The sequence below is a fragment of the Haliotis cracherodii genome, unplaced genomic scaffold (genome assembly GCF_022045235.1).
Source record: "Haliotis cracherodii isolate W230 unplaced genomic scaffold, xgHalCrac1.p SCAF_10, whole genome shotgun sequence".
Classification (NCBI taxonomy): domain Eukaryota; kingdom Metazoa; phylum Mollusca; class Gastropoda; order Lepetellida; family Haliotidae; genus Haliotis; species Haliotis cracherodii.
In genome coordinates this window covers 50,937,876-51,009,964 of record NW_027266265.1, presented here as the reverse complement: position 1 = coordinate 51,009,964, position 72,089 = coordinate 50,937,876, and the positions used below count along the sequence as shown (strand labels likewise).

The 72,089-nt window shown below is 43.4% G+C and overlaps 1 protein-coding gene across 2 annotated transcripts; it reads right to left on the bottom strand.

Annotated features, from left to right (window-relative positions):
- Positions 1–34,757: 34,757 nt before the first annotated feature.
- LOC139454503 (uncharacterized) lies at positions 34,758–59,602 on the bottom strand. Of its 2 annotated transcripts, none has more exons than XM_071236250.1 (3): positions 55,732–59,602; positions 39,068–39,138; positions 34,758–37,227 (listed from the first exon to the last, which is right to left on the bottom strand). In XM_071236250.1, exon 1 carries the CDS (start codon positions 59,273–59,275, stop codon positions 57,404–57,406), a length of 1,872 nt encoding a protein of 623 aa, XP_071092351.1. In that variant the 5' UTR covers positions 59,276–59,602; the 3' UTR covers positions 34,758–37,227; positions 39,068–39,138; positions 55,732–57,403. The 2 variants fall into 2 exon arrangements, with proteins under 2 accessions (XP_071092351.1, XP_071092350.1); XM_071236249.1 differs by having other exon boundaries at positions 39,072–39,138.
- Between the last annotated feature and the right edge of the window lie 12,487 nt (positions 59,603–72,089).

Sequence of the window (72,089 nt, the reverse complement as noted above, 5' to 3'; positions counted from 1 at the left end):
TCATACCACACTGGCTTAGTGTGACATCGTATCACACTGGCGTAGAGTCTCATCATACCACACTGGCTTAGTGTGACATCGTACCACACTGGCGTAGAGTCTCATCATACCACACTGGCTTAGTGTGACATCGTACCACACTGGCGTAGAGTGACACCATACCACACTGACGTAGAGTGACATCATACCACACTGGCGTAGAGTGAGTGACATCATACCACACTGGCGTAGAGTCTCATCATACCACACTGGCGTAGAGTGACATCAAACCCTACTGGCGTAGAGTGACATCATACCACACTGGCGTAGAGTCTCATCATACCACACTGGCGTAGAGTGAGTGACATCATACCACACTGGCGTAGAGTGACATCATACCACACTGGCGTAGAGTGACATCATACCCCACTAGCTTAGTGTGACATCATACTACACTGACGTAGAGTGACATCATACCCCACTGGCGTAGAGTGACATTATACCACACTGACGTAGAGTGACATCATACCACACTGGCGTAGAGTGACATCATACCACACTGGCGTAGAGTGACATCATACCACACTGGCGTAGAGTGACATCATACCACACTGGCGTAGAGTGACATCATACCACACTGGCGTAGAGTGACATCATACCACACTGACGTAGAGTGACATCATACCCCACTGGCGTAGAGTGACATCATACCACACTGGCGTAGAGTGAGTGACATCATACCACACTGGCGTAGAGTCTCATCATACCACACTGGCGTAGAGTGACATCATACCCCACTGGCTTATTGTGACATCATACCACACTGGCGTAGAGTGACATCATACCCCACTGGCGTAGAGTGACATTATACCACACTGGCGTAGAGTGACATCATACCCCACTGGCGTAGAGTGACATTATACCACACTGACGTAGAGTGACATCATACCACACTGGCGTAGAGTGACATCATACCACACTGGCGTAGAGTGACATCATACCACACTGGCGTAGAGTGACATCATACCACACTGGCGTAGAGTGACATCATACCACACTGGCGTAGAGTGACATCATACCACACTGACGTAGAGTGACATCATACCCCACTGGCGTAGAGTGACATCATACCACACTGGCGTAGAGTGAGTGACATCATACCACACTGGCGTAGAGTCTCATCATACCACACTGGCGTAGAGTGACATCATACCCCACTGACGTAGAGTGACATTATACCACACTGGCGTAGAGTGACATCATACCCCACTGGCGTAGAGTGACATCATACCACACTGGCGTAGAGTGACATCATACCCCACTGGCTTATTGTGACATCATACCACACTGGCGTAGAGTGACATCATACCCCACTGGCGTAGAGTGACATTATACCACACTGGCGTAGAGTGACATCATACCCCACTGACGTAGAGTGACATTATACCACACTGACGTAGAGTGACATCATACCACACTGGCGTAGAGTGACATCATACCCCACTGGCGTAGAGTGACTTCATACCACACTGGCGTAGAGTGACATCAAACCCCACTGGCGTAGAGTGACATCATACCACACTGGCGTAGAGTGACATCATACCCCACTGGCGTAGAGTGACATCATACCCCACTGGCGTAGAGTGACATCATACCACACTGGCGTAGAGTGTGACATCATACCACACTGGCGTAGAGTGACATCATACCACACTGGCGTAGAGTGACATCATACCCCACTGGCGTAGAGTCTCATCATACCACACTGGCTTAGTGTGACATCATACCCCACTAGCTTAGTGTGACATCATACTACACTGGCGTAAAGTGACATCATACCACACTGGCGTAGAGTGACATTATACCACACTGGCGTAGAGTGACATCATACCACACTGACGTAGAGTGACATCATACCACACTGGCGTAGAGTGTGAGTACACACCGTTCCCTCGACCTTGAAACAGATATATCCAATACAGCCCATGCAAGTCTATAATAGTGTGCAAGTCTAGATTACTGCAGTTTCACGAAGGGCTCCTTTTTAATTATATTTCATTTAGATAATGCAACAACTGTTTTTTTCTGTAAAATAAGTCCATGTACGAGACTGGGTGTTAGTCTAAATCCATCTACTGCCGTACTGGCTCAAGCACCACATCTATCACTGGAGCTGTGTTATAGCACAACTGATAGCTATCATAACACAACAAACCTTTATATCAACAGCAAATGGTGTAGATGCGACTGATTGGGGTAATTTACTCTGTCTAATGGCTGCTTTTTCTTGTACTGGGAAGTGGGAAATCACATTTATTTTTTTAACCTCATATGTGAGATAACATTTATTTTTTACTCCCTGATGGAAGCACACAAAGATCTGGAAATGTGCTTTTGTAGACGGCTGAGTGTATAAACAGACGTGCGTTAACAAAATACGTTAATTAGTTTGATACTGGCTACTCCTCTAACTATAAGTTGCAAATATTGTTTTAAGAGCGCATTTATGAGGACAATTACTTCACATGTTGTCTGCCTTTTTTACTCAGTTAAAGTGTTGGTGATGGGATAAAAATATACATATTTTTTAGATGGTCACCGAGACATATAATATACATATGTGTTTCGGATCATTCCATAATTTTAATTACCTTCGTTACTTAGCAAAAAAAATAAAATAGGATCCTTGCAAAAACGAACCACACACCTGTTCCACAGCGACTCAATTATATGTTCTTGAAGATTGAAATAACTTATCTACAGACAATCTAGAGAAGCAAAGTTGATATACTTTTGAGTAGCACTCTTAAAGTTGAGGGGATTCTCCATCAATCCGTGTGTTTGATCGTCCAAGAAAGCGAGGCCTGGAAGCCTCGTTTAGACAACATTACTCTCCTTTAATGGGCACTTCTGTAAATGAATGTTGTTCGCATCGTAATTTTAAACTCATTCACTGAACTGATCAAATAACACACTAAAACATACGCGGTGTCCCATTTCGAGCGCCATCAGCTCCGTTAACTTTTCGGTCCCGCTAGGTTCTGGGCACACAAAAAACAACCCAACCCCATTCCCCTAAGGTATGCATTCCAATTAAAATCGGTATATATTGTGATATTTTGAAAGAGAAAGTGATATGGTTTTAGATGGAATTTAAACAACTCCATGTATGTCTAGAGTGTTTGAACGCTTTCATCCCTATTGAAATTCCGAGGCTGGATATAGGTCACCAGTAACCCGTGTTTGTTGTAAACGTCCAGTAATGTTTGTTTGTTTGTTGTTTCACGCCGTATTCAAGCTATATGACGGCGGTCTGTAAATAATCGAGTCAGTCATCATGAGCATCGATCCATGCAATTGGGATACCATGACATGCATCAACCAAGTCAGCGAGCCTAACCACCAGATCCCGTCAGTTGATTCTTACGTCAAGCATTGAAGTTGTGAGGATCGGATGGTTTCAGCGCGACACCAGGGCCCACTTGCTCAAAGCGATCTTAGCGCTAAGATGATCTTAACTCCCATACTTTAACATAGGCTTACGCTAGGCTTAGCGTAAAAATCTCGTTGTGCAAGTGGGCCCTGGGTGATTGTGTGTCATCATACCGAGACGGCGTGGATCGTTACTCTGCTATCAATCACTGGATTGCCTGGCCACGACTCCGTGGTTTACAGACCGCTGTGAAGCTTGAATACTTCTGATTGCGGGTGGCACAGTCGTCTAAGGCGCCGCGATTCGCTGTGCAGAGTCGCGTCGCTTGGGCACGACAGAAACCTATGATTGTGGGTTCGAATCCCTGTTCGCCCCGATTATGTTTCTAGGTTTGTCAGCACCATACCCGTGCTCGTGGGTTTCACCGAAATGGTTAACGTCTGAGACCTGCATCACTTCGGGATTTCCTCCCACATTAAGCTGACAGGCCGCGATATAACTGGAATACTGTTAAAAGCGGCGTAAATAAATGAGGAAGGATCATGATTGTAGACGCTCATCTCATGAACTGGAACTTTTCCAGAAGAGCCAATGTAGATCTCTAATACCACAATCATCTTTGTCTTTTCGTCGACGAGATGGAAACACAGGATCTCGTAATTGGTCAGTAAATATAACAAAGATATGCCCTATATATTAGTTCTCTACTTATATATATGGTACATGTTATTATTTACTGACCAATAACGAGTTCCTGTGGATGGGAGGTGTGACGTGGCTTATTGTGTTTCATCATAATATTATCAAACACTAGTTTGTCTGCATCGGACTTATTACAGGGCGGGGGCGGTCGGGAAGCCTGGTGGTTAAAGCGTTCGCTCGTCACGACGAAGACCCGGGTTCGATTTCCGACATGGGTACAATGTGTGAAGCCCATTTCTGGCGTCCCCCGCCGTGATATTGCTGGAATATTGCTAAAAGCGGCGTAAAACCATACTCACTCACTATTACAGGGCACAATGGGTCACATCTGAAAAAACCCCGCGTAAATCTCAATTTCTAATTTATGTCAATGTAGTAAAGATAGTTTCAAGATGTTCGCTTGACTTTGGATACATTAATTGTGCCCGGTTTTACAGTTTTACATTAAAGTGCTGCCAAGCAAAGTTACGAAGTAATTTATTCAAATCTACTCGATGTCACAAGCTGCCACTCAGTGAACCGAGCGCTAAAAAGTATCCGTATCACGTTTCTTGGTTACAGTGTCACAATATATGGAGAAAAACATAATTATGAAATTGAAAACGTCACTTGGGAGGGCATCTCAGTTATATGACGGCGTGTCAGTTTCCTGTAGTTGAGAGGGGCGGTCGGGTAGCCTTGTGGTTAAAGCGTTCGCTCGTCACGCCGAAGAGCCGGGTCGATTACCCACATGGGCACAATGTGTGAAGCCCATTTCTGGTATCCCCCGCCGTGATATTCCTGGAATATTGCTAAAAGCGGCGTAAGGCCATACTCACTCACTCACTCCTGTAGTTGAGAGGAGCGGTGGGGTAGCCAAGTTGTAAAAGCGTTTGCTCGTCACGCCGAAGTGCCGGGTTCGATTAACCACATCGGTTCAATGTGTGAAGCCCATTTCTGGTGTCCACTGCCTTGATACTGCTGGAATATTGCTAAAGGCGGCGTAAAACCACACTCACTCACTCACTCACTCACTCCTGTAGTTGAGAGGGGCGGTAGGGTACGTAGCCTTGTGTTTTAAGCGTTCGCTCGTCACGCCGAAGACCCGGGTTCGATTTCCCACATCGGTACAATGTGTGAAGCCCATTTCTGGTGTCCAACGCCACGATATTGCTGGAATATTGCTAAAAGCGGTCTAAGGCCATACTCACTCACTCACTCACTCACTCACTCCTGTAGTAGAGTGAGTGAGTGAGTAAGGGTGGGTTTAACAGCGCTTTGAACAATATCTCGATTATTCGACGACGGAATATGCTCGTAGCCAGTCAGGCGTTCGCTCAACTCGCCGCCGACCCTTCAGGCGATCCAAGGCTCCTGGGGACCAATCGCCATAGGGTATAGAAGAATAATGAATGAAACACTATGAAGCTGAATTTCTCAAAGAAATAGTTTTGACTCTTTCAACTGTATCGAGAATTCAAGCACTTCAGTTTCTCCTTGTTGGATTTTGTAAACCGGCTTGTAAAGACAAGGGCATTTGTACCTTCAATGCTGCATTCAATTTGGAAAATTCCTCCAAAATGACAACATTCTCGGCTTGTTTTAGCAGCGAATACCCAAAGGGCTACTCTAGAAATCCTCCATTTGAATGAAGCGAGTTCCTGCCTCAATGTCAACTTCAACGTGCGTGAAAATCACATGGCACTCGGAGTTCAAACAAATCCTCTATGCCGTGAACATGGAGCCACACGTGGCGCTGATCAAGGCTTCGACCTTCAAAACTTTCTGTAATATCTATCACGTGTCTTGATGGTCGCCTCCAGCGCTCCGTGCGCGGGCCGAAATGTGGTCTAAGCACAGGGAAACGTTGCTCGCACATGTGATTTCTACGAGAGTAGGATTGTGATTTGATAACCATTAGCTATTATGGAGGAAAATATTCGTGTATAACAAAAAGCCCACACTTACTGGTGACATTTATACAGGGGAATATTAGCCAGACCGCATTAATGAAGGAGTCGAGAGGAGACGCTGTGACCTTAGGAAAAAATAACCACCGACATTGCTTGGTCCCTTTTCCAGCAGCAGCCTTAGCTCTACGACTCTATTTGTGTATGGGGAAGTGAGGTGAAATGGGGCTTAACGTCGCGTCCAAGATTATTGCACTGATGTATATAAAGTGTGTGTGTGTGTTTGTGTGTGTGTGTGTGTGTGTGTGTGTGTGTGTGTGTGTGTTTGTGTGTGTGTGTGTGTGTGTGTGTGTGTGTGTGTGTGTGTGGCTGCTTGTACTAGTCCTGACTGATGCCGATTTATAGTGCTAGCTCACTGAGATACCATGCCGCAGTTTAACATGAATACCCCACTCAGACACAGTATACTGACTCCGTGCCGACCAGTCCTTGTTTTAGCCCCTTAATGCCGAGCGCCAGGCAGGGTAACAACAAGTACCATCTTTTAACGTCTTTTGGTAAGACGCGGCCGGGGATCGAACCCCGGACCTTCGGCTCTCCGGACGCTCTAACACTAGGCGTCACGACACATGTTTTGTAGTTTGTCGAGCGGGTCCAGCAGTGTGTCACTTAGGGCAATCCTCGCTCCAAACAAACTCACGTAAAATAGTGTTTGTGTGGTTTGTCGTCTAATTCTCGACGCTGTGCAGAATTGCCACCCTTAGCATCCTACGATCCTTTGGGTTTGAATCTTGAATGGTTTGTCAGCACCAAAGTGCTGCACGACTGAGACCCGTTTAGTTTCGGTACACATGCATAACATGACTGGATGTAGTCAGTTAGTTTGTTTGTTGTTTAACGCCACACTCAGCAGTATGCTAGCTATATCACGGTAGTCTGTAAACTATCGAGTCTGGACCAGACAATCCAGTGATTGATGTCATGAACATCGATCTACTCAATTGGCATGCATTAACAAAGTCAGCGAGCCTGACAACCTGATCCTATTAGTCGCCTCTTACGACAAGCATAGTCGTCTGTTACGGCAAGCATAGTCGCCTGTTACAGAAAGCATGTGTTGCTGAAGACCTATTCTTCCCTGGATTTCCAGGGTCCGAAGCGGCGTAAATACACCCAATCACTCACTAATGCGCCAATATTTGAGTTCATGTTCAACAGGGAATATGAGTGTATATGAAGTCTGTTGATGAGTGAGTGAGTATGGTTTTACGACGCTTTTAGCAATATTCCAGCAATATCACGACGGGAGACACCAGAAATGGGAGTCACGCATGGTACCCATGTTGGGAATCGAACCCGGGTCTTCGGCGTAACGAGCGAACGCTTCAACCACTAGGCTACCCGACCGCCCCTCTGTTGATGAAGTTCTCCAAGGTGCTTCCTTACTTGGCAGTTTCTCCAGTACTATGAAAGAATCAGTTCACAATGCATTCCGAGTGGTCGTGGTGGGATTGGGTAATTGTGGTAGTAGATGATGTTGCTGTTGCTGTTACTGTTGGAAGCAATTATGATGATGATGATGATGATGATGATGATGATGATGATGAACATGATTATGATGACCGGGGTAATATTGTAGCGTTTTTAGCATGATTTAGGGTGTAGATTTGAGGCATTATAAATATAAATATACATATTGAACATTATTATGATTATTGACAATAGTATTATTAGTGGTGGAAGTACTAGTAATAGTGGTAGTATTAGTGGTAGTAGTAGTGGTTGTGGTAGTAGAAGTAGGAGGAGTAGTAGTGGTAGTAGTAGTAGTGGTGGTGGTGGTTATGGTAGTAGTAGTGGCAGTAGTAGTGTAGAAGTAGTGGTAGTAGTGGCAGTAGTAGTAGAAGTGGTGGTGGTTGTGGCAGTAGTAGTAGAAGTGGTGGTGGTTGTGGTTGTGGTAGTAGTAGTAGTTGTGGTGGTTGTGGTAGTAGTAGTGGCAGTAGTAGTAGTAGTAGTAGTAGTAGTAGTAGTAGTAGTAGTAGTAGTGGTGCTGGTTGTGGTAGTAGTAGTGGTAGTAGTAGTGGTGGTGGGTGTGGCAGTAGTAGTAGTAGTAGTGGTAGTAGTAGTACTAACAGGAGTAGTATTGCAGTGGTAGCTGTCATATCAGTAGAAGGGAGTGTTGTTGTAGTCGCCGCAGTGGTAGTAGTTACGTCGTAGCAGCAGGAGATGTAGTAACGGTAGTCGTGGTTGGAGTACTTCTATCAGTAGCTGTTTTATTACGGCTGTAATCACTGTGGCGAGGATTCTACTTTGGTTAATGAGGTCACCCGGTATCTTCGTGTAGAGGTGATCATAAACCTACAAAACACTGTACTCAATTACCTCGCCTGCAGTCAGGTAGCATATGTTAGGCTAGGTATTACTGATCCACTGACCTAGTTTACAGAAGATGCAGTTACAACAAACAAAATGCACCGGGTGGTCCATCAGTAATGAAGCAATCTCAGCCAGTGTTAAGATACCGATGACTTATCGAGGGCATTTTTAACTGCGATAGTTATTAACAATATTTAAATATGTAAAACTATTGCAATTGTATTGCGCCAGCTTGTTCAGTAGAGATTGTCACACCATTCCCTTTATCATCCCGAGGCAATGGCCGACGGATGTAGATTTTGTCAAGTCTCTAAGGCAATAATTATTAGTTTTAATCATAAATTCTAGATTATGTAAATGATAAGAACAAGTTGTCCCAAAAGAGACCGGAGTCCTCATATTTAGACTTGCCTAATAGGAGGATAGAATTATTACACATTCATGGACTTATTTTTCAGTACAGCCTTGGAGCAAGGCTACGACGCATGGTACGCGACATGGTATTGAAAACAGAGGGTCATAAATATTTTCATCACTTAATACTATCCGAATCGTCATAAAAATCGTTATACATCTCAATCAGTCTTCCTTTTAGTGTTCGCGTTTTTCATACTGTCCACTTATTTCAAGTCGTTGCGATTTTCTTCATTTTCTATTAAAGAGTCGAGTTCCGTTGTTATTGATGACAGGGAAGCAAGTGGGCGTTCACATGACAACGTAGATAAACGAGTCGCCGAATACAACATGACGTCATTGAATAAATGACGACATATTTTATTGTGACGTCATACACGTTCAATGACGTGTGTACAAAACTCCATGTACTGATACGGGTTATCAGACCTTGGCCCTGATGTGGGCAGTGTATAAATAGAGAATATCACCAGAGTGTCTTTTGATATCAAATATATCAACACGCGTTGATAAAAGTGGGAAAACTCCGAGGCTTGCCGAGGATTTTTTCCTGTTTTATCAACGCGTGTTGATATATTTGATACCAAAAGACACGAGAGTGAGATTTTTTTATCATCCAACATCGTTCTTCCAACTTTTTCAGTTTGTAGACAGTAATAAGCAGTGTCTTTAGTGTAAAAAGTACTGCTAACAGCTTCAGTCGCAGAGCCATTAGTGATGTCATTTGATTGTGACGTCATGGTAACCAATGACGTCACAATGGTCTGCAAAGCATTGTGATGAAATTTCATTGCAGCGATAACTACAGTGGAGATATTGCTTGATCTCACCCAAGCGATATCTCCTGTGGGAGCCAGTTTTGGATGATAACATCCGATACATAGTGTATTAGGCGACCCCGCTACCATGTAGATATCCTTGCAATACTCCACATGATGACAAAGCTCAAACGTCCTCCAGGTCCTGGATTCAGAAGATGTTTGGGGAAGTTGGCGGGTAGAGGGAGGTATCTCCGACTAGTGTCTGATGTAAAAGTATGAACTTTTTCTGACTGTATACTCACGTGTCTCTCTATGCAGTGTATTGTTTTTTGGACCAAAACGTAGATGATTAACGGTATTTTAGCATGTATTACTTGCATAGATACCATTGGTGTTGTAGCATATTGCATCGATGTTAACTAGTTGATATTTTAACTAGTCATCGATCTGTGGAATCGACAAAGGAATCAATCCTTATACTCCATAGAACTGAGTGAATGAGTTGGGTTTAACGCTGCTTTCAACAGTAATCTAGTTCAAGGACATCCTTGAAATTTTAAAATATACATAATAAACTCGTATGAAATATTTCTGCTACCAAATTATGTTTGTTTGTTGTTTGTTCGTTAATCATTTGACAAAATAATGAATGCCCCTTGCTTAATGATCACCGTTTCAGAGAGCAGCGGGGTATAGCCGCCCCTAGAGCTTAAAACGTCACGCCGGTTTGACGCAATAAAGCTGAAGGCGATGTAATACACATACCCTTACGAATAGCTTCAGTGTTGCTAACTCATGAGTAGATGCCCTTCATAGATTCGCCCACAGCCCAGATATAACCATGGCAATATTTATGTTCTTTGAACATCATAAGTAATCATAATACTTGATAAACCGATACCGTCTTCAGGTCAATGGTTGTGAAACCCCACACCTAGTCCTGCACCATGACTGTGGAATATATGTATTTTATGAAAAAATCTAGAAACGCATACATGTACAAAAGCAAGTCTAGCCAGCTCTAGCTAGCTCTATGAAATCAGCATAGGGAGATTGTTTTTTTTTCAAACAAGAAGGAGATTGTGTAATATAAGATTTCATAGACTAAATGTTAGTCTACCCAAGGACTTGTATAACCATAGGTCCGTGGTCTACCTCACACCCATCGCACCAGATCAAGGGCCCGAATCAACTGTACACACTGAGGGGGCAGTTCAAAAGTCTGATAGCGCATAAACATATTAATTGCTTAAGTTTTGAGACCCCGCCCCCCCCCCCCCCCCCCCCCCCCACACACACACACACACCCACCCAACACGTATGCACACTAAAACTCATAAAAACATACATTTTGATAAAAGAAATCACCATTTATCAAGAAGTCGGCATCCCCATGTCCTAAGAGTACTTCAACCTCAAGGAGGAGCGCGTCTTATTTTGACAGCCTGAAGTATTTCATAGACCTGCCCGTTCTTCAAAGACACACGCAGGGGGCACTTGTTCGTGTCTCGTGATCAGAGATCCCGACCCGAGGCTAGTCATTACAGATGCTTTGGACGACTGATGAAGGTATTTCAGTGCAATGTACAGAGATGTGTCTACCAAGGTGTTCTACTGGAATAGGTTCATCAGAGGCCACTGGCTTGACCCGTGTAGTTGTACAGTGACGTTAGTGTCACTGGTTACGTCAGTGTAGTTGTACATTGACGTTAGTGTCACTGGTCACTTCAGATTAGTTGTACATTGACGTCTGTATCACTGGTTACTTCAGTGTAGTTGTACATTGACGTCTGTATCACTGGTTACTTCAGTGTAGTTGTACATTGACGTCTGTATCACTGGTTACTCCAGTGTAGTTGTACAATGACGTCTGTATCACTGGTTACTTCAGTGTAGTTGTACAGTGACGTCTGTAACACTGGTTACTTCAGTGTAGTTGTACATTGACGTCAGTATCACTGATTACTTCAGTGTAGTTGTACATTGACGTCTGTATCACTGGTTACTTCAGTGTAGTTGTACAGTGACGTCAGTATCACTGATTACTTCAGTGTAGTTGTACAGTGACGTCTGTGTCACTGGTTACTTCAGTGTAGTTGTACAGTGACGTCAGTATCACTGGTTACTTCAGTGTAGTTGTACAGTGACGTCAGTACCACTGGTTACTTCAGTGTAGTTGTACATTGACGTCTGTATCACTGGTTACTTCAGTGTAGTTGTACAGTGACGTCAGTATCACTGGTTACTTCAGTGTAGTTGTAAAGTGACGTCAGTATCACTGGTTACTTCAGTGTAGTTGTACAGTGACGTCAGCATCACTGGTTACTTCAGTGTAGTTGTACATTGACGTCAGTATCACTGGTTACTTCAGTGTAGATGTACAGTGACGTCAGTGTCACTGGTTACTTCAGTGTAGTTTTACATTGACGTCTGTATCACTGGTTACTTCAGTGTAGTTGTACAGTGACATCAGTATCACTGGTTACTTCAGTGTAGTTGTACAGTGACGTCAGTGTCACTGGTTACTTCAGTGTACTTGTACAGTGTCGTCTACACCAGTGGCTACAGCAGCATGTAAAGTTATTCAGAATGGTTTGGTACTTGAACGAGATTATATCCCCTTGTTGTGTACATATACAGAGCAGACTTGATCGTTCTAGAAGTTTCTGGATGGCACAGTTTCAAAAAGGCCGACGGTACCTGTATGTTTATAAGAGCGACAAGCAATTTTCGAAATGAGTTGTTTCTGATTTACATATCAATATGCATTTGGAAATATAATTCTAGGGTCTATTACTTATGGCTGTGGCAACTGATTTTACCCATTGTATAACTTGTTCTTTGGAAATCATTGAATGACTGCAAGGTATTTTGAGTTGTATGATCCCCAGGGAGCTGAGAATGAAAAGCGAATGCAGACTTGAGTAAAGAAACTAGCGCAATATGACTACCTACATACATTATTAATATCATTACAATTTGGGGGTTAAAGGAAAGCCTGGCATCTATGGCCATGTATGTCAGCGCCTGCAAACCATAGCGGCATTAAGATGCAATGGAGATCTGAAACTCGTGTTTATGTTTCATTAAATCTCCCATATCCTTCAACCAGAGTGTTTGGAAAGCAGCAATTATGACTGATCGCCCCCAACTGTACAGGGTGATAATTAGGAAGAGATGCTGAATATACTATCCTCTGTAGCTTAGCCTCGGCCCCACTGTGTCTGCACCCCTCAAGGTTACGGATGGGGGTGAGGGGGCGGGGGTGAGTCGTGAGGTGGCGGGGATGATGAATCGCCATGATTCTTATCAGACCCACATGGTAGCTGGCGTTTATAGGTGTTAATTTTTGTTAGTTTTCAACTTCAATTAGATCTTATTAACGTATGGGGCAAAGTGTTTTGGGACAACAAATATCAAAGCGGTAATATAATTAAATACATGTATGTGAGGCTTTGACGTAAGTGGCAACAAATGCTGGGTCCTTCATGCGAGGGGAGTTGTGCCCTTATTATCACTAAGTGTTGTTCTTGTAGAACGTTGTTTGTTCCCGTTACGAGATGTGCCCTTAATATCACTAAGTGTTGTTCTTGTAGAGTGTTGTTTGTTCCCGTTACGAGTTGTGTCCTTATGATCACTGAATGTTGTTCTTGTAGAGTGTTGTTTGTTCCCGTTACGAAGTGAGCCCTTGATATCACTAAGTGCTGTTCTTGTAGAGCATTGTTTGTTCCCGTTACGAGTTGTGTCCTAATGATCACTGAATGTTGTTCTCGTAGAGTGTTGTTTGTTCCCGTTACGAGTTGTGTCCTTATGATCACTGAATGTTGTTCTTGTAGAGTGTTGTTTGATCCCGTTACGAAGTGAGCCCTTGATATCACTAAGTGCTGTTCTTGTAGAGTGTTGTTTGTTCCCGTTACGAGTTGTGCCCTTATTATCACTGAATGTTGTTCTCGTAGAGTGTTGTTTGTTCCCGTTACGAGTTGTATCCTTATTATCACTGAATGCTGTTCTTGTAGAGCGTTGTTTGTTCCCGTTACGAGTTGTGCCCATTTATCATTAAATGTTATTGTAGATCGATGTTTTGTTTGAGATCAGTTGGACAATGAAAGAATTGAAATCCAGAACATCCTGTGAACGAAGTGATTCTGTTTTGTGCAAAACATGAGGACACACTATTTTGTTTATCTGTTTCGAGAACAGATTGTTTGTTTTCATCCAAAATAAAACAAGCCGCTTCCTCAGATGACCGGTCCCTTGGACCAATAGCCACCCGTCCTCAATTGAGGTTTACAGAAAATGTATTCCGGAGGTGTCAGGTTACATAGAGAGGTGTCAGGTTACACAGAGAGGCGACAGGTTACAGAGATGTGTCACGTTACATAGAGAAGTGTCACGTTACCTAGAGAGGCGTTAGGTTACCTAGAAAGGTGTCAGGTTACACAGAGAGGCGACAGGTTACATAGAGAAGTGTCAGGTTCTTAGGTGACTGTACAGGGCGATAATTAGGAAGAGATGCTGAATATACTATCATCTGTAGCTTAGCCTCGGCCCCACTGTGTCTGCACCCCTCAAGGTTACGGATGGGGGTGAGGGGGCGGGGGTGAGTCGTGAGGTGGCGGGGATGATGAATCGCCATGATTCTTATCAGACCCACATGGTAGCTGGCGTTTATAGGTGTTAATTTTTGTTAGTTTTCAACTTCAATTAGATCTTACTAACGCATGGGGCAAAGTGTTTTTGGGACAAGAAATATCAAAGCGGTAATATAATTAAATACATGTATGTGAGGCTTTGATGTAAGTGCAACATAGCATGACATGGCAACAAATGCTGGGTCCTTATGCGAGGGGAGCTGTGCCCTTATTATCAGTAAGTGCTGTTCTTGTAGAGAGTTGTTGGTTCCCGTTACGAATTGTGCCCTTATTATCACCAAGTGTTGTTCTTGTAGAGTGTTGTTTGTTCCCGTTAGGAGCTGTGCCCTTGATATCACTAAGTGCTGTTCTTGTAGAGCGTTGTTTGTTCCCGTTACGAGTTGTGCCCTTATTATCACTAAGTGCTGTTCTTGTAGAGTGTTGTTGGTTCCCGTTACGAGTTGTTCCCTTATTATCACCAAGTGCTGTTCTTGTAGAGTGTTGTTTGTTCCCGTTAGGAGCTGTGCCCTTATTATCACTAAGTGTTGTTCTTGTAGAACGTCCAGTGAACGAAGTGAATCTGTTTTTTTCAAAACATGAGGACACACTATTTTGTTTCAGCTGTTTCGAGAACAGATTGTTTGTTTTCATAAAAAAATATCAGCCGCTTCATCAGATGACCGGTCCCTTGGACCACATAGCCACCTGTCCTCAATTGAGGTTTAAAGAAAATGCATTCAAGAGGTGTCAGGTTACATAGAGAGGTGTCAGGTTACACAGAGAGGCGACAGGTTACCAAGAGAGGTGTCACATTACATAGAGAGGTGTCACGTTACATAGAGAGGCGTCAGGTTACAAAGAGAGGTGTCAAGTTACATAGAGAGGTGTCACATTACATAGAGAGGTGTCACGTTACATAGGGAGGAGTCACGTTACATAAAGAGGTGTCACGTTACAAAGAGAGGTGTCCCGTTACATAGGGAGGCGTCAGTTTACATAGGGAGGTGTCACGTTACAAAGAGAGGCGTCACGTTACATAGGGAGGCGTCGCGTTACAAAGAGAGGTGTCACGTTACATAAAGAGGTGTCACGTTACATAGGGAGGCGTCAGGTTACATAGGGAGGTGTCACGTTACAAAGAGAGGTGTCACGTTACAAAGAGAGGTGTCACGTTACATAAAGAGGTGTCAGTACCTCGGGGCACGGAATAGTCCTGCGATTAAAGTGTTGTGTCGTCACACCGAAGCAGCCTGGTTCGATTCCACATCCATGGGTGCAATACATGATCCCTGACTGTGATATGCTCGGAATATCAACATTACTAAACAACAGCTGAACTCAAACTCGGTCACTGCCAATCTTAATCAGATGAGGTGGGTGTGAATCAGCATCGGAACACACGCAGCATTATATTTTTGTAACAATGCCCCCCTCGATACTTTCATATGTGCAAATAAAACAACGTTTAGGCCGCTACGGCGTGCTGGCTATGGTGTAGAGCTATAACAATGTATAGTAATGCATGCAGGCCTCCATGTGTGAATGCGTGTCTACGTAATCGTATTGCAGGGTTGAGTGTGCGGTAGTATGGGGACCACAGGCCACCAATGCAGATGGCAGGGGTTCCTTCGCCGCGACGTTAATGTCGAGCACCTGTAGCGGGGCACTGTCATTCATACCACATGACTCCATCTGCACTGGGGGTAGAGCGAGACGCCGTGGCGCGGGGGAGGGGAGATGTCATGTTCGGCATCACAGAGACACTGAGGGGATTGTCAGGTTGAGGTATGGTCTTAGACTTGCGCAAGTCTCTAAGGCAATATTTATTAGTTTATATCACAATTTCTAAATTATGTAAATAATATGAACAAGTTGTCCCTATAAGAGACCGGAGTCCTTAGAGTCCACATATCTAGACTTGCCTATTAGGAAGACAGAATTACTACATGTCCATGGTCTTTTCTTTCAGTAAGCCTTGGAGAAAGGCTAGTATGGTCTGGGAACGGTAAGGGGTAGGGCTGTGGGATTGGGGTGAGGGTTTTGGGTCGGGGGCTTGTAATTATTTTGACAGGAGATTTAACAGGATATGGGGAAAGGGCATGTTATAGGTGGGGCGTGTTTAGGGGTTTCTTTTCATTTAGCCGACACATTGATACGCTGAAGAAGTCACGAATGCAAGTTCAGTGGATGATGGATTAGGCTGATTACGAGCGTTCGACATAGCCCGTTATACCGTGTCTAGTTGCATTCCATGCGGTCTATAAACTTTTTCCTGTCTGCTTTGTTGACGAATATCAGCAGTTTCAAACACTGCTTAAACTTTCAAATTATAACAAATTAAATTCGCATCATATACTAATGTGATTTAGTTAAAGTGCGAGAATGGGTGAGAGGGTGAGTGAGTGAGTGGGAGGATGGATAGGTGAGTGAGTGAGTGAGTGAGTAGGTGAGTGAGTGGGTGTCTGGGTGTCTGAGTGAGTGAGTGAACATCACTCCAGTTAACACGGTGTGTCAACTTCATGTGGCAGGACGTCCTATTTACAGACTTTCAGACAACAGCGACCAGCCCCTCCCCCCGCCCCCCCCCCCCCCAAAAAAAAAAAATAAAAATAAAAAAATAAAAAAAATAATAAATAAATAAAATAATTGCCGATCGCCATGGTTTTCAACAATCAAATATCGTAAATTCAGTTGAAATATATTTATTCTGAAATTAAATAGCGCATCTTTCAATACATATTCATGAAGACATCTCGATCTACAGGCGTTCAGGAGAATGTAGACTAACATTTAGTCTCTGAAATCTTATATTACACAATATCCGTCTTCCCTATGCTGATTTCCGAATAGAGATAGCTAGAGTTGCCTAGACTTCTTCTGTATGCGTTTCTAGATTTATTTTTGTTCATAAAATAAATATATTCCACGGTCATGGTGCAGGACCGAGGAGAATGTTTTAACGACGCTTGCGTTTCTCAGCTTCGTCAGTTTGGGTGTGGAAGTGTATTGCTATGGGGTGTCATCACAGCACATCACAGCAATTTGAATTACCGAGACGCCGCCGTTTGAGATCATGTTCTACTCTTAGTGCAAATGGAAAGACGCGTTTTTGAGGCAGCACAACATCGCTGTACTGCCATGGCTGACTGTTTTTCCAGACCTCCCCCCATAGAACATGTCTGGGATGGGATGGGGTGGGATGAGGGACGCCTACGACAGGATTAGAATCAGCCGACAACACTGGTTCAGTTAGGCCAATCTATGGTTGAGATGTGGAACAACATCTCCCAGGCTGTTTACCATCATCCTGTATCTTCAATGTACCGCAACTGCCTCGCCTATATCAACGCAAATGGTAGTCACACCCGATATTGACATAGTTAATTGAGTTGTTACACCACCCCCCTTTTAGGGCGTGTCGCTCTGTGTCATGGTACCTGGTAAGGGTTTTGTCAATGAATTTGCTATGATAAAACATTGATCTAACGAATGACAAAATATTATGTTGTTATTTTCAAAAACAGAACATTCACACCACTTTATATGAAGCACAACTACTTTGTTTGTATAGAAAGACTTGACAAAGACATTAAAATATTTTATCGTAAGTTGGATTTCACACCGCTCTTTACAGTATTTGAATTACATCATGTTTTATAAGGGTCAAAGCTCGTAGACGTTGGCGAAACCCGTCAGCACGGGTACGGAATTTTCAAACCAAGAATGATAAACAGGGCAAATCTGGAATTCGAAGCAACTATCACAGAATTCTGGCAGAGGTATTTTTTAATTTTTTCTCATAAAGACTTCATTCAAATGAATCCATACCCACTGTTAACAGCAACACATTTTCAAAACGACGTCTACCAGGCATTATATAAAACAGCTGCCCACTTAGCGGCATTCTGGGAGCACACGGACGGGTATCAACACAACACGTGCACAATCAGTTAGTTAGAAAGATATTTAAGGGCTTGCTGTTGTAGAGGGGGTGGGGGAGGGGGGTGGGGGTGGGGGGAAAGGGGAGGGATGCACTTAGACACACTTCGTCTGGAATATGCACAGTGCCCCTGCGAATGAAGTGACGCATTGCGGAGACGCTGCTCAGAGAGAGAGAGAGAGAGAGAGAGAGAGAGAGAGAGAGAGAGAGAGAGAGAGAGAGAGAGGGGTGGGCAAGGATAAAGTGGGGTGCTAGGGTGTGTAACCACTATCCCTCCTCTCCAGGAAGTGTTGCACAGCCGCTGTATCTGGGGGTTAACATATGAGAGAGAGAGAGAGAGAGAGAGAGAGAGAGAGAGAGAGAGAGAGAGAGAGAGAGAGAGAGAGAGAGAGAGAGAGAGAGAGAGAGAGAGAGAGAGAGAGAGACGTAACAATTGTAACAACTGAAGATGATTTAGAAAGGCATATCCAGGAGGGATACGTATTGTTTTATGATATATTTCATTGGCTTGATGTGAATAGCTGATGGATACGAATTGGCCGGAAGTCGGGTTGGGACTCTTGGACAATGGCTTGAGAGGTCAGTGTAGGGTCAGGTCAGTCTGGACCTGATATCCTTGGCTACACAGGCAGCTGTAAACATGCATTCCCAACATAAATAAGTAAACAATACACGTGTTGTCTTTTATTAGAAACACACAGAATACTTGTACAAGACTTTAGCTGTCTATAGATCGCTTGTCGGCATCGCTTTCTGTGTCAATAATCTCCTCATGACCCTCGGCTATTGCCCAAACAGCTGGCCCCTATATGCTTCTAACTACTAAAACAAACACGCACCCCACCTTTATTTATTCTCGCAGTTAGGAACCACTTTCAATAGTTTTAGATTGTAACGAAACGAATTGAATCGACAGGGTTTCTTGTGTACAGTTAAGCACGGACTGCACGTGCACGTCTAAATATAGGAATTCCGGTCCATCCTAGGTCACGCTGACCTAGGGCGTCTGCATTTCAAGAAAATGTGTTAACTTAATATATTCATCCTGATTTAGAAAACATATTCGTCAGCAGAATTTCGTAATTGATAACTAAGTGGAAAAATAACTATTCCGTAATGAGAGTAATTAAATTTAAATTATATTCAGATGTTATTCACAACATGTAGTCATGAATATGGCCATTAAATTAAATGTCGGAATACTTAAATGTGTTTAACTTCTAATACTAATTCCTAGTACCATAAGGACACGTTAAATTGATTTATTGTTTAATTTTCGAATCGGCCCGACTCTTCTCTGTTTTGTTCATGTATTTGCATCCAAAATTAGGCTCCGACTTTTCCAGAGTTATTTTCCATTTCAGAATTGTACTTTTTTATGTAAGTCATCCTAACGACCAGCAATGATGATCCTGACTTCGTAAATCCTTCAAGCCGCAATGTTCAAAACCTTGAAGGGGTTTCACCGTTTTCATTCAGGGTGGTGTGGTCGGAAAATCGAAAATAATACATTCAACATACCTTCTGCTATAAAAAATTTAAAAAAAACCATGTGCGACCGGATGTTTTTAATTTTGTCTAAAAGGGCAATTTCACACGAAAATGAACCTATTTTTCTTGTACTTTTTCAACATGAAACGTCTTTACCTAGTACCTTCAGAGGCAAAACAATACAAATATCACAAGTATATAATTTATTTTATGCATTAAATCGGTTCATATTTTTCACATTTACCGAGAGTTCTATTTCCATAATAAACACACCATGGCTTATGTCCCTTGCAAAATGACGTCATTGGTGCCAATTCCAAAATGGAATGTACAAGAATTGTCCATTATTCTAACGGGCATCATTGAGATTTGATCTCGTGGTTACAGTCCGAGTAGGAATTGCGAGCGCGGTTATTTAGCAATGAGCTTGTCAATAGCTCTTCAGATATGTCATCTGCACGTGTTTTTCTTTCAGTTCGTGCTGGTAATGAACGTCTGCTGCACACGCGTCTTTCCATCGTCTAGTCTCGTCGCCTGACTGCCGAAGATTACTCAGATGGTTACCACGTCTTCAAAACTCAATGATGATGTTTATCGCTAGCAAAAAAGGATTTTTCTTGTGAAAAGCGCTAAGCAATTTATGTCATTACTCTAAGCGAATTTCCTTATCAGCATGATCCGGATGGCTTGTTTTTACACACACGTATCAGCACACGTGCAGCAATCACGTTAATTCATCTTCACGATATTTCGTGATTTTATTTCAAGTGTAGAGGACTACAACAAGATTATTTCCAGGACTTAAGCACGTCGCTTCCTCTCTGCAACAAATTCAATTGGCGACCCATTAATCCTTAAATCGTTTTTGTTTCGTATTTTTCTGTACAAACAGAGCTCTGATTTTTATGAGATTGAAACATTCCCCCCTTCCCCGAGATGCAACAATATCAACAGAAAACAGAAAGAAAATTTTGTATGTATGGTTAAGAGAAGCTGAGTGGTTTAATATTCATTTTCAGAGTCTATTTCTTTGGATTTAAAAACAATTAGACACACAAACAAGTGTTTAAAACAATCAACACGCATGAAACAGGATACTATTGAACCAACATATCCGAACAAACAAACAGTGAATGAAAATAAACACTTTTCCCAACAACCAGCAAAGAACATCTAATTACGTTAACTGATTATACTCCAAACGAAACCGCCTATTCTGGTTTACGTGGGGAATATTTATGTGAACTAACCAGCCATTGATACGTCTAAATACGCCAAATATCCAACCGCTCCCTCGTTTAAATCGTTGCATGTACTCACCATGCTTTTGATAAGTTTTAACGTAAAAACACACACCATTTCTGTTCTACATCAAGATGGCAAATTCCAAGCTTTCAAAGCAAACAGAATCTAATTTTTACGACATGCAGAAAGTAGCGCTGTATGTAAATTTGGTTTCGGTCTCTACCCAGCCGAATGCGCGCGCAATCCAATTGGATAGTGCGTGTGTGAGGGTGGAGTGGGGTTGCAAAAAATTATATGTCTTGTAGCTGCAACCGAAAAAATAATCTGTTTCTACAAAACTTCCAGTCCTCCTACAGAATATGTGATGGTATGTTCCTAAAGTAACTGCGTTTGTGTCGGAAGTGGTTCTACATAATCAATGCGATAACACCTTCAAGGACGTCTGAGGTTAGTCTGGTTCCCTGGGTATGCTGCGCTGGCACCACCCTACCCAGGAAACCAGGCTGTCTCAGGTATGAGATATAGGACCATCTGACGGTTCTCACTTATCATGCCCTTATCTTGTGGTGAAGTTCGCTACATAAGAAAACTAAATATTTCATCATTTGCATAATGTAAGTTTTGGTTCCAGTCCAATATTTATGTAAGTTAGATCATGAGGCTATAAATATAGTCGTATAGTTCAGCTCTTTAAAGAGTTTAGAGAAGCACATTAAGGTTCAACACACTGTTTACAAAATACTGGTGAGTGAGTAGGTAAGTTGGGCTGTATGTTCTCTGTCTGGTTTTGTTTGTTTGTTGTTTAACGCCACACAGCAATATTGCAGCTATATGGCGGCGGTCGGTAAATAATCGAGTCTGGACCAGACAATCCAGTGATTCAAATCATGAGCATCGATCCACGCAATTGGGATACGATGACATGCATCAACGAAGTCAGCGAGGCTGACCACCCGATCCCGTTAGTCGCCTCTTACGACAAGCATAGTCGCCTTTTACAGCAAGAATGGGTTGGTAAAGACCGATATTGTGTTTATGTATAGTGAAAAAGTATATATTACCCCAGCAACCACGTTGAGACAGCTATCCCCAATCCTGACATTGAACATGTATTCCTACGATGGCCCATAAGGGACACGGAGTCTGTTTTTCAATATTTATATAAACTGACGTCCAAAAGAAACTTTACCAACTGGAAATATAAATTTCAGACAAAGTATAAATTTGTTTTCGATGAAGTCTATCTAAAACACATAACCTAAATACAACAATAGTGTATGCAGAAAATGTTAATTGTCACTGACGAAAGTCGATTCTGTATGTTTAGGGCTAATGGAAGACAACGTGTTTACCGCCGAAGGGGTGAACGAAAGGCGGCGTTTTGCGTGCAGGAGGTCGTACCATATGGTGGAGGGAGTGTCATGGTGTGGGGAGGGATCTGTGGGCAGGAGAGGACACCGCTGGTCATCGTTGACGGAAACGTGACAGCTCAGCGTTACATGGATAACATTCTTCGTCCAGTTGTCCTACCATTTCTCCAACAGCAGCCACGTGGTGTCATTTATCATTAGACAACGCTAGAGCCCATACAGCCAGAATTGTCACTAACTTCCACGCAGCCAACGTCAACGACCTGCCGTGGCCTGCACACTCACCCGACATGTCCCCCATAGAACACCTCTGGGACTCGATGGATCGTCGTGTTCGACAACGACCACACTCACCAGCCAACCGGCAAGAACTGATCTTGGCCCTCCAAGAAGAATGGCGTCAAATCCCACGTGACCTCATCAGACGACTGACTTTTTCTGTGCGTCGAAGAGTTTTTGCGTGTATTGAAGCATTTGGTGGTCACACACGCTACTAATGACTTGTTATTGAACGTGAGCGATTGTTTATGTACTCTGCCTATTGTCCATGATTCTGAAAGCTCGAGTTTTGTACCACACCCAACTTTGGGGGGCTCTGACGTCATTCTCGGTCGCGGTATGATTGTCATTTTCAGTGTTGATTATGTTGATATATTGATCTTCTCCATACACTTTACTTCATGCATGTATGTTTTGTTGTTTTTGAGCAAGAGTGATTTCAAACTCTGGTAAAGTTTCTTTTGGACGTCAGTTTATTTCACTTACTGTTATCGTAACCTTTTGCAAATTAACACGATTTTACGATTGACATTTTCGCTTTTGTTTTTGACCTTTTCGTTTTTGCTTATGACATTTTCATTTTAGTTTTTGACCTTTTCGTTTTTATTTTTGACATTTCGCTTCACATATCAGCAATTCAATAGCTACTTGAAAGTACATTTTCCATGTTTTCGGTTGTTTTTATACATGATTTATCACATATTTGTATGACGAATTGTGTTAATTTGCAAAAGATTACGATAAAAGTAAGTGAAATATCAAAATATTGAAAAACAGACTCCATGTCCCTTATGGGTCACCGTACGATTTGTCATACAAATATGTGATAAATCATGAAAAATATTTACACTGCGGTGGAAATATTATCACCGTGTTGGAAATACTTTTCATCGCGGTGTAAATAGTTTTCCCCACGGTGGAAATATTATCACCGCAGTGGAAATACTTTTCTGTATTTTCATTTTAGTTTTTGACCTTCTCGTTTTTGTTTTGGACATTTCCATTTTAGTTTTTGCCATTTTCGCTTCACATTTCAGCGATTCATTACCTACTTGAACGTACATTTTCCATGTTTTCGGTTGCTTTTATACATGATTTATCACATATTTGTATGACAACTTGTGTTATTTTGCAAAAGTATGTGAAATATCAAAATATTGAAAAACAGACTCCATGTCCCTTATGGGCCACCGACTATTCCAATGTATTCCAATAGTCTGTAACGTTGTCCATAATACAGTGGTTAAATAGTTTCACCGGATTCCATGTGAGAATCGGTCCCCGGCAAACCGTGCTGGTCGTAAAGGCGAGTTAGTGGATCTGACAGGCTCGGTGAATTGTCTGGTTGTGTCATCGTACCCCGACAGCGTGGATCGTTGCTCGTAATATCAATCACTGGGTTGTCTGACCTGACTCGATTATTCACAGGGCGCCGTCCTAGAGCCCGTCAACAGTAATTACACCGGATACTTCTAAAATGAGCGTCTTGAAGAAAGGTGAAATGTCATCGCCGAATCAGTTAAAGTCTGGATTAATTAACTGTATTTTTTGTATTATAATGGCAAAAGATAAACTTAGTTGGGATAGAGTTAAACCACATAGTCTTTAAATAATTAAAAACCTGTGAAGATCCAGGGTAGTCACCCCATGGTTGCTGTAAAAGGCGACTATGCTTGTCATAAGAGACGACTAACGGGATCGGGTGGTCAGGCTCGCTGACTTGGTTGATGCCTGTCATCGATCCCAGTTGCGTGGATCGATGCTCATGATGTCAATCACTGGATTGTCTGGTCTTGACTCATTTATTTACAGACCACCGTCATATAGCTGGCATATTGCTGAGTGTGGCGTTAAACAAACAAACAAATAAATGATTAAAACAAGGAATGATGGAGGTCGACGATCTTCAAATAGGGTTGCCTCTTGCCATTTTGAGATTTTTTAAAAATGGAAACAGACATAACATATAAAAGCTTAAATACCGGGACATAGTTATACCCTGAACTCATGTTCTTTTTACAATAGTCTGTTTTGTTAGTGAATGTTTGTTTACCTAAGTACCCAAAGAGGCGTTGATTGTTCTGGTTTTGTATTATGCCCCCCCCCCCCCCCCCCCCCCCCTCCTCACCCCCTCACCCCCTCCACCCCCCACCCACCCAATGGCTTTTCGGATGAATGACGTTGTTTGTTAGTTGGGCACGTAAGCACGGATTAATTCAGGAAAATGACTATTGAGATTTATAGAGGTCTTAAAGAATTAGTCGATGTTTACAGAACTGTTCAAATACTTTAAACACCGCTATGAACGAATGTTTGAGACTTTTTCGACAGCTTGATGACAGTTGTCAGTCAGTGTTGCAAACATTCACAATTTATCCCCCTCCCGCGTCATCACACGTAAACATCTACACGTACCAGGACACTTAGCGCGTTCATGTTTACTCAGGATCCGACAACTGAAGATGATAACTCACAGATTAATCCGAATAAAAAAAAGTTCTTTCTCACCGCCCGAACCTAAATTAGTTGTTTACAAAAATCAAAATCCGTTGAATGCTAACACCTCTTTTGCTAAAAATATATTCCATATTCATAGAAATATCAAGCTACATTTATGGAAACCGTATGTTATATTTAAAGAGTAAATAAACAGCCGGGCAAAAGAAAGTATACACCCATGTTCGTTTTTGCACCTAATTCCGGTTTTTTGCACGCCCCATGCAATAGTGTATGGAATTCGCAAGGGAGCCTAGCCATTGTCCCCATCACCTCGGGTCCGCCCCTTCGTGGTTATAAAAAAGGTCACATTGTACAACAGAATCAATTTTACTTCCACATATTTACAACCACCTTAAGAAATATAATAATACAACACATTTTCCTCCCTACTGAGTCAGTTTTGAAAAGGAAAGTTAGAAATAACAATATATTTTTAACCTGCGTTGCATGCAAACAGCCAATGATTGATACACCGACACGGAATTGTACATGCCGTCATGAGAACTAGGAAGTATCATAAACTGGGTGGCAAAAGAAAGTATTATGCGTAATATATTTTAATTTTTTATAAGTCTTCAATCGAATTACACAAAAATACCATGTAGAAATATTCTTTGAGTGTTGACTTAGCTCCAGTACAGTTCATTTTTCGAATATAATATCGACAAAATATTTTCAATTGAAAATCCAACATATACTAGAGTCAGCTGAGCGTTTCTTTTGTTCTTCAGTATATCTGGTGACGAACTTAACTTACCGGTACCGATACCCTTGAAGAACTCCTCCCCCCCCCCAAAAAAAACAAAAGACAAAACAAAAAAACAAAAAAACAACAACAACAAAACCCCAACCTCTCACTAATCTCACTGGTAACAACTGACACGTTGGGAAACATTAACCACAAATGAGGGTTATGAAAGTTGAATTCCTTAATTGGTCGCCCCCTAGTCTGCTGCTGAACCAGGAGCCTGTCGATGCCTGGTTTAACTGATCGTCAAGCGAAACGGCGCTGACACCCACTGCTCGAGACAGTTTTATGGCTTTTCTGTGTTCTGCATATTAACTTGAAGCAAGGACGCTTGTCTGATAAACCGACCTTTCCGATAAACCGACCTTTCTCATATTGGATTGTCAAGGGCCATCACTTTTGATTCCACAATCGGTGATCTCCGCGGACTGGAACATTGGTAGCCTTGCACAAGTCTCCTAGGGAATAATTATTAGTTTAAACAATTTCTAGATTATGTAACTAATAAGAACACGTTGTCCCTATAAGAGACTGTACTGTCCACATAGCTAGACTTGCCTATTAGGAGGATAGAATTACAACACATCCGTGGACTTATCTTTCAGTACAGCCTTGGAGCAAGGCTAGCACAGTGGATACATATGAGGTTATACTTCAAAGGGAACATCACTACACCCGATGAATGAGTGAGTGTATGAGCTTTACGCCGCTTTTAGTAATATTCCAGCAAGCTCACAGCGGGGACACCACAAATGGGCTTCACACACTGTACCCATGTGGGGAATTGAACCTGGCGAAGGAGCAAGAAGTAGTTCTAAAACGTCGTACAAAGAAAAAAAGAAGTTGCTATCCATAAAAAAGTGTCATGAATTCAGCATACATTTACTTCACGATGGTTTTTGGACTGACACGTATATAGAATACAGGGGACGGGTGGCCAAGTAGTCTAAGGCACTCAAATCTCTTTGCAGAGTTGTGGGCCTTTGACCTATGATTCGAATCCCTGTTAGCCCTGATTATGTTTCTAGGTTTGTCAGTACCACATCCGTGCTCGTGGGTTTCACCAAAGTGGTAAACGTCAGAGGCCTGCATCATGTTTGGCTTTCCTCAAACAATTGGTTGACGTGCTGATATAACTGTAATACTGCAGAATGCGGCATTAAACCCTACTCACTGTAAGTGATAAACATTGTGTGTTTTCAATGTAGAGCGAGCTCACCCGTAGATTTAACTGCGCTAAATTGAATTTGGAACCGAACACTCAACGTGAAGTGCCACCATCATTGTGCCACCATCATAGTATCCCCATCATTGTGCCATCACCATTGTGCCACCATCATTGTGCTACCATCATTGTGTCACCATCACTGTGTCACCACCATTGTGCCACCATCATCGTGTCACCATGATTGTCACCATCATTGTGCCACCACCATTGTGCCACCATCATCGTGTCACCATCATTGTGCCACCATCATTGTGCCACCACCATTGTGCCACCATCATTGTGTCACCACCATTGTGCCACCATCATTGTGTCACCATCATTGTGCCATCACCATTGTGCCACCATCATTGTGCTACCATCATTGTGTCACCATCATTGTGTCACCACCATTGTGCCATCATCATCGTGTCACCATGATTGTCACCATGATTGTGCCACCACCATTGTGCCACCATCATTGTGCCACCATCGCTATTTGACCATCATTGTTCCACCGCCATTGTGCCACCACCACTGTGCCACCATCACTGTTCCTCCACCATTGTGCCACCATCATTGTGGCTCCATAATTGGTTCTCCACCATTGTGGCTCCATAATTGTGTCACCACCATTGTGCCACCACCATTGTGCCACCGTCGTTGTGCCACATCGCTATTTGACCATCACTGTGCCACCGTCATTGTGCCACCATCATTGTGCCACCGTCATTGTGCCACCACCACTGTGCCACCATCACTGTTCCTTCATCATTGTGCCACCGTCATTGTGCCACCATCATTGTGTCACCGTCATTGTGCCACCACCACTGTGCCACCATCACTGTTCCTTCATCATTGTGCCACCGTCATTGTGCCACCATCATTGTGCCACCGTCATTGTGCCACCACCACTGTGCCACCATCACTGTTCCTTCATCATTGTGCCACCGTCATTGTGCCACCATCATTGTGCCACCGTCATTGTGCCACCACCACTGTGCCACCATCACTGTTCCTTCATCATTGTGCCACCGTCATTGTGCCACCATCATTGTGTCACCATCATTGTGTCACCACCATTGTGCCACCGTCATTGTGCCACCGTCGTTGTGCCACCATCATTGTGTCACCATCATTGTGTCACCACCATTGTGCCACCGTCATTGTGGCTCCACCATTGTGTCACCGTCATCCTGCCACCATCATTGTGATTATTTATCAGAGAATATTAAAAACGATATAATTTGCAAGGTGCACAATTTTCACCATATGGCTGCGGGTGTAGACCTAATGGGGAACTTACGGTTGATACATCATTGCATTTCAGCATCAACCGACCCAATCCTGAGCCCCGGGCACCCGGGCACATCCTGCTGATGCAATATCTTGTGATGAGGCAGCGTATGTTATGTATGCACAAGCTACTCTGTTATTTGTCAGTCCGGAAAATGCCTGTTTGTAGATTTGTCGATTACAAATGAAACCACCAGCATACGGCCATGTGTTAAAACCGTCCCATTCCAATGGACTTGAAAAGTGTGTCGATTTCAAGATGTCGTTCCGCGCTGTGTGTTTTTTGCAATGTTTCACAGCAAGTGCAATAACCTTTGGTTGTAAGCTCCGACTCAGCACGTACAAGTGGCATCTGTATAGTAATTAGCATCATGGCGTCGCTGCAGAGAGTTTTCACATACGCCGTTAACCGGCGAGAAAGAAATTTGAAACTGTTTAAAGTCAGATCCATTCCAAAACATGTTGTGTGATTGATTTTACATATTTTATTCATTGATCATTTGTATTTAATATCTTGTACAATTATATGCACCTGTGAACGATTTTGAGTTTAAATGAGGGATACCTACAACGTATAAGCAACTGTTTTAATATGTTACCATCAGATCTCAGTCACATAAGCTGATTATGATGTGAGTGAGTGAGTTGGGTTTAACGCCACTTTTAACATTATTCCAGTTAATGTGGGAGGAAAGCCTGAAGTGATGCAGGGGACAACAGAAATGGGCTTCAACCACGAGGTCACCCTACCGCTCCTCGATGTTGAGGAAGTAGTAACGTTGGTGCATGTACCGACGTTGAAACCTCCTTGAACACCACTGCTTTAATTGTGGTAAAGGGGCGCTGGGGTAGTCTCGTGGCTAAAGCGTTCGCTCGTCGGGTTCGATTCCCCACATCGGTACAATGTGTGAAGCCCATTTCTGGTGTCCCCCGCTGTGATATTGCTGGAATATTGCTAAAAACCAGCGTAAAACCATACTCATTGTTTTCAAAGAGTTAAAGAAGAGTTGATCATCGATCTTTTTATTATCTGGGCGAATCGAAAATCCATCGAGTCGTACGAAAATACATTCAGGTTGTGTTGCTGGTGGCGTCGTGCGTGGTGGTGTAGGTGGACGGGACAGCGATGGGGATGGTGGCACAATGATTGTGACACAGTGATGGTGATGGTGGCACAATGATTGTGACACAGTGGTGGTGGCACGTTAATGGTGGCACAATGATGGTGGCACAGTGATAGTTGCACGTTGGTGGGCGCACAATGATGGTGACGGAATGGTGGTGGCACAATGACTGTAGAACAATGCACAATGACGGTGGCACAATGATGTGGCACAATGATGCTGACACGATTATGGTGGCACAATGATGGTAGTACCATGATGATGGCAGAATGATGGTAACACAATGATGGTGGCACAGTGATAGTGGCACGTTGGTGGGCGCACAATGATGGTGACGGAATGATGGTGGCACAATGACTGTAGAACAATGCACAATGACGGTGGCACAATGATGTGGCACAATGATGCTGACACGATTATGGTGGCACAATGATGGTAGTACCATGATGATGGCAGAATGATGGTAACACAATGATGGTGGCACAGTGATAGTGGCACGTTGGTGGGCGCACAATGATGGTGGCAGAATGATGGTGGCACAATGACGATGGCACAATGATGTGGCACAATGATGCTGACACGATTATGGTGGCACAATGATGGTAGTACGATGATGATGGCAGAATGATGGTAACACAATGCTGGAGGCACAGTGATGGTAGAACAATGATGATGGCAAAGTGATGGTGGAACAGTGATGGTGGCACAATGACGGTAGTACAATGACGTGGCACAATGATGTGGCACAATGATGTGACACAATGACGGTGGCACAATGATGTGTCACAATGATGTGACACAATGACGTTGGCACAATGATGTGGCACAATGATGTGTCACAATGATGTGGCACAATGACGGTGGCACAATGATGTGACACAATGATGTGACACAATGACGGTGACACAATGATGTGGCACAATGATTATGGCACGTTGATGATGGCACGAAGGCTAAAGCGTTATCTTTTTTAAAACATAATTGTGTTCTTGTTGAATGCAGTTCCTCATGCTATATGGACACACGCAGTGTGCGGAAGTAGTCGGTATCAAGGCCTGGCAATCTTACCAGAATTTTAAAAACCAACAAGCAGATAATTTAGTAACTGCAGCTTAACACTTTGAGATCAGATAGTGTTGAATCATTTTGGCTTTCCTGCGTTTCTTCATTCTGTAATTGAAAACATAATTCCTACAACCGATATTGATTATGTTAACAGGATAATCATGTTTGTAAGTGTATCGGGTAAAGTTGTTTGTTTTGTGAGGTTAACTTAACCTTGGTTTTACTGCGAAACTAATTCTCCAGGCAAACCAAACGATGCCAACAAAATGAGCTTGCTACAATCCAGTTCATTTAGGAATAAAAGAGGAACGTGTTTAACAGGAGTTTGAAGCGACTAAGATATTGACTGTGTGTCCACTGGATCAGACGTTCAGTGGGTGTCCAGCACGGTCAAATGATGATTGGGTGTCCAGCACAGTCAGATATTGATTGGGTGTCCAGCGGGTCAGATGTTGATTTGGTGTCCAGCGGGTCAGATGTTGATTGGGTGTCCAGCGGATCAGATGTTGATTGGGTCGCCAGCACGGTCAGATGTTGATTGGACGTCCAGTGGGTCAGATGTTGATTGGGTGTCCAGCGGGTCAGTTATTGATTGGGTGTCCAGTGGGTCAGATGTTGACTGGATGTCCAGCACGGTGAAATGTTGATTGGATGTTCAGCGCGGTCAGGTGTTGATTGGGTGTCCAATGGGTCAAATGAGGATTGGGTGTCAAGCAGGATGTCTCGTTAGCGTTTGTTTAACAACCACATCTTTATTGAGGTCACTGAGGTCATTGGGGCCTCTGTACTCTTCGTCTGCTGCAGGCGGATTTTGACACCAAATCCGCCATACAATAATTCTTTTCAAAACGATATTCGACACCAGCTACGATCTGGCAATGTATTCAGTCATAGAACACTCCACAATGTAGGAATGTCGTAAAAACATGAACAAAACTCATTTGGTTTCGTTGGGACGGAGATCCATCATCGCGTGTCATACTTGTGTCATGTTTTGTCAAGGTCGTGAATTTCGGAAATTCTCATTAATTCGTTTTTCAAAATACATATGACCGCAATATCTACGTATTTCAAATATAAACGTTTCCCTCTTTCGCGTCAAGGACATTATTGCGAGAGTAAATTGAGTCCACTAATGTTTCCCTGTATATGATAATTACCATTATCAAACATTTAACGCAGTTATGAAACTGGTCCACATTAAACGCCATCCGGTCACAGTAATTAAACGAAACGTTCTCCAATCACTGAAGTTCAGCAGAACAGATGGTGTAAGCAGCAGTCTTTAATACGAAACATCTGTTCAATGTTATAGCATCCAAACATAGCTATTTCGTGTAGAAAGCTTTCGTCTTCATCCTTTAGAGTGTTTCAGTAGTGAAGTTCGTTAGAGGCATTCTTGGGTTATAAAAACTCTCTTGCTTGATCTTGATGAAATTAGGACCGATTGCTGAAATCTCGCAGCGGCGGAGACTCGGAAACTGGGGATACATTTCAGCATAGATCGTGGGAATATTACCATCACAAACCGGTGTTCGGAGAGTGAGTGAGCGTGATTTGATTTAAATTAATTTCAGTAATTTCCCTACGTGTCAGCATGACGTGAAAGGTGAGGTGAAATGGGGTTTCAACGTCGATTTAAAAGATTATTGCTCTTAAATAGCTAGGTGCATACTACAGGCAGAGTAACAACAAGTACCATCTTTTAACGTTTCGTTTGGTTTGACGAAGAAGGAAAGCTATTCACCACTTACTTCTTTGGAATATACAGTGAAAACCTGTTAATGCGCATAATCAACCGTGTTTTCAATATGTCACCTAGTATTTGTATAAACCGTGTCATTTCCGGTTTAACGGGGTCCTTTCTAGCGAGGTTTCACTATACAAAGAACATGGACATTCCCGAGTAATGCCCTGAGTCATGTGATAGTAGCTCTTAATCTATTATTAATAATCATTTATTCACCAATGTACTGTGAAGCCACTGAAAAACAAGGTTTACGGTAGAACGGGAAGCTTTGGTCGGTGCGCACACCGGATGTCAGACTGTCATGATGACCTCATCAATTTTGTTCTCAATATTATTTAAACGTGTTAGCGGTGTGGTTATGAATACGGTTTAACCAATACAACAAATCAGAGCGCTGCTCTCCTTTACCGCCGAATAGCTTGTCACTAGGGAGACATCATGTCCCCCAAGCTAACGGTATCCAAGGCCTTTCCAGCTGGTCGTACGAGCTGGCTAACTTGGTGACTAAAACAGGTGGTAGCTCGGTGACTTGGTTAATTGCATGTCATCGTGTCCTGACTCGTGACCGCCTCCGTGGTCTAGTGGTAGAGCGTCTGCCCGGAGAGCAGAAGGTCCAGGGTTCGATCACCGGCCGCGTCATACCAAAAGACGTTAAAAGATGGTACTTGTTGTTACCCTGTCTGGTGCTCGGCATTAAGGGTCTAAAACAAGGAGTGGTCGGCTCGGAGTCAGTATACTGTGTCTGAGTGGGATATTCATGTTAAACTGGCATGGTATGTCAGTGAGCTAGCACTATTAATCAGCATCAGTCCGGACTAGTACAAGCAGCCACACAAACACACACACGTACATGCACGTCGCTATATAAGTACAATAATCCTGGACGCGACGTTATAACCCATTTCATCTCACCTCACCTGACTCTTGGGGCGTTGTTCATATCAATCACGGGATTGTGTGAGCCAGGCTCGAGTATTTAGAGGCCGCCGTGATGTAGCTAAACTATTGCTGGGTGTGGCGTTAAAACATTCACTCTCTCTCAAGTGCCAAGACGTTTTTACATTTTAAAATTTAGTTTCGCAAACATAACTGTTCATATATCGTCATAGTTTGTGGAGCTACTGTTGTAGGAGTGACGACATCCTTAACACATACCCACGTTATTGTATATATTCATTCATTCATTCATTCATTCATTCATGTCTCTGACGTCCGACCGCCTCCGCGGTCTAGTGGATAGAGCGTCAGCCTGGAGAGTGGAAGGTCGGTGGCTTGATCATACAAACGCCTACACGTCGCTATATAAGTGTAATAATCTAGGACGCAACATTAAAGTCATTTCACCTAACCTGATCCACCTCTTTCCTCCCCAGGGGAATTCCTGGACAGAGTACGTCCCCAGCACCCTTGCGTGTCGACTGCAGGTGAAATGGGGTTTAACGTCGCGTCCAAGATTATTGTACTTATATTGTATGCATGTGTGTGGCTCGTTGTACTAGACCGGACTGATGCCAACTTATAGAGGGCCCTACTGTGATACCATGCCGCAGTTCAACATGAATACCCCACTCAGACACAGTATACTGACTCCGAGCCGACCAGTCCTTGTTTTAGCCCCTTAATCCCGAGCGCCAGGCTGAGTAACAACAAGTACCATTTTTTAACGTCTTTTGGTATGACGCGGCCGGGGATCGAACCCCGGACCTCCGGGCGGACGCTCTACTACTAGACCACGGAGGCGGTCGCCGCCCACAATGGACGTTAGGCGGTCACTCGGCCGGGCTGAGTGTGTGTCATCGAGCTTATGCAATGAATCACTGGATTGTCACGACTCGATTATTAAGGCTGCGGTGATATAATTGAATATTGCGGACTTCGGCGTTATTGATCTCCTCATCTCACTGTAGTCCTCAACCCTATCTCGGGAGACCCGTGAAGATCCCGGGTAGAATAGTTCTTCAGCAACCAATACTTGCCGTAAAAGGCGACTATGCTTGTCGTAAAAGGCGTCTAACGGGATCGGGTGGTCAGGCTCGCTGACTTGGTTGATACATGTCATCGATCCCAATTGCGTGGATCGATGTTCATGATAGCTCATGATCACTGGATTGTCTGGTCCAGACACGATTATTTACAGACAGCCGTCATATAGCTGGAATACTGCTGAGTGCGGCGTTAAACAACAAACAAACCAACGAACGAACCTTTCTCGGGCGACGGAATAGGCTAGTGATTAAAGCGTTGCCTCGTCACATCCAAGGTCCGGGTTCGAGGCTCCACAAGTTAGAATGCGTCAACCCCTTGAATGGTGTCACCGTAGAGCTGGAATAATGCTGAATGAGATGTAAAACCTCACTTACTCTGCATGTTGTGTAGCCTTAGTATCAGTTGGGGAATATACGGTACGTATTTTGTAGATGTCAATTTTCTGTAACGTCGCGACTTCTCTGTTGTGCATGTGTGTCGATCCTCTACCAGCATCCGGTAGCTATACAAAGACAAGACCTTGGAAACTGATTGACAAGATGTTTTCTTGAACAGTTTATTGTAAAGTGCTGTACAAATAGAAAGAGTGAGATGGAGTATTAGGACATCTAATTAATGAACGCTGGGTGTGAGTCTGTCATGTTGGACTCCCAGTCGGAATATTTCAGCCAGTGTCGGGTTGCGTGTTGCTATGTCTTCTTTAAAGGGAACCAGAACATCTGCTGCACATATACATGCTTCAGGCGTTTTTGAACCCCGGTCCTAGCCCGAGGGACCGATCATTATGATTTTTTTCGTCGTTGACAAATATTTTTTATTTTTAACTCATCCGAAACTTTTGTTGATACTGGGTCAGTGTTTTAAGGAAACCATGCAATTTTATAATATGTTAGAACTGAAATACCATCCCAACAAAAAAACACCTTCGACCAGATTATATTGCCGCGCCAATGACCGGTCCCTCATTGACTGAGAACACATAGATTTCATTCAAAATACCGGTTTTCATAGTCATTTTTTTTCATTTCATAACAGACTTGCTCACACTCAGTTCCTATAATACTGTATGAGATTGTAACTGAGTTAACAGCTGACGTACACAACAAAAGACATGACGTCAGAGGGGCACACGTATTAGCACTTTCACATTTATGAAAGGAGAGGTGGACTTTTGGGTGGCTGGCCCCAGTAAAAACATTAGATAGATATAATAAATGCAATTCAACCTGCAATTTGCAGTAAAAAGAACGATATACAAATATTTACATATCAAATGTACATTATATACATGGTGGCTATAAACGACAATGTAGATTGTTAACTTCCTGTTCTTACAGTCACAACCTACTGCTCTACATTTTCAAATATCCTTCATATTTGGCAATTATATCTAAATTATGTTTCATAAAGTAAATGCATAAAAACATACCAATACATTTCAAAACACTAAATTCAATAATCCCCGTTCATTTAAAGTTCTGGAACCAACGAAAACAGGTACCGTAGTTCGAAACAGTTGTCAATAAGATAGGACATATTATCCTTTCAGATTATTACGAGATAAACAAAGAGTATTATACCACATTATCCACGATTCCGTAGATATGAAGTTACGTCGTTTTAAATGATGTTTCGGATTAAAGGGATTCCAATTAACGAGGTGTCATTGTCTTTTTTCATCAACTCATATAAACATGCACCTCACGAACTTTTGTCTGTTCAGCAAATCAGATTATGTCATGTCAATTGTACACGTTATGATGACACTACGAACAAAAAGTTGATAATATTTCAGGGATTAGTTGTATAAGAAATGAAACAACATTCGTTACCTCATGATCATCTGGAAGAACAAAGTCGAAATTGATATGAAATAAATAATATATATATGTATATATTACTCGTATTATACTTTTTGACAACGAAACATATATTGAGCTTGTCAAAGGGGCATCACTTTAGAAACACAAAACTTTAACAGACAAAACGACGCAACAAACAAGAACATTAAAAAAACAACAGATGAACGTTCATTGCATCCATAACTGTAAAGCAAGTATAGAAATAGAAAATTTGGGGAAAATAACAAAAATACAAAACAACGATTGTGGTTTTACTATAGCGTAAAGAGTACGGTGTTTATTCCGGCACTTTGATATACAGTGAAGTCTTGTTTACTCGAAGTCCTAGAGACAAGTGTAGTGCGGATAATTACATTGTTTAAACGATATGTTCAAGGAATTCGAGTTAACCAGGTTTCACTGTATACGGTCCCTTGTGAGGTCTTCAGTCGCCTTACACATGAAGACATTCTGCAAGGAATGCGGGTATTGTAGCATACTCAGATATACAGTTCTTGTTTTCGGAAAAATGGAAATTTGTATATCCAATGAAGAAATATCTAATGACGACAAATATAGAGATATCCCGTTCCAATCGTTCTAAACAGTGGCGTCTTCATGTCTGTCGTGTGGATGATAAGCGCCTCTGACATGATCAGGAATAGAAAACATTTAAGTGTGAGAGCTTTAGTTTAATTATGTTGAACTATGGGTCTAAGACCTCTCAGTTTGCCATGAATAAACAATGTGTTTTGCATTCAGTGCTTTAGCCGGTTTAACACTTGCTTTGAAACCTAGTTCATCAAGATGACGGAATGACGGCCTGATGGGGTCTAAAGTGATGCAGGTCGTAGATGGGTACCAGTACGTGGGACCTGCCAGTGTGGGTAAGGTGCTGACAGACAGGGGCGAATCTTAGAATCGAACCCGAGACCAGCGGATCCTGGCAGCTATACGGAATGCAACTCTGCGCAGCGATGGGGGGACTGGAACACACACGCTCCCATACTTACTGAAGGTTCTATTTTCATATTCCTTTTCACGAAAAGCAGAATGAATTTATTTTAAAAAAAAGATATTTCACAGGCTCAAAGTATCAGCTACATATTGTTCTAAATATATTGCTGCTGCAGATATTTTTCTGATGGAAAGTAGCGACTGGTTCACGAGCCTTGAAGACGTGGAATGGGTCTGTTATCTCTTTCAGCTGAAACAAGACAGACGAAACTAATTACATTACTTCTGGGCATGGGAAGGATCTGTCAACGAAAATGCAACAAAACAAATAATTACTAACATCTCGTCTCTGAAATTTATACAAGAAATAGTTTTAAAATTATCATTATAAAATATAACAAGAGTCGTCAGAAGATGACAAATCATCTGACTTACATTAAGTCCAACTTGATTAGAGAATTTCTATCTGTCTGTATACAAGAGTAGTGATTGAGCTATTCAAACAATACCATGGAATTGGGATTCGGAACTTTGTATTTCTATGTTAGGTGAACACCACTATGAACAGCGTCAAAATCAAACGTGTCATACAAATGACATTAAACGATGGTACTTCTTATCCTGCATTGCGCTCGGTAATAAGGGGATAAAACAAGGACTTGTCGGATCCCATTTCACCTCACCTCACCATGAATAATTCACCTTCTCGTGTTCAACTTACAGGATCTTACAGTCTAGATTTATGTAGAAACGAACCAACCAGTCTAGGAACAAATGTCTTGAGAGGAGTGGAATTCTTCAAAAGTCACTTTGCATTTGTGTATGAAGAATGTAAAAACACAGGTATTTGAATACGGGAACAGCTGTAAATTAATCAGTGCCTACTAGACAACACACGTTAATGACACAGCCTGGGGATATATATATACCAGCAGAGACGAGATATAATGGTGTGCCATTCAACAACATAGAGGAGGCACGGGTGACCCAGTCGTCTAAGGCGCCGCGATTCGCTGTGCAGTGTTGCGTCCTTGGGCACGCCAGAAACATATGATTGTGGGTTCGAATCCCGGTTCGCTCCGATTATGTTTCTAGGTTTGTCAGCACCCTACCCGTGCTCGTCGGTTTCACCGAAGTGGTAAACGTCTGAGACCTGCATCACTTCGGGCTTTCCTCCCACAATAAACTGACACGCCGTGATATAACTGTAATACTGTTAAAAGCGGCGTAAAACCCAACTCACTCACTCACTCACTCAACAACATAGAATATATACACAAATCCGTCTAACTGAACGTGTTGGAAGTTGGGCGTTCTGCTGTTTCCTTGTCTGTGGCTATGCTGCATTGTGTTCATCTTCCCAAGGCAAGAGAGTTAAAAATGTAAAAGTCCAGTTTCCACCCTTGTCGAACTAGGCTACAATGTCTGGGCTCGAGTGGCTATTTCGAGTCATGTGTCTTGTATGTCCTTCCTAATGACCAATCAGATTCCACCTCTCATATCACTTGCTTTACTTCAAACAAAATTTCGGCGCGCCTAGTCAAGGCGGTCTGATCGATAATCAAGATCTATATTGTGATAAAAAGGGTACTTTGCGAAGTGCATGAAATCACGAGAGCGCCTTGTTAAAAACATGAAAAGATTTTTAAAAAAATCTGTTGAGGCCGAGTTTGCGGTACACATGCTTTGCAAATCCGGCAGTTACGAACCGGATGTCGATTTCGTTACGCGATTTTGATGGACTCTGCATAGACTCGTTAGTCCAGTCAAAATATAACTCCTTAAATCAAGCCTAGTTCACCAATCGTGGAAACTGGACTTATATAGTCAGTTAACTCCCTTGCCTCGGCAAGATGCTCTGTGCTACGATTCCCATACAGGTGTGAAGGATCATGTAGAGATGCAAGTCTCTGTCGTGTACATTTGTAGGACAAGTACAAGCAACCACACACACACACACACACACACACACACACACACACACACACACACACACACACACACACCTTGTCACCTCTCACCCTTCCTCACGCTCCACACCACATTCTCCGTCCCCAGCCGAGACATAACGGTAGTATTACATCTACTACCTACGTCTGTTCCTTCCCATCCCGTGCCAGTCCCGACAGCTCCACTGAATAACGCCACACCACCTCCATTTCTGAAACAATTAGAAAGAACAATTAAACCCTTTGCTTCAATGCGACCTTTGTGCATTCTCTCAGTCTGTAACGCATGGATCGTTGCTTTAAAGAAGAAAGGACTTTTTTCAATATCACTATGTTCCCCCCAAAAACCTCCTGTCAGCGTTATCGCCCGTTGCGCTTGAGATACATGTAGGAAATATATCTCAACGTGATTATCTTCGCTAACAGCATGCTCATGTAGACATTGCATTCAAGCCAAGCGCACTCTCGAAACGTATCAATTCCACTGCAAAGAAGCCAATGTCGATGTAACAGTTTGTCACAGTGACTGGTTGCTCACGTCAGGTCAACAACAACTGTACCCAATCTGTTTCTGCTTCATCCATTAATGCTTTGTTTGTTTGTTTGTTGTTTAACGCCGGGCCCTGCAATATTCCAGCTATATGACGGCGGTCTGTAAATAATCGAGTCTGGACCAGACAATCCAGTGTTTGATATCATGAGCATCAATCCACGCAAGTGGGATACGATGACATGCATCAACCAAGTCATCGAGCCTGACCACCCGATCCCGTTAGTCGCCTTTTCTTCACGAGTCCCATCAATGCAACACATGGCTCTGTCTGGGTTATCAGATCGTTTCATGCACGCACAAGCGACACTGAGACGCCATGACCCCCATAGGGTTCGTAGAGAATTTTACCCTCCTGCTTTAGATATCAAATATATCAACACGAGACGATAAAGAATTATAAACTTTTAAATTTGTATCGGCTAGTGTTAATGTGTTTCATATCAGAAGCCGCGAAGGCGAAATTTTATTTTTATCATCCAGAAGCATTATTCCAGCTTTTTCAAGAGATACCTCCTCAGGAAGATGGTTTCTGGCGAGAACGATGTATCTGCTATCTGCTATCTCCAGCGGTTAGGTGAAATATGGTCAAAATTATTGCACTTACATAGCGGCTTGCATGCACGTGTGTGTATTGTGCTGGCCCACAGAGATGCCATGTCGCAGTCAAACATGGATATCTCACACGTACAGCATAGTCACTCCTAGACGACCAGACCTTGTTTTGTCCCTTCAATGACGAGAGCAGGCAGGGTAGCAACACGTACCATCGTTTAACGTGTTGTCGTATGACGCGGCCGGGGATCGAACCACCGACCCTCCGCTCTCCGAGTAGACACTGTAGCCACTACACCAGTGAGGAGGTGACTGTAGTTTTACGCCGCTGTAACGTTCCGTAAATATAACAGAGGGGAGGACTACAAGAATGAGATTCACTCGTTGTACCAACGTGGGAATCGAACCGGGTCCTCTCTGTGACAGGTGAACGCTTTAACCACAACGCTTCCCTGCCGTTTGAGACCCGTTTGGGGTACAAAAAGAGAATAACGAGCACCACTTAGATTCCGTTAATCGCCCCATTAACACATTTCCAGATACACCTCTCTGATGGCACTTAAAGTCTATGAATGAGTCCTTTCTTTGCCTTGCTCCAGGAATAGTAAGCCGAATTAGGTTAACTACCGAAACGCTAATTCATCAGTTTAGCAATGCTAACATATACACTTTATTGATTATAGACTTTATAAACAAATATTCTTATTTTATTTTATTTTGAAGTGCTTGGTGCCTCACGTTCATGTGTATGGTAGTCCAGTGGGTGATGCGTTCGCGCGTCAGTCAGGGGTTCTGGGTTCGATACGGTGATACTGACAATGTGCACATGTAGGTAAATGTTGTTTAACAGGGTGGGCAGGGTGTAGTCCAGAAACTCTCGAGAATCAGGCTCGCTTAGCGCCGTCAGCCATGCAACTACTCTCCGTGTGTGTGTGTGTGTGTGTGTGTGTGTGTGTGTGTGTGTGTGTGTGTGTGTGTGTGTGTGTTTCTCTCTCTGTGTGTAAATGTAAGTAAGTGAGTTTGGTTTTACGCCGCTTTTATCAATATTCCAGCAATATCACGGCGGGGGACACCAGAAATTGGCTTCACACATTGTACCCATGTCGGGAATCGAACCCGGGTTTTCGGCGTGACGAGTGTGTGTGTGTGCGTGCGTGCGTGCGTGCGTGCGTGCGTGCGTGTGTGTGTGTGTGAAACTGAAATACCACGCTTCAGTTTAACATGGATACCAAACTCGGACAAAGCATCCTGACTCCGAGCCCACCGTCTCTCGGAATGACGCGACCAGGGAATCGAACCACCGACCTTACGTTCTCCGGGTGGACGATCTATCCACTAGACCACGGTGGCGGTCCTTAACAAGAGACCTGTGTTCCCAGGAAGATATGCCATGTTCATTCACGGTCAACTCGGATAAAAAAAACCCCAGTCCATCAAAGTATGATACAGGATATAAAATGTTGTTTTCACGCTGAACACCCCAGACTAGCCTGTCTCCTAGATCCAAGAGAATATATCAAAAAACGAATCCAACTGAAGTCTAGATCATTTGGCTAGTCTAGATTGCCTCAGCTCTGAAATTAAGCTTTGTCCTGGGCTCCATTCGGATTATTTTGCTTGTAGACATATCGATATATCTTTTAAATGAGATAACTTTAAATCTTAGTGTGACCTAAGATGGGCAGATGGTCACGTTCAAGTTTCAAAGGCTACCCTTGAAATTGATGAACTCTATCTATTATGATAGATATACTTTGCTATTTTAAGCAAACAATATAAGCAAAGTACGCGTTTTGAAAACATTGTTACAATAAAAGCGACAAAACACTTTCCATAATCATAAGAATTATCTGCCCAAAGCGAAGTCCAATCTCCTCAGATCTTTGTTTAGCGGTAGCGAGAACTAAGATCTGATTTGAATGAGATTGATGCAAAGTCCACTGTACAATACCAACTATGCTGAACAAACACGTTAGGAATCATGAATAGGCTTGGGGATGTTTGTACACTAAAAAAGGTCCACAAACTTTTCATGATCCGTAACTTTCTGTGTTCAGTATATACCAAGATCATGCGTATTGGAGTCACTATCAAACAGTCATGATACCAGATGATCGCGCAAATACACAAAGAATACACTGACCAAGTCAAACACTTAACGTTTACATAAACTATGCCTGCAGCTAAAAGCATCTTACTTTTACCAGGTCATTTAATCCATAGCAAGCGCTTGAGGTACGTCTTTTATATAAGCAATTCATTTTAAACCCGAATCGTGCATGTGGGACCTATGTAAACACCTGCTACATCTAAAGCCATCTTTGAACCGGGGATTTACAGTAAGCATGTTCTATCCACAGAGCTACGCCTGATCCAAGGTAAATATATCTGTCAACACTAGATACGTGATCTACAGTGCCCTGTGCTCTGCACATTAGGGCGGGTGCTACCTTGCAATGTGAATCACTGGCTACACAGCGGACACCAGGTGCTCACGATGAAGGAGAACATGTCACTCCCATCTGGAGGAAACGTTTGTCATGTTGACAGCTTCATTTGAACAATATCACTGTAGAAAGTTAACTGAACCCGTTCACCTATGATCAAGTCTTTGATGCCAACTCCTTCAACGCATCATATCATTTCAACAGAAACATCGTATGGTCCCGACAATTTTTCTATTTTTAATCGATAATACTTGTAATTCTTGTAATATCGATACTATGCTGAACTACGGGTACCTGGATTCGTTTTTATGAGGTGAGGTGAAATTGGTTTTAACGTCGCGTCCAAGAATATTGCACTTATATAGCGACGTGCATGTGTGTGTGTGTGTGTGTGTGTGTGTGTGTGTGTTTGTATGGCTGTTTGTACTAGTCCGGACTGATGCCGATTTATGGTGCTGGCTCACTGAGATACCATGCCGCAGTTTAACATGAATACCCCACTCAGACACAGTATACTGGCTCCAAGCCGACCAGTCCTTGTTTTAGCCCCTTATTGCTGAGCGTCAGACAGGGTAACAACAAGTACCATCTTTTAACCGTTACGTCTTTTGGTATGACGCGGCCGAGGATCGAACCCCGGACCTTTTGCTCTCCGGGCGGGCGCTCTACCACTAGGCCACGGCGGCGCTCTCGTTTTTATGATACCCAGTGCTTCGAGCTAACGAGGTGTGTGTGTATTCTGTTCGCATTAAAGAAAATTAAGTTGAATTTCTTTGAATCGTCCAAAATTTTTTTTTAAAACTAAAAACATATTTTTACGGGCGTGTAACTGCTTGTACTTGTCCGGAATAATTTCGGTTTCATAGTGCTAGCCCAGAGATACCATGTCGCAGTTTAACATGAATACCCCACTCAGACACAGTATACTGACTCCGAGCCGATCAGACCTTGTTTTAGTCCCAAGCGCCAGACAGGGAAACAACAATTACCACCTTTCAACGACTTTCGGTATGACGCGGGCGGGGATCGACCCGACGACCTTCCATTCTCCGGTCAGACCCTCTATCCACTACACTAATACCCCGTTCACATGCACAACATTTACTCACGTAAGTAATTAATTTTACACATGTGTAACTATACATACGTGTGTATATTTAAATTCAGTATGCGTTCACATGAAAAGCATCTTAGGTGTGTAAATAAAGCATGTAAATTGTGTAAGGCACACTTATTCGTCAGTCTGTTCACGACTTTCAACACAAAACAGGTTGTTTTCCAATCAAAGTTGAAAGGGAAGAGGTGAGGTGAGGTGAAATGGGGTTTCACGTCGCGTCCAAGATTATTGCACTTATATAGCGACGTGCATGCACGTGTGTGTGTGTGGCTGCTTGTACCAACGCGGACTAAAGACAATTTACTGTGCTAGCCCACTGAGATCCCATGCCGCAGTTTAACATGGATACCCCACTCAGACACAGTATAATGACTCCGAGCCCACCAATCCTTGTTTTAGCCCCTTAATGCCGAGCGCCAGACAGGATAACAACAAGTACCATCTTTTCACGTCTTTTGGTATGACGCGGCCGGGGATCGAACCCCGGACCTTCCGCTCTCCGGGCGGACACTCTACCACTAGACCACGGAGGCGGACGAAAGAGAAGATAGTTACTGCACCGAAATTTTTCGCGAGAAGAAACAAGTGTTTGATTTAATTTGTACACAAAGTTTTGACTCCTTGGAACCAAAAGAAAAAACCGTCTGCTCAACTTTGTATATACGCATAAAAGTTGTTTGACAATTTGTTTGGTGTTGGCAAAAGAACAGATATTAATTACATCCTCTTACGTTAACATAAATGTTCACATTGCAACATATACACACAGTACAAATTTACAATTACATTTGCACCTGCTCCAGACATGATGCAAATTTCTCCTGGTGTAAATATAAACACATGAGTAAACGCGTTCACGTGACAAGTATACTCACGTATGTATTTCAACACACGTATGCACATATACATACATATGTATAGGACGGCCTCCGTGGTCTAATGGTAGAGCGTACGCCCGGAGAGCGGAAGGTCCGGGTTTCGATCCCCAGCCGCGTCATACCAAAAGACGTTAAAAGATGGTACTTGTTGTTACCCTGTCTGGCGCTCGGCATTAAGGGGCTAAAACAAGGACTGGTCGGCTCGGAGTCAGTATACTGTGTCTGAGTGGGGTATTCATGTTAAACTGTGGCATGGTGTCTCAGTGTGCTAGACAATAAATCGGCATCAGTCCGGACTAGTACAAGCAGACACACACACACACACATACACGTGCATGCACGTCGCTATATAAGTGCAATAATCTTGGACGCGACGTTAAACCCCATTTCACCTCACCTCACCTCACATATGCATTGAAGCGCATGTGAACGGGGTATAAGGATCCCGCTGTGGTAAACCCGACACACTGCCAACATCAGAACTGGCTCTCTGACAAGATCCTGGTTGTTGACAAAGTAAGGTACACAAAAGTCATGTATTTCTCGTGCAATGGTGGGAAGAAGAGTGTTACTGTTGATTTAATACACTTACAACACGGGGTGACGACTACACTGGCACTGCGGCGGTGTGTTGAGAGCTATTTACATTGGCATGGGACAGGTTTCTGTGAATGATTCCTCCATTCTGCCTGTGTTACCACTTCTGCCATGCTCCGGGTTCACCAGATTGCTGGGGTGGTTCTAGTGATGCAGATCGGGTAACAATGAGAGAGAGAGGCTTCTCAACAGACGCCCACGTCACATCTCGTTTACCGAAGTGTATTTAGATATAACATAAGTGAGTGAGTGAGTATGGTTTCAAACCGCTTTTAGCAATAGTCAAGCAATATCGCGACGGGAACAACTGAAATTAGCTTCACACATTGTTCCCATGTGGGGAATCGAACCCGGGTCTGCGGCGTGACGAGCGAACACTTTAACCATGAGGCTAACAAAACTGTTCCAGACAAAACACAAGCACCTCTTTTCAACCGATTCCATTCGATGGTCGAAAAACAAAAAAGTGACGAAAATGATACCAACGGACCACTGATGACACCAGGTGTTCGCAAAAAGGCGAAGCATGTCCTGCTCTACAAGTTTGTTTGTGGTTTAACACCGCACTCAGCAATATTCCAGCTATGTGACGGCGATCTGTAAATAATCGAACCTGGACCAGACAATCCAGTGATTGACATCATGAGCATCGATCCACGCAATTGGGGTCGATTACATGCATCAACCAAGTCAGCAAGCCTGACCACCCGATCCCGTTAGTCGCCTCTTATGACAAACATTGTCACCTTTTGAGTATTTGGTCACATGTACACCCATCCGAACCGGGTGGTCAGGCTCACTGACCTGGTTGATGCATGTCACTCGACCCCAATTGCGTGGATCGATGCTCATGATATTAGTGACATACATCAACCAAGTCATCGAGTCTGACCATCTGATACCGTTAGTCGCCTCTTACAACAAGCATAGTCGCCTTTTATGTCAAGCATGGGTTGCTGGAAAAGTATTCTACCCCGGATCTTTACGGGTACATAGGTAAATCACATCAATCACTGGATTGTCTGGTCCAGATTCGATTATTTACAGACCGTCATATTGCTGGAAAATTGCTGAGTGCGGCGTTAAACAACAAACAAACAAGCAAGCTTATGGGTTCCATCTCATATTCCCCAATTTTTTAACCTTCTTGCTGTTTTTGACACTAAACTATCCGTGCTCCTTGGCTGCTAAACGGCGTTTGACCTTGAAAAAAAAAAAAAATGTCTACAGAAGACATGAACTGGTTTACTCGTACAGTTCATATACTGCCGGGCGTTGTAGAGATACGTACGATAAGCTTGCATGCTTCAATGACGGCATACCGCTGGGAATGTTTCTGTTGGTTCACCGACTGCAGAAAGAGTTTGTTTGTAGCGTGTGTATGCCTGTTCTTGTTCTTGCGCTGAGATCAACTGACTGAATGGGGTTTAACGCCGCTTTGAACCGCATTCCAGTTATATCATAGCGTGTCGACTTAACGTGGGAGGAAAGTCCGAAGTGATGTAGGTCTTAGACGTTTATTACTTCGGTGGTATGGTAGTGACAAACCTGTCTCAGGTAATCGGGGCGAACCAGGATTCGAACCCACGACCATAGGCGTGTCAGCTTAATGTGGGAGGAAAGCCCGAAGTGATGCAGGTCTCAGACGTTTACCACTTCGTTGAAACCCACGAGCACGAGTATGGTGCTAATAAACCTAGAAACATAATCGGCATTCGAACCCACAATTTCTGGCGTGCCCAAAGGAAGTCGACTCTGCACAGCGAATCGCGGCGCGTTAGACAACTGGGCCACCCATGACCCCTCATCTTGCAGTGAGAGTGAGGAACCTCACCTACTTCAAGAGCCGTGAAGATCCAGGGTAGAATAGGTCTTCAGCAACCCATGCTTGCCGTAAAAAGCGATTATGCTTGTCGTAAGAGGCGACTAACGGGATCGGGTGGTGAGACTCGCTGACTTGGTTGATACATGTCATCGATCCCAATTGCGTGGATCGATGATCATGATATTAATCACTAGATTGTCTGGTCCAGACTCGATTATTTACAGACCGTCGTCATATAGCTGGAATATTGCCGAGTGCGGCGTAAAACAACCAACCAACCAAATCAAGAATGAAGACTTATATTGTGCGTGTCTCAGAACAACGGACACTAGTAGCTGTAGTCAAGGGTCCTCGTTGTGTTTTACTGATGTGTTTCTTGCACAGCGAATAAGCAGTATTTAGGGAAACCGACTTGATTGTGGGGAAAGAGAGGAAATATATTGATTATAGTTGTTTGTTGTTTAACGCCGCACTCAGTAATATTCCAGCTATATGACGGCCTATAATAAGACCTACCCCGGATCTTCACGGGTCGAACCTATAAGCACGAGTCTTGACCAAGGATGTATTTGTTGCTTCAAGCCGTACACAGTTTTAAGATTAGACTTGCACAAGTCTCCAAGGCAATAGTTATAAGTTTAAATCATAATTTCTAGATTTCTAAATATAAATAAGAACAAGTTGGGATCTGTCCGCTTATCTAGACTTGCCAATTATAAAGATAGAATTACTATACATCCATGGACTTATCTTTCAGTACAGCCTTGAAGCAAGGCTATTTCTCGATGTGAATGAGTGAGTTGAGTGTAAAAATGATTCTGTTGTGGCAGTTGTGGGAGTGAGTTGGGTTTAACGCTGCTTTTAACAATATTCCAGGCGTGTCAGCTTAATGTGGGAGGAAAGCCCGAAGTGATGCAGGTCTCAGACGTTAACCACTTCGTTGAAACCCACTAGCAAGAGTATGGTGCTGACAAACCTAGAAACATAATCGGGATTCGAACCCACAATCAGGTTTCTGGCGTGCCAAAGGGACGCAACTCTACACAGCGAATCGCGGCGCCTTAGACGACTGGGCCACCCGTGACCCTATCACTTTGATAAAACCCACACGCAAGGATATACTGACAGCACAAATGATAATAATCTTGGCGAACCAAGCACAATTCAAAATGAAGCAATCCTGTCAACATGTCATTTGAAAATATTTAAAAAAGGGTTTGAGAAAGCATTCATACTTTGCAATATGTATGAATGTTTCCCTAATTCTGTATTTTTTGGTAAAAACAATACTTTCATAAATAAAAGGATAGCGATCAGTTGTGAAAATAACCCTTCTCTTCCGGCGATAACTATATGTTCAAGGTCATACGAACGTAACTCCTTTCTTAATTCCCCCGTGTTAGCTTTATAATACTCTGGAGCAATCAATGGTTGACTGATGCAATCTTCACGCTACGACTGCTGAACTGGAGTAATCACTTCCTATCCTAGAAACCAGGAACCGGCGAACACAACGCAGGAGGGATGGAGGTGTATGGGTTCACAACCTCGTGTGAAAGGTGATCTGCACGTGTTTGCACAGCTCGCCGTCTGCTCACAGCTGCAGAAACGCGACAGCAACACGCATCCTCAGCCCGGTTCCCTGGGTATGCTGCGCTGGCGCTACACTGCGCCAGCGCAGCATACCCAGGGAACTGGGCTGCACGGGGTCACCTGTCTACTTACAGTCAACACACAGTAATGTGTTTGCAAACAGGTCTTCACGGGGATTCGTGTGTGAATGTGTGTAATAAGTGCATTCTGTTTAGGCACACGTAGTCTGAAAGCAAGGATTATTATGATGTAGACATCTTGCTGAGAGAGAAGAATTTGGTTGATGCCAAGCGCTACAGAACCTTAGGGGGTAGAAGAGAACAAACGCGTGCCATGTCATGAGCAATCCTTGTTTGTTTATTCGTGAAATAACCCCCTGTAGTGTTCATTAACGTATTGGGGTGGGATTACTTGTTGAGATGGGCTATGGTCTTGTTTATTTGTTTAACGCCGCAGTCATATTCTAGTTATATGACGGCCGTGTGTAAATAAGTCTGGGCCAGAAACACCCTCGCCGTCTGAGTACGATGACACACAACTCCCCGAGTCTGTGCGACCTGATCCGTGAAGATCTGGGATAGAATAGGTCTTCAGCAACCCATGCATGCCATAGAAGGAGACTATGCTTGTCGTAAAAGGCGACCAACGGGATCGGGTGGTCAGGCTCGCTGACTTGGTTGATGTATGTCATCGAATCCCAATTATTTGTTTGTTGTTTAACACCGCACTCATCAACATTCCAGCTATATGACGGCGGCATGTAAATAATCGAGTCTGAACCAGACAATCCAGTGATTGACATCATGAGCAATCCGATCCCGTTAGTCAACTCTTTCAACAAGCATAGTCGCCTTTTATGGCAAGCATGCATTGGTTGCTGAAGACCTATTCTACCCCGTATCTTTACGGGTCCATAGGCAAAAGTAACGGATCATGAGGTTTAATGATGTGTTCAAAATTATGGCGATGAGCGTGACGGCGGTTTGTGAATATGATGTAGTGGACCATACGGCTTTGAAGACTCGGCAATCTTTCGGTACAAATGAAACCACTTAGAAAGTCGCACAAGGATAGCAGGGTGCCGTTTTAATGCTCACTGGGTATAACAGAAAGTCACACCTGATAGGCCATTTTCGTTTGTTTGTTTGTTGTTCAACGCCCCACTGAGCAATGTTCCAGCCATTTAATGTCGGTCTGTAAACAATGGAGTCTGAACCAGACAATCCAGTGATTTATATATTCAACGATCCACAACCAGACGCTATCAATCAAGTCAAACACCGAGCCTGACCACCCGATCCATTTAGTCGCCTCTTAAGACAAACACAGGCTGTGAGGCACCAGTAGTCTGTCTTACAGACCCTGATACAAATATATATCAAATACAGCCCAAGCAAGTCTATAATGTTTGGCAAGTCTAGATTACTGCAGTATCAGGATCTGAAAATGAAGAGAGTCACTGGTCTCCCTTTTATTAAACTTTTATTAAGATAACTGAACAACTGTTTTTTTTCTGTACGATATGTTCATTTCAGAGACTAGCTGTTAGTCTAAGGGACCAGTTCTAATCCGGAAGTCCTACGGGTTTTCCCCTTTCAAACTGCTGTAATGGCGAATGGATATATAAGTCACGTTAAGGGTATTGCTCTGGTCATCGACCCAAAACTGTAAATACGTAAGAGTACCTTAATTCCCATTTACATAGCGCATATCAAGAAAACATTCCCCCCCAAAAGCCAACCCATGTGCATACTGAATTGCAAATGATATGGTAATAACAATGCATTTCAAACCAATCAAAACAATTGCAAGGAATACATTTAATATTATTTTTTGAATTGGTTTAAGCCTATTAGGTCCATCTTCAGCAAAAGATAACGCCAATCACTGTCAAATCCAGGTTAGTGAGAGTATGGTTTTACGCCGGATCAGGTGGTCTGGCTCCCTGACTTGGTTGATGCAATCGTATCCCAATTGCGTTGATCGATGCTCATGATATCACTCAATGGATTATCTGGTTCAGATAATTGATTATTTACAGACCGCCGTCATACAGCTGGAATATTTCTGATTACGGTGTAAAACAACAAACACGTCCAAGAAGAAAGATAAATATAGTTAAGAAAACTAAGTGAAAAGACCGGATAGGCTGGAGCTAATCATTCAACGATGACAGTGAAGAGACAAATAATTATTCCTTTGTGTTGAAATAACACAGGGTGCGCAGGCAATTTGTCAAAATCATTCCAAAGACATTTTGCACCCAGTGAACCGACGAGCTTACATCCATTTTGCGCCAAAAAATGACTTATTAGACCAATGTTTCCTGCATTAAACTTGTCAGTTGAAAACATACGATTTCATCACTATGTATTTTACCTCACGTTGCAAGACATTCCCCACACGCCATCGCAGAGATCATGCACATCGCACTTTATAAAAGTGGCAGTCGGTGTCTACATATTCAGTAAGACACATATTTACAACTTTCTCTAAACTTCTTCCGTGGTGTGGGAAGATCACAGACAAGACGCGAGATTTGTTGCCAGACACGAGTTGATCGTTTCTTGTTGTATGCATGCGGAACTCGCACGATCTTCTCGCTTGTTACTGTCATTATGTCTAGACTGTTCGGCACGTGCTGCTCGCGGTAAGTGCAACACGGATGTGCCGGCTGCACTTCAGCAATATATATGGAGGCATGCACGCCTCTCAGCCGTTATATTCTGACAACACCTTTCATGTTTCCCAACAATGGTAGACCATGCTATAGAGGTGAACGACTGCACGTATTTCAAATGTTACAAAACATGTCCCGCGATGCAATTATTGCCAGATAACGATGATATACTGATAGGCGTTTCAAGTGGACTGGAAAGTACATCTCGTTGATGTAACGTGTTTACTCATATTGGAGGTTTTCCAAACATTGCGCGTGCTACGCCTACACATATAAATACAACCAACACAATATTGTCTCAATGATTCGCGTTCTGTCCATCAGCTGTTGAGTAAACAAAATGAAGTCGCTTCTAAACTCGCTTAAGAAATATATAAATTACATTAAATTATGTTGTTTGTTGTTTAACGCCGCACCCAGCAATATTCCAGCTGTATGACGGCGGTCTGTTAATAATCAAGTCTGGACTAGACAATCCAGTGATTGACATGAGCGTCGATCCACGTAATTGGGATCGATGAGATCTATCGCCCGATCCGTTAGCCGCCTCTTACGACAAGCATAGTCGCCTTTTAGGGCAGGCATGGGTTGCTGAAGACCTATTCCACCCGGATCTTCCCGGGAGCACTAAATCATGTATGGTCATATATTATAACTAAAACGTAATATAGTAAAATGAAGTAGTTTATAATGATAGTTAATATTACTCGTCTCCCGAATAATGTTATCTCCAAGTTAGGACCTGAGTGAATGTTGTTTAACGCCGAAGTGGGAGACTATGTCAGCATCACAGCATCTTCCCGAGGCACTAGAGTTAACTGACTATAAAAGACCAGTTTCCACCCTTGCAGAACTAGGTTGGAATTATGGAGTTAAATTTTGGCTGGACTAACGAGTCTATGCATAGTCCAATCAAAATCGCGTAACGAAATTGACATCGGTTCGTCAACTGCCATGCAGATTTCGGTCGACTGCAGGATTTGTAAAGCATGTGTACCGTCAACTCCGCGTCAACAGATAGTTTCCAATTACTTTCATGTTTCTAATAAAGGTGTTCATGTGATTTAATGCACTTAGCGAGGGAAGACCCGTCTTTTTACAACATAAATCTTGATTATCAATCTGATCGTCTTGAAGCGAATGCAAGTGGTAGAGAGGTGGATTCTGATTGGCCAATAAGAGGGACATAGAAGGGACGTAACTCGTAATAGCCACTGGTGGCGCTACGATCGAGCCCTGAAATTCAAGCCAAGTTCGGCAAGGGTGGGAACTGGACTTTTATTGTCAGTTAACTCCCTTGCCTCTGTAAATAATCGACTGGACCAGACAAACCAGTGACTTAATGCACAGGCATTTTCCGATATCGGTGCCCGATGACACGCAATCCGCCAATGTACCATCTATTCACAAACATACTTCATATCTGACAAGCTTCAATGTACCATCTATTTACAGACAGACTTCATATCTAACAAGTGCCAATGTACCATCTATACACAGACATACTTCATATCTGACGAATTCCAATGTACCATCTATTCACAGACTCACGTCATATCTGACAAGTTCCAATGTACAATCTATTTACAGACATACTTCATATCTGACGAGCTTCAATGTACCATCTATACAGACATACTTCATATGTGACAAGTTCCAATGTACCATTTATTCACAGACTTACGTCATATCAGACGAGTTCCAATGTACCATCTATACACAGACATACTTCATATCTGATGAGCTTCAATGTACCATCTATTTACAGACATACTTCATATCTGACGAGATCCAATGTACCATCTATACAAAGACATACTTCATATCTGACAAGCTTCAATGTACCATCTATTTACAGACATACTTCATATCTGACGAGATCCAATGAACCATCTATTTACAGGCATGCTTCATATCTGACGAGTTCAAATGTACCATCTATTTACAGACATACTTCATATCTGACGAGTTCCAATGTACCATCTATACACAGACATACTTCATATCTGATGAGCTTCAATGTACCATCTATTTACAGACATACTTCATATCTAACGAGTGCCAATGTACCATCTATACACAGACATACTTCATATCTGACGAATTCCAATGTGCCATCTATTTACAGACATACGTCATATCTGACGAGCTTCAATGTACCATCTATTCACAGACATACGTCATATCTGACGAGCTTCAATGTACCATCTAAACACAGACATACGTCATATCTGACGAACTGTAATGTACCATCTATACACAGACATACGTCATGTATGACGAGTTCCAATGTACCATCTATTTACAGAAATACTTCATATCTGACGAATTCCAATGTACCATCTATTTACAGACATACTTCATATCTGACGAATTCCAATGTACCATCTGCACAGACATACTTCATATCTGACGAGCTTCAATGTACCATCTATACACAGATATATGTCAGATCTGACGAGTTCCAATGTACCATCTATACACAGACATACTTCATGTCTGACGAGCTATAATGTACCATCTATTTACAGACATACTTCATATCTGACGAGCTCCAATGTACCATCTATACACAGACATACGTCGTGTCTGGCGAGCTTCAATGTACCATCTATTTACAGACATACTTCATATCTGACGAGTACTAATGTACCATTTATTTACAGACATACTTCATATCTGACGAGTTCCAATGTGCCATCTATTTACAGACATACTTCATATCTGACGAGTTCTAATGTACGATCTATACGCAAACATACTTCATATCTGACGAGTTCCAACGTACAATCTATTCACAGATACCTGTCTTATTTGACGTGCTTCAATGTACCATCTATACAGAAACATACTTCATATCTGACGAGTTCCAACGTACAATCTATTCACAGATACCTGTCTCATTTGACGATCTTCAACGTACCATCTATCCACAGACATACGTCATATCTGACAATTTCCAATAGGCTATCTATTCACTGACGTTCGTCATATCCTTCGAGTTTTAACGCATCATCTATCCACAGACATACATCATATCCAATGAGCCTCAATGTACCATCATAATAAGATAATTGTCATATTTATTTAGTTCTAATTTATGATCTATTACCAGACATAATGTACCATCTATTCATAGACATACGTCATATCTGGCGAGCCTCAACGTACAATCTATTCAGACATACGTCATATCTGACGAGCTTCAATGCATCATCTATTCACAGACATAATTTACCATCTATTCAGACATACGTCCTATCTGACGATCTTCAATGTACCATTAGTCCTGCACCATGACCGTGGAATATATTTATTTTATGAAAAAATAATAATCTAGAAATGCATACAAAAGCACGTCTAGCCAGCTCAAGCTAGCTCTATTCTGAAATCAGCATAGGGAATTTTTTTATTTTTAGAGTCAAGAAGGATATTGTGTAATATAAGATTTCAGAGACTAAATGTTAGTCTAATGTACCATCTATTCACGGACATACGCGATAATCTTCCTCGGGGTTACTTTGACATTAAATGGGAACGGTAACAACTGCATTACGAAGCTTAGAAACCTTACACCATCGTCGACATAACATACACAATGCCCCTGCATTTGAAGGCCTACAATAATATGTTTTCAGCATCACGTCTACCCAACTTATCAGTGCCGGTTCGGCTAGACAGACGAATCGTGTAAACAACAAATACTCCAGCCTGCACAATTGAAACGCTGGCGTTAATGTCCAAATTGCCTTCCCCTCGTTGTTAAACCCGATCCCACTAACACTGCATAGTTCAGCCATCCATTTACAGAATATGTAACCTCGGTAGTAATTCTCTCAAAGCCTGGCTGTATTAATTTCTTATAAAGACATGTCTTCTCGAATTTCTCGACCGGTAGTGAAGCAAATCGGTGACAGTATCTTGGCACTTCTAAAAAATCAGCCCAAACCGTTCCTACAGAAGCAACACCAGCCTCAATATGAAGACATTCCAACGTCTGAATTTTTTTGAATAAGGACCAGAACGCGACCGAATTGCAGCGATAATCTGTCGGTTCATGCACCTCCCTTCATTCCCCAACGATTACGCAACGTCACAGCTGATTCACTATGATATGTATCGTATGTATATGTGTGTGAGAAACAAAACATATGTCATTAGACAATGGCATGGCTTGCGATTATTGTCCCGTTGAGGAGAATGAATTCTCAATTTTCAGGTCATTCAGGATAAGTAAAGCAAGCAGGTTTATTAACCCTCAAAGAAAGAATTTCTATACTGGGAAATGCTTGTGTGAAACGACGCCAGTATAGTGTGAGCTCTGTAGATACAACCCAGGGCGATACTGCAACAATATTGTGCTTAATCGGCAAAATGCAATGCTGAGTAAGTGGTTTTGGCCGGCGACGTCATATGACGTTACATAACAGTTTCTGTGTCAAAATGGAAATAACGCTGCCCAGTTTGGTTGATGTGCAAGACAGTTAACCCTTCATTTCCACTAAAAAGGAGTTATTCACAAGCAATAGAAAAGGGGAGGTTTAAGTAGAAAAACAGACTTGCCTTGTAGCCTCGTTCTGGACAACGGTTGGTAGAGGAGTTGATGGAAAGAGGCTAGTTTGGGTGAAAGTCCATTGTGGCGGCGTTACAGGAATCAGGACATTCCTTCCCCTGGTGTGAGTATTGAAGCGAGACGAGATGAATGTCAGGAGTAGATATGGTACCTCCAAAACTCCGTACACCAGACCTGCATCAAACTTAAGTGTTTCCGGGCGGATGGTTTCATTTGAAAGGCTGTCTTTTTGTGAGAAAGCTTCAGCACGGCGGCTACCGTCTTCACGCCTCGCTTGAGCTGACTCCAAGTAATGCTATATCTTTCTAACTTCCTTGATGAGAAAAACGTCTTCATTCACAAATAGTTACACGTCCCGAAATCTGGAAAACTAACACACTTCGAAAAGGATAAATAGTTTACTAAATTCAGCATTTCCTCTAGCGAATAAGAACGACATTCGACTTGCAGCTGTCGCAAATGTTGAGATTACTCAACGTAGTAGGGAGCCTGAAAATAACCGATTTCAAAAACTTAACCGATTTTAATGTTTATAAAACATATAATTGACAAACTACTTGCTTTTACCTTGGGCAAATTTCATCATTACTGAAACCACATGTGCTTGTTTTTGTTTGGGTGAGAGACATACTTCAGTATACCTCTTTCACCTAACCTTTGCAACAGTCAGTGCATAGAGACCGACAGGACCTTCGAACACTTTCACCGTCCCACTCTTATGCTAAACTATGTATAAAACTGTAAAAATGAACAACACGTTTCTAGCATTCTCAGTCCTGCTGTTCCCGAGGTATTTGATTCTGAGCTGAAACTATGTCAACTATTCTATTAGAGCATTGCCCACGGGAATCAGAACATCCTGCACGGAACTTCCGGTTTAATTTTCCTGACAATGTTTTGGCAATGGCGCGGAACATGGAACTGTTTGTGGTATGCGCGCTATAAATAGGTATCATAGCATAGCAGATACGCGAGGACAATCCGAGGACAGGTACACAATCCGTATTCACGGGGGCACACGTACACAATCCGTATTCTCGGGGGCACACGTACACAATCCGTATTCACGAGGACACACGTAGAGCTACACAATCTATTTACTTTACTGATGCATCGTATTCACACTAATGGACCCATTCGAATGACACATTCATACATACAAACGTCACAAAGTGACGTCATAACTGCGTCACATAGTGACGTCATAAAGTGCATCACAATATGTCGCCACGATGGCGACGAACACACATACCTTCCACAATTTGTGCCACAAAGTAGCAACAATGTGACAGGATTGACCCTTGACCTCGGCATATCGACATGTGTTAAACTGTTATCATAAGCAATTCTCTTCCTGTTCTCCGTGGCCCAAAGAGAAAAGGGCAACTGATGTGGCCATAATAGAAGTCACCTCTGGTATTTTTTGACCAAAGCTAGCACCACTCGTATTTAATAAAGGCATATACACAACACACGCTTTTCTTCCAAAGAATATGAATTCCGTTCTTGCACAGAACACAATTATTTCCACGCACGACCGTTGTATACACATTGTGGTCTGACGAACGTGGCACTTTACAGAGGTATGGATGAGGCACGAGATAGATGATACATCTCCGCGAATGCACAAATTAATAAATATGTATAATTATGGAGGATTTATCAGCAATGAAGATGATTATCTCCGCACACTCGGTCCAGCATGACGCGGAGTTCCCATCGTATGTCGCTCATATAACCGTTCAGGGAATTGAATAAGTTCCCCATATTGTGTTCTAAGCCGTTCATATTGGAAATCATTTCTCGGGTCCTATGTTCAAACCGGTCTGACCCGACCTGCAGTTCACTCACATAGTGTTCATGTTTGGACGTTAATCCATTGAGATCTCGTATCTCGTGCCTGTTCCTTAACACCATATCCCTGTAATTACTCAAGCGTCTCTCCATCTTATCAAGACGCATCACCATGGCTTTTTTCGCTTCATATTCAGCCATAATATTCATAGGCTTGTCGCTGTATGCTACGCTTTGCAATATCTCTAAACTAACTATTTTACCGTTGTGTGAGTTAATCCGATTGCGCATCTTCTTGTATTTTCGTTTCATTGTTGAAACATTTTTCTCTATGGTTTTCATCTTTTTCTTATAATTGCCCGACCTCACACCTGACCTCGCTTTTTCCAGTCGGTCGACTTTTATTTGAAGATCCGACACAATCTTTTCGAGAGATAATACATCCATTGTTGGCGTGGTAGACGCCGGCATTGTTTGTGCAGTTGTCATGGTAACTTTGTCTGTCGTCACCGGCTTGTGTGTTGTTGTTGTTGTTGTTGTAGCTGTGGTTGTTGTTATTGTTGTTTCAGGCATGGTAATAGCTTTAATGGCGTCAGGGGAGGTCTGGGGCGGAGGAACTAGGGTGACATTTTCGATGTCGTTATCAGGCTCACGTGTCGACACAGTTGCATTGGTTGTGTCGATGGAGTTATTTCCCTTACCGGCTTCGGTTTCATTCACAACCACTGACATATTTGTCAGATTCGCTGAAGGTGTTACACTGTCCAATACGGTATCTTCGTCCGTGTCATTTTTCACCATAGTGTCATTCCTCAACAAAGTATCATTTTTCAACACCGTATCATTCCCCCAAGAAATATCCGTTTTCAACACTGTGTCGTTTTTCAACAGTGCATCCTTTACCAACACTGTATCAGTTTTCAACACTGTGTCATTTTTCAACAATTCATCATTTTTCAACACAATATCCGTTTTCAACAATGCATCATTTTTCAACACTGTATCCGGTTTCAACAGAGGATCACTTTTCAACAATGTATCATTCTTCAACAGTGCATCACTTTTTACATCGTCAACGACAACAACGCTGTCGTTTTTCACAACATTAACAACAAGCGTTTCATTTTTGACAATCTCCACATCCACAGAAAAACTCTTCGAAGTTTCTTTAAACACTTTAGGCTTCTTTTTGGGTTTTCTTTCTTCTTTCAACACCTCGTTCCTACCCTTTCCCTTTGACACCACCTTAATCCGAGCCGTTCCTGTGGCCACTTTGTTGGGGTGTATTTCCTGGGTATTTTGAACATCTTCAACTGTCTGCCTAGCAACAAAAGCCTCCAAATAGTTGATCCTTTTGTCATGATCTTTCAGTGCAGTCCTAATTTTTCGAGATTCCTCAACCATAACATTTTCAAATTTTTCCAACGCCGGCAGCAAAACAAGCAAAGCGTCGTCGTCGCTTCTCTCAATTGTAGCGTTCATCAGAGACGAGAATATCCCCTGCATGTAGATCATTTCAACATCTTCAGGGTGAAGTCTTTCCAATGATCTAGGCACGCGACGCCTCGCACTAGCACTGCCGGCACCCTCCTTTGATCTCATGTGTCCAAAACTTATCAACAGTGATGTCACACCGGTCAAAAACACCAGGGCACTGGCCAGGTGTATGACATGCGCCAGGCTAGCTCTGGCCATGCTGGTAGTGTAAGAAGTGGTCACTGTAGCAGTACCGTTACACATGCCGTGTTGGTGGCGAGGAGCGACATCGCAAGCACATGGAGGGGTACCCGCGTTTCGCCTGTGGGCTGACTACTCCGCTGAGCTCGGCAACTGTACGCATGGCCCGTCGACTGGGCGGCCTACCAGCCGGCTTGACTACACACTCAACCTCTATTCGCGGGAGCGGTTTTTGCAAACACGTTTACAAGTTGGCGACAAAAAATCCTTGCGTTTTGAATTTTGTAATGAAACCTTGAAATAATCGTGGGAAATGGGGCTGGGTGCCAATCTGGCATCCTAATTAGTCTTTCGACTTATTTATAGTGTCAACACTACATATTTAAAGAGCCTCAAAGATTTGAAACGAAAACATGTGTTCAAGCTATCAAACCAATCAAATTTTCCCGGCGAAAAAAAATGGAAGTTCGCTAGAACCGTCTTTGATAATTCTGTAGAGTTCTTCGGAATCAGTGTTAGTGGGGTCACTATTACTATAGATGTCGCGGGTGCATCGCTAGCGGCCATGCTTCATCATTCCGCTCACTTTGCGCGCGTGTCCGTGTAGTCCCGCTTCATTCATAATTCCTTTTCAGACGGGACTATGCGCGAGGTGTTGGAGAGCCCGAACGGTCTTCCCCGCGCCGGATTATGAAGAATAGTGAGGTCGAACTTGTCTCGTAAAGATTCGTTTCTTTTAGACAGGGTCTCGCAATTACGTTGTTTTGTCAAAAGATGCGTGGTACTGGTGGCTTATGTTTATGGAATTACCTCTTCAAACTGTTGAACGTCTGCTGTGTTGGAGCTCGGTTGTACTGTTCTGTTTCTCGGTGACCTTGATCAATGATCTGAAAACGAGAAGAGCACAACGTGGTAAGTGATGGATGCAAACTAGAAAGTACGTGATCATGAAAAAAACAAGCCTGCATTGTGACTTAACATAAAACATGAATGCATCAGGTATGTTAATATTATGCTATCATATATCGCTTTTCCACGATGAAGATGCAGGTTCCATGCCATAAAACGTGTAAAGAGCGTTACTGCTCCTCCGCCCATCCCCCGCCCCCGACCACCAAAACACCAGCTGTATACACCGTACACCACCCGTATATACCAAGTACAATAGCTGTATACACCCGTACACCACCCGTATATACCAAGTACAATAGCTGTATACACCCGTACACCACCTGTATATACCAAGTACAATAGCTGTATACACCCGTGCACCACCTGTATATACCAAGTACAATAGCTGTATACACCCGTACACCACCCGTATATACCAAGTACAATAGCTGTATACACCCGTACACCACCTGTATATACCAAGTACAATAGCTGTATACACCCGTACACCACCTGTATATACCAAGTACAATAGCTGTATACACCCGTACACCACCTGTATATACCAAGTACAATAGCTGTATACACCCGTACACCACCCGTATATACCAAGTACAATAGCTGTATACACCCGTACACCACCTGTATATACCAAGTACAATAGCTGTATACACCCGTACACCAGCTGTATATACCCCGTACACCAGCTGTATATACCCCGCACACCAGCTGTATATACCAAGTACAATAGCTGTATACACCCGTACACCAGGTATATACACTCCGTACACCAGCTATATACACTCCGTACACCAGCTGTATATACCAAGTACAATAGCTGTATACACCCGTACACCAGGTATATACACTCCGTACACCAGCTATATACACTCCGTACACCAGCTATATACACTCCGTACACCAGCTGTATATACCCCGCACACTAGCTGTATATACCCCGTACCCCAGCTGTATACACCCAGTACACCAGCTGTATACACCCCGTACACCACCTGTATACACCCAGTACACCAGCTGTATATACCCCGTACACCAGCTGTATACACCCAGTACACCAGCGGTATACACCCAGTACACCAGCTGTATATACCCCGTAGACCAGCTGTATATACCCGTACACTACCTGTATATACCCCGTACACCATCTGTATATACCCAGTACACCAGCTGTATACACCCAGTACACCAGCTGTATATACCCCGTACACCAGCTGTATATACCCAGTACACCAGCTGTATATACCCCGTACACCAGCTGTATATGCCCCGTACACCATCTGTATATACCCCGTACACCAGCTGTATATACCCCGTACACCAGCTGTATACACCCCGTACACCACCTGTATATACCCCGTACACCACCTGTATATACCCCGTATACCAGCTGTATATACCCCGTACACCACCTGTATATACCCCGTACACCATCTGTATATACCCAGTACACCAGCTGTATATACCCAGTACACCAGCTGTATATACCCAGTACACCAGCTGTATATACCCCGTACACCAGCTGTATATGCCCCGTACACCAGCTGTATATACCAAGTACAATAGCTGTATACACCCGTACACCACCTGTATACACCACCTGTATACACCCCGTACACCACCTGTATACACCCCGTACACCAGCTGTATATACCCCGTACACCAGCTGTATACACCCCGTACACCACCTGTATATACCCAGTACACCAGCTGTATACACCCGTACACCAGCTGTATATGCCCCGTACACCAGCTGTATATACCCCGTACACCAGCTGTATATACCCCGTACACCAGCTGTATACACCCCGTACACCACCTGTATATACCCCGTACACCACCTGTATATACCCCGTATACCAGCTGTATATACCCCGTACACCACCTGTATATACCCCGTACACCATCTGTATATACCCAGTACACCAGCTGTATATACCCAGTACACCAGCTGTATATACCCCGTACACCAGCTGTATATGCCCCGTACACCAGCTGTATATACCAAGTACAATAGCTGTATACACCCGTACACCACCTGTATACACCACCTGTATACACCCCGTACACCACCTGTATACACCCCGTACACCAGCTGTATATACCCCGTACACCAGCTGTATACACCCCGTACACCACCTGTATATACCCAGTACACCAGCTGTATACACCCGTACACCAGCTGTATATGCCCCGTACACCAGCTGTATATACCCCGTACACCATCTGTATACACCCAGTACACCACCTGTATACACCCTGTACACCAGTTGTATATACCCCGTACACCACCTGTATACACCCCGTACACCACCTGTATACACCCCGTACACCACCTGTATACACCCCGTACACCAGCTGTATATGCCCCGTACACCAGCTGTATACACCCCGTACACCACCTGTATACACCCCGTACACCACCTGTATACACCCCGTACACCAGCTGTATACACCCCGTACACCAGCTGTATACACCCCGTACACCACCTGTATACACCCCGTACACCAGCTGTATATGCCCCGTACACCAGCTGTATACACCCCGTACACCACCTGTATACACCCCGTACACCACCTGTATACACCCCGTACACCAGCTGTATACACCCCGTACACCAGCTGTATACACCCCGTACACCACCTGTATACACCCCGTACACCACCTGTATACACCCCGTACACCACCTGTATATACCCCGTACACCACCTGTATACACCCCGTACACCACCTGTATACACCCCGTACACCACCTGTATATACCCCGTACACCACCTGTATATGCCCCGTACACCACCTGTATACACCCCGTACACCACCTGTATATACCCAGTACACCATCTGTATATACCCCGTACACCACCTGAATACACCCCGTACACCACCTGTTTACACCCCGTACACCACCTGTATATTCCCTGTACAATAGCTGTATACACCCGTACCCCACCTGTATATACCCCGTACAATAACAGTATACACCCGTACCCCACCTGTATATACCCTGTACAATAGCTGTATACACCCGTACCCCACCTGTATATACCCCGAACAATAGCTGTATACACCTGTAAACAAGCTGTATATACCCCGTACAATAGCTATATACACCCGTACCCCACCTGTATATACCCTGTACAATAGCTGTATACACCCGTACATCAGCTATATACACTCCGTACACCAGCTGTATACACCCAGTACACCAGTTATATACACTCCGTACACCAACTCCTGTATATACCCCATACACCACCTGTATATACCCCGTGCACCACCTGTATACACCCCGTACACCACCTGTATACACCCCGTACACCAGCTGTATACACCCCGTACACCACCTGTATATACCCCGTACACCACCTGTATACACCCCGTACACCACCTGTATACACCCCGTACACCACCTGTATACACCCCGTACACCACCTGTATATACCCCGTACACCACCTGTATACACCCCGTACACCACCTGTATATACCCCGTACACCATCTGTATATACCCAGTACACCAGCTGTATATACCCAGTACACCAGCTGTATATACCCAGTACACCAGCTGTATATACCCCGTACACCAGCTGTATATGCCCCGTACACCAGCTGTATATACCAAGTACAATAGCTGTATACACCCGTACACCACCTGTATACACCACCTGTATACACCCCGTACACCACCTGTATACACCCCGTACACCAGCTGTATATACCCCGTACACCAGCTGTATACACCCCGTACACCACCTGTATATACCCAGTACACCAGCTGTATACACCCGTACACCAGCTGTATATGCCCCGTACACCAGCTGTATATACCCCGTACACCATCTGTATACACCCAGTACACCACCTGTATACACCCTGTACACCAGTTGTATATACCCCGTACACCACCTGTATACACCCCGTACACCAGCTGTATATGCCCCGTACACCAGCTGTATACACCCCGTACACCACCTGTATACACCCCGTACACCACCTGTATACACCCCGTACACCAGCTGTATACACCCCGTACACCAGCTGTATACACCCCGTACACCACCTGTATACACCCCGTACACCACCTGTATACACCCCGTACACCACCTGTATATACCCCGTACACCACCTGTATACACCCCGTACACCACCTGTATACACCCCGTACACCACCTGTATATACCCCGTACACCACCTGTATATGCCCCGTACACCACCTGTATACACCCCGTACACCACCTGTATATACCCAGTACACCATCTGTATATACCCCGTACACCACCTGAATACACCCCGTACACCACCTGTTTACACCCCGTACACCACCTGTATATTCCCTGTACAATAGCTGTATACACCCGTACCCCACCTGTATATACCCCGTACAATAACAGTATACACCCGTACCCCACCTGTATATACCCTGTACAATAGCTGTATACACCCGTACCCCACCTGTATATACCCCGAACAATAGCTGTATACACCTGTAAACAAGCTGTATATACCCCGTACAATAGCTATATACACCCGTACCCCACCTGTATATACCCTGTACAATAGCTGTATACACCCGTACATCAGCTATATACACTCCGTACACCAGCTGTATACACCCAGTACACCAGTTATATACACTCCGTACACCAACTCCTGTATATACCCCATACACCACCTGTATATACCCCGTGCACCACCTGTATACACCCCGTACACCACCTGTATACACCCCGTACACCAGCTGTATACACCCCGTACACCACCTGTATATACCCCGTACACCACCTGTATACACCCCGTACACCACCTGTATACACCCCGTACACCACCTGTATACACCCCGTACACCACCTGTATATACCCCGTACACCACCTGTATACACCCCGTACACCACCTGTATATACCCCGTACACCATCTGTATATACCCAGTACACCAGCTGTATATACCCAGTACACCAGCTGTATATACCCAGTACACCAGCTGTATATACCCCGTACACCAGCTGTATATGCCCCGTACACCAGCTGTATATACCAAGTACAATAGCTGTATACACCCGTACACCACCTGTATACACCACCTGTATACACCCCGTACACCACCTGTATACACCCCGTACACCAGCTGTATATACCCCGTACACCAGCTGTATACACCCCGTACACCACCTGTATATACCCAGTACACCAGCTGTATACACCCGTACACCAGCTGTATATGCCCCGTACACCAGCTGTATATACCCCGTACACCATCTGTATACACCCAGTACACCACCTGTATACACCCTGTACACCAGTTGTATATACCCCGTACACCACCTGTATACACCCCGTACACCACCTGTATACACCCCGTACACCACCTGTATACACCCCGTACACCAGCTGTATATGCCCCGTACACCAGCTGTATACACCCCGTACACCACCTGTATACACCCCGTACACCACCTGTATACACCCCGTACACCAGCTGTATACACCCCGTACACCAGCTGTATACACCCCGTACACCACCTGTATACACCCCGTACACCAGCTGTATATGCCCCGTACACCAGCTGTATACACCCCGTACACCACCTGTATACACCCCGTACACCACCTGTATACACCCCGTACACCAGCTGTATACACCCCGTACACCAGCTGTATACACCCCGTACACCACCTGTATACACCCCGTACACCACCTGTATATGCCCCGTACACCACCTGTATACACCCCGTACACCACCTGAATACACCCCGTACACCACCTGTATACACCCCGTACACCATCTGTATATACCCAGTACACCAGCTGTATATACCCAGTACACCAGCTGTATATACCCAGTACACCAGCTGTATATACCCCGTACACCAGCTGTATATGCCCCGTACACCAGCTGTATATACCAAGTACAATAGCTGTATACACCCGTACCCCACCTGTATATACCCTGTACAATAGCTGTATACACCCGTACCCCACCTGTATATACCCCGAACAATAGCTGTATACACCTGTAAACAAGCTGTATATACCCCGTACAATAGCTATATACACCCGTACCCCACCTGTATATACCCTGTACAATAGCTGTATACACCCGTACATCAGCTATATACACTCCGTACACCAGCTGTATACACCCAGTACACCAGTTATATACACTCCGTACACCAACTCCTGTATATACCCCATACACCACCTGTATATACCCCGTGCACCACCTGTATACACCCCGTACACCACCTGTATACACCCCGTACACCAGCTGTATACACCCCGTACACCACCTGTATATACCCCGTACACCACCTGTATACACCCCGTACACCACCTGTATACACCCCGTACACCACCTGTATACACCCCGTACACCACCTGTATATACCCCGTACACCACCTGTATACACCCCGTACACCACCTGTATATACCCCGTACACCATCTGTATATACCCAGTACACCAGCTGTATATACCCAGTACACCAGCTGTATATACCCAGTACACCAGCTGTATATACCCCGTACACCAGCTGTATATGCCCCGTACACCAGCTGTATATACCAAGTACAATAGCTGTATACACCCGTACACCACCTGTATACACCACCTGTATACACCCCGTACACCACCTGTATACACCCCGTACACCAGCTGTATATACCCCGTACACCAGCTGTATACACCCCGTACACCACCTGTATATACCCAGTACACCAGCTGTATACACCCGTACACCAGCTGTATATGCCCCGTACACCAGCTGTATATACCCCGTACACCATCTGTATACACCCAGTACACCACCTGTATACACCCTGTACACCAGTTGTATATACCCCGTACACCACCTGTATACACCCCGTACACCACCTGTATACACCCCGTACACCACCTGTATACACCCCGTACACCAGCTGTATATGCCCCGTACACCAGCTGTATACACCCCGTACACCACCTGTATACACCCCGTACACCACCTGTATACACCCCGTACACCAGCTGTATACACCCCGTACACCAGCTGTATACACCCCGTACACCACCTGTATACACCCCGTACACCAGCTGTATATGCCCCGTACACCAGCTGTATACACCCCGTACACCACCTGTATACACCCCGTACACCACCTGTATACACCCCGTACACCAGCTGTATACACCCCGTACACCAGCTGTATACACCCCGTACACCACCTGTATACACCCCGTACACCACCTGTATATGCCCCGTACACCACCTGTATACACCCCGTACACCACCTGAATACACCCCGTACACCACCTGTATACACCCCGTACACCACCTGTATATTCCCTGTACAATAGCTGTATACACCCGTACCCCACCTGTATATACCCCGTACAATAACAGTATACACCCGTACCCCACCTGTATATACCCTGTACAATAGCTGTATACACCCGTACCCCACCTGTATATACCCCGAACAATAGCTGTATACACCTGTAAACAAGCTGTATATACCCCGTACAATAGCTATATACACCCGTACCCCACCTGTATATACCCTGTACAATAGCTGTATACACCCGTACATCAGCTATATACACTCCGTACACCAGCTGTATACACCCAGTACACCAGTTATATACACTCCGTACACCAACTCTATACACTCCGTACACCAGCTGTATACACCTGTACACCAGCTGTATACACCCTGTACACCACCTGGATACACCCCGTACACCACCTGGATACACCCAGTACACCAGCTGTATACACCCTGTACACCAGCATGGGGCGTTGCTCATGATATCAACCACTGGTTTGTCTGACCCAGGCTGGACTCGTCACTGGGCGGCGTCATATAGCTGGAATATTACCGACAGCGGCGTAAAACATCAAACAAATTTAACCCTACTCCACCCTCTTAACCAAAATCCTCCTTTTATGCAGCCTTATCTACTCCCCAACTCGCCCTGCAGCCTTGCATCCCTAGAAGCTAATATATAAGCACTATATCAATCACAGAACTCCTGGCAATGCTTGTACACCTTTTCCGGTGATAAACTTTGACGTGCTTACAAAATCAACAACTTATCAAATCAAGAAATAACTCCTGTCTTTGATCGTTTCCTGCATTCGGCTTCGGCTGACGGTGTCGTCTTACTAGCAACATACACGTTTGTCCTTCCCACTGACACGCTGAGATATGTTTCCAATATTAAGGCATATTCCTAAGTGCCACATACACAGTCCAGAAATAGACTGAGGCACTGCTGTCAGTGAACTACGTGTATTTGCTTGTTTCTCTGCTGAGTCGTTCGGCGATTCGTTTTGTCAAGACTTTCACTACGGGTTCTCCAGACTCACGTCTCACCCCGATCACTCGTCAATGGTTCGACTGAGATCGACTGAGATCATAGCAGTTAAATTGGAAACACCCACGTAGGATCATTATACCATCAATAAAGAGTGAGTGAGTATGGTTGCACGCCGTTTTTAGAAAATGTTCCTGCAATACCACGACGGGGTCACCAGAAATGGGCTCACACATTGTACCTAAGAGGGGATTCGAACCCGGGCCTTCGTCGTGACGAGAGAACACTTTAACCACTAGGCTACCCCATCACTCATTAATCAAGAACAACGCAAGTGTAATTTTCTCAAAGCCGTCTCCAGTTATAACTCGTACATCACATGAAAAATAGTTCGTGATATTCGAAGTTCGGCATTTACATGAAGAGTTACATTTATTAACACGACCAGGGAAGTAAAATGGGGTTCGTTTTAACCGAATATTCGTTATAGCCGACTTTGGGACTGTCGGAGTTGATTAAACAAATATTGGACCAAGAAACCGTGATTTTTTATAGCTGTGTGATAATTCGATGAAAACCATTTTAGATGAACGTACATCAAACTCGTGTATTTTTCATCTTGAATGACGGAGCACCTGGGGATTAGAATTTGGCAATATCCGACTTCCTTGTTAACTGTTCAAAGGTTTTAATAGCACGTATGCTGATTCGTTTTAAAATTATTTAAGCTGAAAGTGTATAAATATCACGAATTTTCCTTTTTGGTGTAAAAAATGCAAACTAATCGGATCCGGTCCACCTGTTAGTGAGAGGACACTGGCAGAAGAGTTAATACGTCTTGGATTAAGCTGGAGTGCTGCACACAGCAGTTTGGACATCTGCTACAAGAACTATCGAATTTCACGATGTCTTCAACATAAATAACGCACATTCAGCGCCTCCACACTTGTCGTTTGCCAACGCCGCACGACGCCCGTCTTACAAGACGCCCACCCCTCGATGCACTGACATTAATAACCTCGTATTTCCATGAGAATTCACTACATCTGCAGATCTTAACAGACTTGAGTCTTCCTTAAAAACGGAAACAGACATGATGTATTTGAACTCCCATGCCTTATGGAGTGGCACTTCGAATATAAAGTCGCGTTAAGGCCTACAGTGATATCGTGTAACTTATTACTGCAAGTATGGAAAATATCTAGACTAACATCTAGTCTCTGAAATGAACATATCGTACAGAATAAAAACAGTTGTTAAATTATCTTAATAAAAATTCAATAAAAAGGAGCCCAAAAGACTCTTAATTGATACTGAAGAAATCTAGACTTGCCAAACATTATAGACTTGCATGGGCTGTTTATATATTTGCATCAGGGTCTGCAAGACAGAAGAGGAAAATATCCTAAAAGATTATTTTGTTGTAAATGTTTCAGAGGAATCGGACCGACTTCTGAGAATGCTAGAAATCTTGGGACAGAGTGGCCTACGTAGTACTTTACTCTGTTTACTGGGGCGACACTACTACTGTTGCAGAAAAGCAACTGCTTACACCGAAAAAAATCACAATTTACCATCTATGCAGTAAATTATTATTTGATATTTTTTTTTTAACTTGAAAATCGGAATCTTTACGCACTTTAGGATTTTAGTAGATGGTTTGTGACGTAAACAAAGCGCGCTCACACAATAAGTTTCATTATAATCATAGGTCGGCTCGTGTGAAAATATGAAGAAAGAAATAACCAGCACATACTACGAATGAACATATAAAAACACATAAAGTAATGTTATCGATTCGTTTTAATGTTCAAATTTCATTTGTCATTATAGATGTTTCTTGAATGAAAGTCGAAAATGTGTTGGAGAAACACGTATATATATATACTTACCAATAAAACATCACCAATATTTGTTGCATATAAAATCTAACTTAAACGGTCCCAAAATGCAGGAAATAGCGTTCAAAAGCATCTAATTTTTAAAAATAGCGGGTCCCGGGAAATTTAAATTTGCTAACGCACTAAAAATCAGCCTAGTCTACGCCAGTTTGTGCATTCGAGGCATGTATCGGAATATGGCCGAGTGAGTGAGTTCAGTCGGTTTCCATGTCCACTGATTGGCTATATGAGCGAAAGGTTATAAACACGATTATTCCGCGTGACAAGTGACTGCTTCGATTACTTTGGTTTTCTCCATTCGAGATAACGGATCTTGAGTGAAACAGAATGGTATAGATTTATAAAAGTGAACTTTGGACATTGGTCAAATTATTCATAAGAAGAGGTCAGGTAAAATGGGGTTATGGCATACACAGAGGTGACGTTTGGACATTGGTCGAATTCGAGACAAGAAGAAGTCAGGTAAAACCGGGTTATGGCATATACAGAGGTGACGTTTGGACATTGGTCGAATTCGAGACAAGAAGAGGTCAGGTAAAGTGGGGTTATGGCATACACAGAGGTGACGTTTGGACATTGGTCGAATTCGAGACAAGAAGAAGTCAGGTAAAATGGGGTTATGGCATATTCAGAGGTGACGTTTGGACATTGGTCGAATTCGAGACAAGAAGAGGTCAGGTAAAGTGGGGTTATGGCACATACTGAGATGACGTTTGGACATTGGTCGAATTCGAGACAAGAAGAAGTCAGGTAAAATGGGGTTATAGCATATACTGAGGTGACGTTTAGACATTGGTCGAATTCGAGACAAGAAGAGGTCAGGTAAAGTGGGGTTATGGCATATTCAGAGGTGACGTTTGGACATTGGTCGAATTCAAGACAAGAGGGGGTCAGGTAAAATGGGATTATGGCATATACAGAGGTGACGCTTGGACATTGTTCGAATTTGAGACAAGAATAGGTCAGGTAAAATGGGGTTATGGCATATTCAGAGGTGACGTTTGGACATTGGTCGAATTCGAGACAAGAAGAGGTCAGGTAAAATGGGCTTATGGCATATACTGAGGTGACGTTTAGACATCGGTCGAACTCGAGACAAGAAGAGGTCAGGTAAAATGGGCTTATGGCATATACAGAGATGATGTTTATACATTGGTCCAAATTCGAGACAAGAAGAAGTCAGGTAAAATGGGCTTATGGCATATACTGAGGTGACGTTTGGACACTGGTCGAATTCGAGACAAGAAGAGGTCAGGTAAAATGGGGTTATGGCATATACTGAGGTGACGTTTAGACATTGGTCGAATTCGAGACAAGAAGAGGTCATGTAAAATGGGGTTATGGCATATACTGAGGTGACGTTTGGACACTGGTCGAATTCGAGACAAGAAGAGGTCAGGTAAAATGGGCTTATGGCATATACAGAGGTGACGTTTGGACATTGGTCGAATTCGAGACAAGAAGAAGTCAGGTAAAGTGGGGTTATGGCATATTCAGAGGTGACGTTTGGACACTGGTCGAATTCGAGACAAGAAGAGGTCAGGTAAAATGGGCTTATGGCATATACAGAGGTGACGTTTGGACATTGGTCGAATTCGAGACAAGAAGAAGTCAGGTAAAGTGGGGTTATGGCATATTCAGAGGTGACGTTTGGACATTGGTCGAATTCAAGACAAGAGGAGGTCAGGTAAAATGGGATTATGGCATATACTGAGGTGACGTTTGGACACTGGTCGAATTCGAGACAAGAAGAGGTCAGGTAAAATGGGATTAT

Coding starts and splice junctions, on each gene's coding strand:
- LOC139454503 (XM_071236250.1), bottom strand. CDS start 59,275: ATGTGTAACGGTACTGCTACAGTGACCACTTCTTACACTACCAGCATG.